The sequence below is a fragment of the Amblyomma maculatum genome, chromosome 11, assembly GCF_055883805.1.
Source record: "Amblyomma maculatum isolate TAMU_Amacu chromosome 11, ASM5588380v1, whole genome shotgun sequence".
NCBI classification, from domain to species: Eukaryota; Metazoa; Arthropoda; class Arachnida; order Ixodida; family Ixodidae; genus Amblyomma; species Amblyomma maculatum.
This window is the reverse complement of record NC_139354.1, coordinates 71,108,638-71,176,046: the sequence shown is the minus strand read 5'-3', so window position 1 is coordinate 71,176,046 and position 67,409 is coordinate 71,108,638. Positions and strand designations below refer to the sequence as shown.

At 44.8% G+C, this 67,409-nt stretch overlaps 1 protein-coding gene across 1 annotated transcript; it reads right to left on the bottom strand.

The window, feature by feature from the left end:
* Positions 1-41,513: 41,513 nt before the first annotated feature.
* LOC146174137 (uncharacterized) lies at positions 41,514-58,380 on the bottom strand. The gene is made up of 5 exons (XM_084583892.1): positions 58,204-58,380; positions 55,103-55,263; positions 54,905-54,999; positions 42,751-42,843; positions 41,514-41,766 (listed from the first exon to the last, which is right to left on the bottom strand). Exons 1-5 carry the CDS (start codon positions 58,306-58,308, stop codon positions 41,612-41,614), a joined length of 609 nt encoding a protein of 202 aa, XP_084440018.1. The 5' UTR covers positions 58,309-58,380; the 3' UTR covers positions 41,514-41,611.
* Positions 58,381-67,409: the final 9,029 nt, after the last annotated feature.

Sequence of the window (67,409 nt, the reverse complement as noted above, 5' to 3'; positions counted from 1 at the left end):
GAAATGTCCAATTCTCTTTAGCCCATTTTGAAAAGCCAAAAGCGCGTGTTATATCTTTGGTGGTGTTGTTTGAGAATAAAACCTTATGCGAGTGTAATAAGGCAAAATTTGACGGTGGTTACCAGAATAGCTGCGGTTAGAATCCATGCTGGGGAAAGTTTCGCCGGAACATGAGTAGAAGAAACAACTCCTGGGTGTAGTTGATCAAAATATAAAAATACGCCTCATTCGATATTCTACCTATACTGTTATTGAGAAATCATCTGCGAACTTAGAAAATGGGTTTGGAGAGAGCTGATATATTTAGCTATGGGGGGTATGTACTATTGTGATCCACATAATTTCATTTATTTTAAGTAACAGTATCTAAATGAGTGTCATTTATTACATAGCAAGCCGGATTAAGATTAGTGCGCGACACTCGCATAGCTTTACGCACTTTAGTATTTAAATACATGACCCATATGTGACATCATTTAATTATATTGTTGAGATTAGATTGTAAAGCAGAAACATCGTCGATTTTAGCAATCTCGCGTTAAATATTACACTTATCGCTGAATAAGTGGATAGAGGAAGTCACACAGTTAGGAAGGTCATCAATATAAACTAAGAATAGAAGGGGGCCTAAAACGAAATCCTGTGGTAAACTTGGCGCAACGGGTGCTGATGGCGAATTATTATTATTAGCAAACACGTACTGTGCGCCACATAAAAAACAAATCACCCGCGGTAAGATGATGTTCGTCAGTATTGAGGCAATTGGGTTTAAGTTGTAGAAAGGGATGGTTTATTTTGTCAAATGCCTTATAAAAATGTAAGAAAATGAAATCCGTCAAGGAACGGTTGTCAATAAGGAATAGCATAGAGTTGGTAAAACAGAGAAGCTCTGTCTCACATGAGCATGTCTTCCTGAAGCCATGTTGCGCTCTATTGAAAAAGAGCTTGAATCAAGAAAACTATATAGGTAGAAATTCGCTTGGTATGCTAGTAAGAGAAATGGGGCGATAATTAAGGAGAAATTGCTTATTATTGAATTTATGAAGTGGAATTCCCTTCGTATGCTTCTAATGTACATAAACGGTATCAGTAACGTGTTGCCAAGAAAACAGAGGATTACATTTTAGTTTCTTTAAGGAATCTTGCATTTCTATTGCAAACACCAGATGTTGATGAATAACTTTATTAAGGAAAAGGAAAAAATTACACCCCTTTCAACTGATGGAATCCCCTGGGATTCAGCAGGGTCCAGGGCCAGATGGATGATTTTTGTTCTGACGTCTTTGTTCTGGCTGATCACTAAAGCCTCCCAGGACTCCAAATTCCTGTCTGGTGCGTTGCAGCTTGGATATGTCCAAACCATATGTATCATTCCTGCAACGTCGTTACAGTGTTTGCACCGCAGGTCTTTTACCAGCGGATGCCATCTGCTTAGTGCGAGTGGGTTGGGGAAAACCCCCGCCTGCGGATTTCTCCGTATTACCTCTTATTTTCTGCTTAGAATTTTTTCTTTTCGAGGCAGTGCCTCGTTTTCTAATCTTTAATGATTGAGAATATTATGGTATGTTTTCATCTCTTAGCTCTGAAGGGGCTCCCTGCTCGACGAGATCGCACTGGTATCCGGGTACGTAAGTCCTCGGGCCAATGCATGCGCTGTCGCGTTTCCTCGCAGGCCCTCGTGGGCTGCTCTGAAGGTTAATCAGCTCTGTGTTGGCGGTCCGGCAGCCAGAATTTTCACCGCTTCGGCAGATATTCTGCCTTCGTTGTAGTTTAGGACAGCCAATCGGGAATCGTTCACAATAACTCTTACATTCTGTTATATTAGGGCCAGAGCAATGGCCTCCTCATCAGCCGCTGTTGCGTCCCTCGGTCGAATGCTGCAGCATGAGACCAGTTCATCCTCCTCCCTGGTTGCCAAGGCTACGAAGCCGATTCCGCCTTCGTATTCCGCCGAGTCCGTGTAAACGACGTCCAGTCTGTTTGCTAGTTTTTTTTCTGTACAGTTTTCGGCATGTATTTTCTTCTACCTTCATGGTGTACTGGGTGCATGTTCCTTGAAGTGGTGGGGTTCTTATTTTGTTCCTTATGTCTGTTGGGATATCATCAGTAAGTTTTAGCCTTAGGCTCGAAGCCTAAAGGTTTCAGTATTTTTAGTCTCGATCAGCTGCGTAGGAGTCGTTGCTGCTGTGCTACTTTGGTAGCCTCAGTGAGCTCGTCTTGCGTGTTTGAAATCCCCATGTTGAAAATTGTCTGGGTGGATGTGTACGGAGGGAGGCCCAGTGCGATTTTGATACCTGTTCTAAGTAGGATTTCAAATTTGTTTTTTTTTTCTGCTTTTGTTCGCCGTAGATATGGTGCCACGTATGTGATCCTACTGATTACAAATGAATGACCAATGTAACACGTTAGTTTTAGTGTGCCAATGAGTTTTTCAATCCCAGCGGCATCTATTGCTAGTGGCTGCCTAGTTGTGAAGTCCAAGACCTGATGTGTAGACAATTGAATATTAGATGCAGATTGCATGTTTTGTACGAACATATTGAGAGCGAAGGATTCGCTCTCGTGGCTATGTACAGGTAAGCCTTTCTGATCAAGTAAAGAAGTCTCTAAGGTGGTCTGGGTGTTAGTTACAATGTTTTAAATTTCCTAGGGTTATTTGTGAGACCTTGTCAATGAGCTGCCCCGGCTACATGACTTCTTCTGATAGCACGTTTGTTAATTCATCTGCACGCGCTACATCCAATTTATTCAATGCTGCTGGCGCATGCTTGATGGGTGACAGCCCCAATTCAAGTCCCGCGCGTCACATTTCTTAACTGTTAGTCAGAGGTAGTGGTTATCGAAGCCCTATATCGGTCCTCCTTACCAACATTTGGAGCAATTTAGACAAAACAGATATCAGCGCAGCTATCAATTCGTGTGATGCTGACCTGGTAGCCCTCACTGAAACTTGGTTAAATGTTCGTGTTAGGGACAGCGAAATCTCTACTCACACCATAACGTAATTGACCTTAGGTTAAGTATTTCGCCTAAAAAAACGTAATATCGATAATATTGTTTCTGAAAGCCTTCTTGGTGATATATACTAAATTTATACTAAACTCGCTTCGTCTAATGCAGTATATGTTGATGTACAGCTCTGACAAGGTCACGAGAAAAATATGCTGCAGAGGTCAAGAATCGAAAGCATAAATTTACTGTTTACCCACGCAAGCAAAAAGCACAGTATAGGGACGGCGCTTATCGCACAACTCCTAAGATTTATATATAAAATACATTTTAAACTAATCGCTGCAAGAACTCATGGGCTGCAAATATTTTTATGTGGACGTCTAGACGGGGGGTAATACTGCAAGCTAAAAGATTCTGACGGTTGTCAGATTACGCACACAAGGCGCGCACAATAAAGCATATAGCATATTTCAATCTTTCAGATGCAAGGTTAAATTGGGTGGCTTGAACATTGTATTGCTTCTTATCACTTATGGTGTGAACATTCGTTGTTCCCAGTTGCCATTTCAAACCTCGTGCGCTCCTTAAGTTCATTCGGTTGCGTTGGGATGCACCCCATCTGTGTCTGGGAAACCTGTTTATCGTTGCGGCTGACTTGTGCTCGCCTAGGAAATGACAGTAGTAAATAAAAGGTCTCTTCGATGTCTGCTAGGACCAGAACGACGAACGCCTACCCTTGCACTCTTATCATTTACCTATCATAATTTGCCTCCTTCGCACCTTTCCGGTCAGTGTCGGTCATTTAGTTGTCGTTTGACATATAGGTCATCCTGTGGTCATGCTGAGTCACCATTTGTCCTTGTAGTCAATAACTCTCAAAGCTAAGCATATGTACTCATTTTGAGTCAGTTGTGACCATAATGAGTCATAGTTTGAAATATTGGTCAGTCCGTAGTTATGCTGCAACATGCCTAGACATTGTAGTCATTAACAAATTACAGCTAAGCATGTTTCATCATCATCAGGTGAGCTATAGCCACTGCAAGGTAAAGGCCTCCCCCATATTCCTCGATTTAACCTGACCCCTAATTTTCTGCCGCCCCCTACTACGCCTTCCTTCCCTTGGAATCCAGCTTTTTGGTGTCAGCAACCATCGGTAATCCTCTCTTTGCACTGTATGTCCTACCCATGCCCATTTCTTTTTGATTCCCTACAAGATTGTCAGAAGCACGAGGTATTTCTGTGACCCATTGTTCACACTTCCTATGCCTTCACGTTACCACTATTATTTTTTGTTCTATAGTCCTCTGCGTTGCACTCAATATAAGTAAAACTCATTTTGTTAGCCCCATAGGTGAGTACAGGTAAAATGCAACTATTGAATAATTTCTTCTTCAGGGATACCGATAAACTTCTAGTATATTCTGCTAGTGATTGCCAAATGCGCGCCATACCAATGTTATCCTCATTTTATTTCCCTTTCATGGTCCGGGTCTGGCGGTTACTATCTATCCTAAGTAGATATATTCGCCTACTACTTCCAGTGCTTCACTACATAACGTAAACAGCTGTTGCATCCTGATGTTGTCCATTGCTGCAGTCTTCAGCATATTGATTGTCAAGCCTACCGTCTTGATTTTCCTGCCTAGGTCATGAATCACTCCTTGCAGAACATCCCCTCAGTTACTTAGTAAGGCAATGCCATCAGTAAATCGCCGATTACTGCGGTGTTCTGCATCTACTCTTAGCCATAACTGTCCCCATTCCAAGCCACTTACACTTCTTCTAAGCAAGCTCTAAAAAACACTAGGGAAATTGTGTGCCCTTGCCAAACTCATTTCTTTATGGGAATCTTATTGCTTTCTTTAGGGAAAAATATAGTCACGGTGCAGACACTATATTAGTAGTTTTGCATGCGGTATAGTCTACACCTTAATTTCACAGTGCCTTCATGACCACCGAGCTTTCTACTGAGTCAAATGCTTCTTCGTAATAAATAAATAATTTTTATAAGGACTGGTTATACTCCGATTATTTTTCTATTATTGGTTGATAGTATGGATATGATCGATAGTAGAGTCCTCTTTCCAAAACCCTGCTTGATCTTTTGCTTGATTGAAGTATTAGGTGCCCAGGTTTCCTAGCACGATATTCCCGCGTATGTTATTCAATTCTGATCCCATGCTGCCATTACATGTTGTTTCATTATCATTATCATCATCATCATCATCAGCAGCAGCAGCAGCAGCAGCAGCAGCAGCAGCAGCAGCAGCCTGACTATACCCACCCCAGGGCGAAGGCCGCTCCCATATTTCTCCACTTAACCCGGTTCTGTGCTAGCTGCATCCACATGACTCCTGCGAACTTCTTAATCTCATCCGCCCACCTAACTTTCTGCCGCCCCCTGCTACGCTTTCCTTCCCTTGGAATCCAGTTTGTTACCCTCAGCGACCATCGGTTATCCTCTCTTCGCCCTACATGTCCTGCCCATGTCCATTTCTTCTTAATTTCCACTAGCCGTTTGTTACCCTCAGCGACCATCGGTTATCCTCTCTTCGCCCTACATGTCCTGCCCATGTCCATTTCTTCTTAATTTCCACTAGAATGTCGGTAACATGAGTTATTTCTCTGACCCACTCTGCACGCTTTCTATCGCTTAATGTTACCCCTACCATTTTTCGTTTCATAGCCCACTGGGTTGTCCTCAACTTAAGTAGAACTCTCTTGGTTAGCCTCCGCGTTTCAGCCCCGTAGGTGAGTACAGGCAAGATGCAACTGTTGTATACTTTCCTCTTGAACGATACCGGTAAGCTGCTAGTCATAATCTGCGAGTGCTTGCCAAATGCGCTCAATCGCAATCTTATTCTTCTTGTTATTTCCTTTTCATGGTCCGGATCTGCGGTTACTACCTGTCCTAAGTCGACATAATCGCCTACTACTTCCAGTACTTCGCTACGTAATGTAAACTGCTGTTCCTTTCCGAGGCTGTTGAACATGACTTTAGTCTTCTGCATATTGATTTTCAAGCCTATCTTTCTACTTTTCCTGTCTAGGTCATCAATCATTATCTGCAGTTCATCCCCCGAGTTGCTTATCAAGGCAATGTCATCAGCAAATCGCAGAATACCGAGGAATTCTCCATCTACCCTTATCCCTAACTGCTCCCTTTCCAAGTCTCTGAATACTTCCTCTAAACAAGCAGTGAATAGTACTGGAAAGATTGTGTCTCCTTGCCTAACGCCTTTCTTTATGGGAATTTTGTTATTTTCTTTATGCAGAACTATGGTAGCTGTGCAGCAAATATATATCTTCCAGCACGTTCACGTACGGCTCGTCTACCCCTTGATTTCGCAATGCCTGCATCACCGCCGATGTTTCAACTGAGTCAAATGCTTTTTCGTAATCAATGAATGCTATGTATAAGGGCTGGTTATATTCTGAGCATTTTTCTATCACCTGATTGATGGTATGGATATGATCGATAGTAGAGTACCGTTTCCAAAAACCTGCTTGATCCTTTGCTTGATTGTAGTCTAAGGTTGTCCTGATTCTATTAGCGATTACATTAGTAAATGCCTTATACGTAACAGACAGTAGGCTGATTGGTCTGTAATTTTTAAGGTCGTTAGGTCCCATGTTGTTTCACATGCTAGTTTCTCCGTAGTCATACTGAGTAATTGTAGTCTTGCCACTCATAGCAAAAGCAAGTTTACTCATTTCCATTCTGTTGCTGCCTTTAAAAGTCGTCGTTTGGCATATGGGTCTTCACATTCTGCAGTCATGCTTACTCATGCATACTCATTGTAGTTATTACCACTAATAGCTTTGCATGTTTACTCATTTCCAGTCAGTTGCGGTTATTATAAGTCATAGTTTGACACAAAATTCGTTGCGTAGTAAAATCGCATGATTTTACGGGCATCTTATAGTGATTAATATTATTCATTACCTCTGAAGAGGATGAAGAAGCGAAACATGTACTCACAATCTTGAGGCTGGCTAGTGAATAGATTCCATAATAAGCCGGCGTGGTGAGTGTGCTGAAAAGCAGTTTTCCTCGAAAGAACCAAGTGGGCGATTCAACTCAGGGAGGCAAGACCCTCAAGTAGCACGCCATTAATGAACCTCCATCAGCGCAATATTGACGAAAACCGACACCAATATTGGGGCCAATACTGGCGGTTCATAGGGCGCTACCCGTGCCAAGATTTGCTCCAATCTACTACATTGGTTTTCCTACAATGGCCACCAATGGCAGACTAGCCTATTTATTGACATACAGCCTCACTCAACGGTTTCCTGATATCGTTAAACCGAGCATACCCACTGAATCCTATACAACGTACATCCAGCCACTCTCACTGGCTATCCAATAATTGCAACCGAGCTTACTGGCTTTTAAGAACTGCTATCCAGCTTGGCTCATCGGTTGCCCAACATAGCCCACGCGAGCTCGCCCACTGGCTTTGCATCATTGGCATCGAGGCAATCGTATTATTGGTGAATGTTTTTTTGTGGCCACTTTTTATTTGATGGGTGTTACGGTGCAGGGGCAGGTAAGGCCACCATCCTCCAAACACAGGGTTGAGCTAGCCTTGTTCAGGTATTTACATGTATCAAATAATATATATATATATATATATATATATATATATATATATATATATATATATATATATTATACACAGCATCCTGAAGTATACATGCACACAAAAAGTCAGAATGGCTCGTTTCATGAATATTTATTAGGTGCGCATGTGGTACATATTAAAATGAACTCGACAGATTTTTGTGACTTCCAGAAATTCACCTGCGGTTGGCTTCCTTGACATGGTGTTGGCAGATCCTAGGTTGTAAGAAGACGCCGCATTAATGGCAGCTTCAGGTGTCTGCCAAGCCAGCATCTCTACCATGCGCTTTTTGGTCTCAGGACAGCAGCTTTCAGCAGCCCTTGCCGATGCAATGTTTGACCAGCTTGCATATCACCATCTTCCCTTTCGCACAACGTATCTGCAAGCAAAAACAAAAATAACAGTGTACTATAAAGAATGATAATTTTTTTTTTCAGTACAACCTGGGAAACTTCATCAGCCATAAAATTTGTCACTGCTAAAAAGGTTTGTGTGTCCAAGTCAGTGTGCAGAAATTGGAATTCATGAAGAGTGCATATTTTGTGGGGTGCAATAGGGTTGAAGCAAAAGCTTTTTTGACTCCCGGTGTGCATAAACAGCAGGTAAGCACGTTTTAATAATCATATCAGGTTCCAATGACTGACAAGACGAATAATTTCCAGTTAACACGGAGCACTGTATAAAAATTGAATACCTTACCGGTCGTTCAGCAAAGCCTTGCATGCAGTGTCAACCGAAGCAGCCCAAGAGGTATTTGACACGCAAAGATCCATCCTAATAATCCTCAGTCTTTGCTCCTGTAGGGAAGTGTAGCAACATGGCAGAGAAATAAAGCAACTTATGCTCTCCAAACCCAACTCCGTTACAAACGTATATCTTAGAACAAAGGCCAGTGGTACTCACATTGAGTTGCAACGTTCTACCCAGTCGAAAAAAACTACAGAAATGTGTCAAAAATACGACAAAATATCCTGTAGTTCTGACGTAACCATCATATTTTTCTGTAGTTCTGTAGTACTTTTGTGTAGTTCTGTAGTTTTTCTGTAGTACATTTCTGTTGTGTGTAGTTCCGTAGCATTTTTCTGTTGTAACTACAGAAAGTTCTGATGTTACTATAGAATATTCTGTTGTCACAACAGGTTTCCCGTCAAAAACCGCACAGAAATTCTGTCGTAAGATCAGAAACTTTTCTGTAGTTTTTTCCGACTGGGTAATATCCGCGAAACAGGACGAGGCATGTCGTGGTTACATTGTTTATTCTCTGATTGCGAGCGGATGGAGCTGCGGCAGCGGCAGACAACCCGAAAGGTGCGCACCTGCGCGGCTAGAGAGAAGAGAGAACAGGGAAAAGCGAGAGAGCGCCAGTCGAGCAAGCGTAGCAGTGCTGTCCGCATGGTTTCATATGCCACCGCAAGTTTGAATTCCACCAACGTTCACTGCACGCTGCTGAGGCATGGGAACCAAGAACGCCTACGCTGCCACGGCGAAGACTGGTGACGCTGCGTCAAAAAAAGCTGCCTGTCTAACACTGCCAGAGAGAACGTACGTTTGTTTCTATATTGTGAGATAGAGAGAAAATATTTTCTAGATCAAATACATTCGGTCTGGTCGCAGTATGTTTTGTTAATCCATAAAAGCACGGAGAACCTTCCTAGAATACTGCATACAAACAAGCCTTTAAACGCGTGATGTTAAGCCCACATTGCAAGTATATTCGAAGGCCGCTTATGAGGTTGTACACTCGCTTATACAGCTTTCGACCAAAAATAACTTCCTTGAAGAGCAGCATGACCAAGCGACAATAATATTATGACAAATATGTTACAGCGGTCAGAGCGCATTCAATGCGTCATGGTTTTGTTTTCTGTAGCACAAACAAATTTCATTGCTGCGTATTTCTAGTCCCCAGTTGCTCGGTTGCTATGCTGGACTTGTTGAGTATTTTCTCTTTGAAATTGATATATGCAAACGTTAAATTCGAACTATTTATACAGCTGCCACAACATGCAGCCAACCTATAGTAGAACGTTAGGCTGCAATGCTATTGAATAAATACACTTCATTCCAGAACATCTGAGAATTAAAGCTAGATAATTTTTTTTATCAGGCAAAAGTACAGAACGTAAAGAAAATAATGTTTTTATTTTTTATGTGGGCGGATATACCTTTTGACTATAAGCTTGCTGCATCAATAGCCTAAAGGGTTTGTTCATCATTGGTCCCTTGCTGAAGCACTCAAAGCAGAGCACACTGGCATATAGGATTCAAGTGCAAGTTTATGGCTGGCGGAAGTCACATTACAAAATATGCGGCAGCTAGCCCATCTTCTGTGCTTACAAGATCACCTACGGCGCAATACAGCCGGTACTGCCACCGAGTTGCGGAGTCAGCTAGCGTACATGGCGAAACAGTGCCTTCACTAGCACAATCTCTTCGACCTCTGTTTTCGAGCATTTGTTTGTATTCAGTTCGCTTTCACCACGCAAATGAAATAGGGCATAAATGAAGTATTTATGTGTCTTGTTTCCGTCATTGACAAAGGTGTACAGGATGCGAGGTGAAACCTCATCGCTACAAATTAAGCCTGGTTGGCAGCGTATAGGTGCTACGTATTATTGCCCTATTGTAGATTGCAGAAGTGTATATGCTTCTATACTACGCTGCATTTTGTTTCTATACGTACGTAGGGAGCGTTGCCAGGTTCAGAAAATCATGTGTCGGTTTTGTTTCGATGCTATTGAGGTGGGCGACGAAGTATCCTCAACATTTTGACGTACAAGTGGCCTCCCGAATCACACTGAAGGTGTATAGAAGGAATGGTAGGTTCTGTAGCTTTATCCTGCGTGTTCCACCAACAGACACGACGCATATTACAACAGCGAACTATTTTTGTGTCTGGGGTAGCGCGCCGCATGTATGATGCTATAAAAACACTCCAGCATTACTTCATAAGTTGCGTGGAGGAAATACAGGTTTACGATATGTGACGACAGGTAATAAAATCTGTGAAAGTTAAACCCCACTTCCCATCACGCGTTACTTCCCTGTCTTTTATTACTGAAGCCTAGGACTGGTTTTCGTTTAGTGTTTCGCTTTTAGAAAACGCAAATAGATATTCGACATTTTAAAAGTTATTTGGCCCTGAGGTGGTGGCCCAGTGGTTAGGGGGCTAAACTGCTCTACCCAGAGATGTACGTCTACTTCCAGTTGAAGTCTTTAGAGTGGTAACTTTGGATATCTTAAGAGACCGCTGATCATCACTGGTAATGATGAATCAGAGGATATCACATAATTGATGTCTTGGCTAAACCGGAGGATGGTCGAGGGAGAGATAAATAAGGTTAGGCATATTTTGCAATGTAACGGACACTAAGGGCATGCGACGGAACCAGACAAAACGCACACCATCAAACGAATAAACACCAGTGAGTGAATGAATATAATTTTATTGTCCAACAGTTGTACTTGCCAGCGCACAATATGAAAGCAAAAACCCTCTGGCATAGAAATGTTGCCACTGGCAATGTAGCAAAGTAGACAAGATATCAATATAGCTATATTGCCGTTATTTCTAGTTAATATAGCAAATAACAGCTATAGCAAAGGTTGTACGCCGTAAAGCAACTAAAACTGGAAGACGCCATTGTGGAGGGCTCCCGGAATTTCGTCCATGTGGTGGTAAGTGCATTTCTACTGCGCAGTTCAAGCGCCATGCATTTGTCCAAGAGCATGCGGCAACAGCCCCTGGGAATGGGTTCGCCTTTTTGGGTTTACAGTTCGAGCGTCCTGTCTACTTAATCAAAAAGGCAGAGTTAAGACAAAATACAGGGGGTTTTGTCGACTTTAATTAGCGAAGGTCTGAGAAGTCGTATGTTGCAAATATTGAGACGTAAAATGGGGCATATTTCCCGAACATTCTATTAGCTGAATGAGGTGGAATTTTGGGTTGAATAATAAAGTTTCGTATACTGTGGTAATGATAAAAAATTAAATATTCTTTAACTGACAACTGTGTGAAGGTGTGAGCGTAAAAGATTCCATATTCCGCGTTACAAAATACTCCAGTACATTGAAGCAGACATTTGCTGAACACTTATATAAATTGCACGACGGTTGAAAGTCAACTCCGCTGATTGAATGCAAACAACTGCCGGCAAACAGGGGAGTATATTTGTTTGCTTGGTTGGGGACAGTTTTCATTGTATATTCGTAAGCAGATGAATGGAACTCTCTCGTCCACAGTACTGCTTGTCTGAAGAAGTCGGCATGCCATTAAAAAAGATGTTTGATTTCATTATTTCAAAATTAGTCCAGAATTTCATAAAGCAGTTGTTGGAAATTGTCAGTTCAGTTCAGTGGTTCAGTCATTTACGACTCTTCGTGACTCTATGGACCATATCACGCCATGCTTTCCGGTCTCTCACTAACTTCCTAACATCACATACCTTCATCTGCAGCGTTGCGAGGATGCCATTGAACCATCGCGGTCGCTGCCTACCCCTTCGCTTGTGACCCACAACCTTTCCCAACATCAAATCTTTCTCCAGCAACTCTTCTCTTTTCGTCAGATAACCAAAGTAGATGAGCTTTAACTTAAAAATTTGACCCTCCAATGAGCAGTCAGGGTTTATGCTCGACAATATCAACTGATTTGATCTTTTGGCCATCGAAGGAACTCTCAAGAGTCTCCGCCAGCACCACAGTTCAAACGCGTCAATTCTTCGGCGGGCAGCATTCTTCACAGTCCAACTCTTGCGTCCATACGTCTCAACTAGAAAGACCATAGCAAGAGTTATATGGATCTTGGCTGACAGTCTAATGTATCTGCTGTTTACTAGGCGGTCGAGGCTAACCACGGCTTTCTTTCCCGGAAGCAGGCGTCTCCTAATTTCATGGCTGCAGTCTCCTTCCGGGGTAGTCTTAGAGCCCAAAAAAGAGAAAATCTGCCACAGCTTCCACTTCTTGTCCCTTCAGGCTCCAGGACTTAAAAAGGCGAGACGCCATGATCTTTGTCTTCTTAATGTTCAGTTTAGGCCCAATCTTCTCTCTTTCTTCTTGTACGCGCATCAGAAGTCTATTGAGTTCCACTTCACTTTATACCATTAAAGTGGTATCATCCGCATATCTAAGGTTGTTGATACGTTTTCCAATAATCTACACTCCAGCTGAAGATTCGCTTCCTCCGGCCTTCCTCATGATGCAATCAGCATATAGGCTACATAGGCAGGATGACGGTATGCAGCCTTGTCGCACTCCTTTCTCAATCGGAAACAAATCAGTAAGATAATGCCCACTTCTGACTGTGTCCTGTTGCGCTTCATACATGTTCCCAAGGAGACAGGTGAGGTGAATTGGAACTTGCATTTCTTGGAGAGCTTGCCGCAATTTGCTGTGATCTACGCACTCAAACGGTTTCGCATAAGCAATAAAGAAGAAGTAGATGGGTTTCTGAAACTCTCTTGCTTTTTCAATGATCCAGCGAAGTTTTGCAATCTGGTCTCCAGTTCCTCTGCCGTTGCGAAACCCAGCTTGCACGTCCGGAAGCTCCCGGTTCACATACTGCTGCGGCCTACCTTGGAAGATTTTCAACATCACCTTGCTAGTATGCGAAATAAGCGCGATCGTGCGGTAGTTGGAACAATATTTCGCACTGCCCTTCTTTGGAATGAGTATGTAAACTGACCTCCTCCAATTCTGTGGCCACTGCAGGGTTGTCCAAATTTGCTGACATATAGTATACAGAACGTTAGCAGCGTCATGGGTGAGGTTTTGAAGCATCTCAGCTAGACTGCCATCAATTCCGCTAGCTTTGACCTTAGCAATGCTGGCTAAGGCCCATTTATCTTTACTCTTCAGGATGCCCGGCTCGAGATCAGTAATCACAGCTGTCTTATGTTGGGTTTGCACATCCGGGTCCTTCTTGTACAGTTCTTCTGTTTATTCCTGCCACCTCTTTTTCTCTGAGGCTTCAGTGAGCTCCCTGCCTCTTTTGTCCTTTATCACGCCCAGCTTAGCCCAGAAGGTTCCTTTGATATCTGACTTATACAGAGCTCTTGTGTTCCTCATTTGGCTGCTGTCCTCAACTGCTTGGCACTCTATGTTCAGGAAGGCATTCTTATCTCTCCTTGCTATTCTTTGAAAATCCGCATTGAGATCCTTGTGTCGTTCTCTTTCCCGCATAACTTATGCCGTCCTCCTTTCCTCAGCTATTTGCAAAGTCTCTTCAGATAACCAGTTTGCTTTCTTGCATTTCTTGTGCTATGGAACTACCTTAGTACCAACTTTTTGTATTATATCACGAACATGAGTCCACATCTCTTCAGCTTCTCTGACTTCTAGATCTAATTCTTGAAATTGATTCCTCACTTCCACAGCACATTCTGATAGAATTTGATCCAGATCATACCGGAAAGGCCTAGTTTTTTGCGTTTTCCTCAACTGAAGCCTAAATTTGGCCACAAGAAGCTGATGATAGGTGCCACAATCGGCCCCAGGCCTTGTATCTACTGCTTGTATAGCGTTTCTCTATCTCTGCCGGCAAAGAATATAGTAAATCTGATTCCTGTACAGACCATCCGGTGAAGTCCATGTTTACAGGAGCCTCTTGTGCAGTTGAAAATGAGTATTCGCTATGGTCAGGTTGTTTTCTTGACAAAACTCTACAAGCCTCTGCCCGGTTTCATTTGGCTCACCAAGACCAAACTTGAATATAATTCCTGGTATTTCTTCACTCCCCATCTTAGCATTCCAGTCTCCTATGAGAAAAAGAACGTCTGATGATGGAGTGCGGTCTAAAAGGCAATGCAGGTCAGCATAAAATCTCTCAACGTCAGATTCTTCGGTAGTAGTGCGTGGTGCATAGACTTGAATAACTGTTACGTTGAAAGGGTGACCTTTTATCTGAAGTGAAATCATTTTTGGGGTTGTACCCTAACACTGCTTTGCCCATTTTTCTGTTTACTATGAGAGCGACCCCATTCCTTCTCCTGGATTCGTGCCCACAATAAAAGGCATAGTGGTCACCGGAATTAAATTCTCTCATTCCGGTCCACTTGAGCTCGCTGATACCCAATATATCAATTACCAATCTGCCCCTTTTTCGCTTGACTACATCCAGTTTACCTTGCGTCATAGATCTTACATTCCATGTTGCTATGTGATATATCTCCTTGCAACATCGGACTTTCCGGTCGCTTCCCGACACCGAGCGTCCTTTTGGCTTTAGCCAAGCCGCTTCTTTCGTCCTGGAGCTACTAGGAATCACCCTTTGTTCATCCCCCGTAACATGTGAGACGCCTTCCAACCTGGTGGGCTAATCTTCCGGCGCCCTATCATTAATGCTATTTTGACTGGCTATAGGGTTTTCTTGGCAGGAAATGCTGGAGTTGGTTTCGATTACCTTCTACAGTGAATCACATTTTGTCAGAACTCTCTGCCGTGACCTGTCTATCTTTGGTGTCCCTACACAGCAGAGCTCACGACTTCATCGAGTTTCGCAAGCCCATCCGCCACGACAAGGCAGTGATCCATGAAGGGGGTTGGAAATTGTAGCAGTGGCTTTTTAACGAATCTTGGTCCGTATTCCGGGTGTGTTGTTATTGAAAGTGTCGCTATCTCTCCGATATTGAGTAACCTTATCGGTGGAAACGCCGGAACCGTGTATGGTTTGGGTGTTTCCGGCGGGTGTCGGGGTGTTTCTGGTTTCTATGCAGTTACTGGTTCCTACGTTTTCAACCGATAAGATAACCAAATATCGGGGAGATAGCGACGCTTTCGATAAGGAGGCAAAATACGTTTACGGTCCCTGTAAACGTTTTTAGACCGAACTCTTGTAATGTATGATCCCTATTCCCATTCAATCAGATTTGAAAGGTCTGTTATTTATAATATTTTACAAGTGGTCGTCTCAAAAAGGCTGCTTAATTCTTCCACTCTACACGACCAGCATTCTGCCAGATTTCTATATGATTGTGTCGGCACGCCGTGCTTAGGTTTTTATGACATGCTTGACAAATTTACCTATCGCTTTCTGGAGCACAGACTGTGGCGTTTCTTGAGCCCTCTTTGTGCGGGGCGTTATTATCTCGATATAAACCTTTCCCAGTCAGGGTATGAACCATGTGTATTACTTTTCATCAGTGCTTAATTTTGCATGCCATGATGCGCTGAACACATTCTGCATTTTTGCACCAGCTAGCACACCCAAGGTTTTCGCGTGGAACATGTGCAAACAAATATTTCACGCAATTTCCTAGTTGGCACTGCATATTTCTCCTCGACATTCTAGCCAATCACCATCCTTCTAGCTCTTTTCTTTCTCCGAATCTTATATCTCCTTCTACTCTATCATCTCGTCCTTCTTTCCTGCTCCTCTACAGGCCACTCTCCCCTGGAGCTTTCCTCTACCGAGCATAACGTGAAAAGGTGCGTAGCAATGGAGCCACAGTGCGCGCGGCGCACTTTCCTCGTTTAGTTACAAACGGTGTCGCGGGGTCAAGTTACAGCTCTCTGTGGGCGCATCACAACTTCACAGAGGAGTCGCTTTTCCTCGATGACATTGCCCAATTTCTTCTGAATTTTCTGCAATTCCACATCGCTCACGGTGACGCACATGTGGAGAAATAACAGGGGAAAAAGGAAACGTCACGGAAGGATGAGGAGGGGCCGGAGAGGTGAGGAGAAATATGTAATGCCAATTAGCAAATTGCCAAATTTGGTTTCAGAGATAATTAAAGCATACATTTTCGCCTTCCGGTCACCTTCCATACATGGACACGAAATTTTATTCCATATAAACCTGCTATATACAGGCCTGCATACATAAAGCAGTCGACATTTATATAGGAATCTTGTCTTAGCAGTCACGCTTGCTCAACCTATTGGCTTTTAAATTCGTTCTGGATTCTTGATGAGCGCTCACATTTTAAAGTTTAGTCAAGCAGTCTCAATTCAGCCAATAATGCTTTTGGTGTGATTTCAGAATCAACGGACATGAACGCGTCTTGCCACAACGGCTTTTTAGACGTAAAATTTTCTTTCTTGCTTCCTTCGCCTTCTTTTTACTTTGCTTTTACCGGACGCATTTCGTATCTGGCTAGAATAAATAACATTACCAATATTTTTTTTGAAAGGGTTTTACTGAGTGCTTTAAAAGGGAATACCACCCTCCGTAAGCTGCACGGCGAACAACACAAGAACACAGTCAGTCTAGGTACAAAAACAAGCTCGAGCAGCGCAGCGGCACTACGTCGTTCTCATCCTCGTCTTCCTGATATCCTTTTAAAGTTCCGTAAGCTATGATTTTTTTTTCTTTTACGCATCGATTTCTAGCTTTAGTGTCGGCTCCTCCCATAACCTGTATATTACTTTCTTCCTGCTCTCAATCATTTCTACCTAAGCCTCTCATGTATGTGGCACTTTTCGTCTCCTCCTTGCAAGATGTTATCTTCTTCTCCATTATTTAATTATTACCACTGTTAAAACACCTTGCTGTATTATAATGAACTCTTACTATTAGTTCCTGCACACAATCTTCTGAAGCTCTATCACGCTCCATAGAACTTTTCACGACCATTCGAGAAACTAGTTTGGCTTGGTTGGTAAGATGAACAGCCGTCAAATCTTTCCTCTGCTGCGCCATCAACCCAGCATCCCAATCAGGGCATTTCAACACTTTTTATAATCGTCTATAGCGGGAGTAAATGATGCTGTTAACACGATAACGCTTATGTAATCTTTCGTATACGAACAACTGTTTTGCCTACTCTATATTTATAACATTTCACAAAATAATAAATTCACTTATACCTGCATGCTCTACTCTAGGTGATGAGGCACAATGCCATTTTAACAATGAAGTGTAAAATAGGATCCCTTTATGGGTGCGTTCACAAACCAACAGAGGACTGTCTCAAGCTGCAATAATTTTCACCAACCACTTCTACCTACAGTTATAAAACTTTGTTTCTACCCACTTATTTTAACAACAAAGACATAGCAATACTTATATGTATATTTGATTATAAAGTCGCGAAGAACAATATAAGGCATGACTGGCTTTGGTACCATGCTTCACGTGTATGAAATAAGAATAAAGGATTTTTTACCACTCGAGTTTTGTATTAGGCGAATGCCTTATTTTATATATAATGTGTTATGGGGTATGAAATTTAAACTTCAACAGTTCGCATTGTATTGGGGAAGACGTTTCTGCAAGCGAGGCTTTGCAAGGATCGAATTCGCCGAAAAGTATATATGGTACCAGAAGTCAAAAGCTTTATCATTTCACAACGCTTAGTTCCGCACTACATATGGTAGCGTATGAAATGCATAAATTTAGCGCCTTAAAGGAAAAGCTGCCAAGCTCATCAGCCATACTAGAACTTGCACGAGAATTTGGGATTTGCTCCATCCTCACATCCACAATCCACATTTGCTCCAGCCTCAAGAGCTTCTCTATATTATTCACGTTTCCACACAAATGCCTTGAGATTCAAGAAATTTGTTACACAAATACACTTTCCTAATTGGAAAAATGAGTGATTTTGCAGGATTATTGGCTGGTTAGAATTGTACCTTTCGTGTTCGCATTCGGATTTTTGCCTTACTGTACCCCGCATCCAGTTTCGCTTTTATTGCAAATGCTTATTTCATTTCATCTTTAGTTATCAGTCAGGTTGTACAGAAATACATAAATATTTGAAACAAGACGGCCACGAGAGTAGTACATCATATTATATTGCTATATGGTATCAGTTTAATGTTTTACACTTTCAATTATCGTACTACCTGTCTCGGTACTAATGTACAGGCTCCTTGTTCGAATCGATTGCGTTGGCTGCAGTTGAAAAACAAGCACTATAGTAATTACCTGTTTTCCAATGATAGCAATCTGACCAGGGTCTGGTGGTCGGCTTATCAATGGTGCAATATTTGGGATACACGAATACGGTTCCTACTTTTAGTAAAAGTAATGATCTTTTACCATCCAGCTGATGCACAAAGATGCCCCTATGCCATAAAATAATCATCATCATGAAATGGATAAGCCTTAGAGGACTCTGTCTCAAAGAGAGGTAAAGTGCGAGATTTCGCCTCAGTCCAAATTTTTCAAGGGCGAAATTAGACAAGCGACAACAGCTGGTTGGACAGCCTGCGGTCATCGCTGTGGTATCTCTCCGTCTTATTATGAGGGAGATACACAATAGCACTAGCTGATGCTACTAAGACAGTTCTACAATATCAATGGCATTACCGCCCTCCTGGAGAAAAAAATTGTCCTGGTTCTTTAAGGCTAAAACGTAAAAAATAGAGGGTGATGGAGACACATTTTACGAGGTAGAAAAAGAGCGGCACACAAATACTGTTCTTAACGAAGTGATAAAGTTTTATTCTGCTGACATACACAATATCAAAGTAACGACCACTACGCGAAGAGCAGACAGTTCCTTCCGGAGGGACTCCGCAATTACGTTACTAACCCAACGAAAGACTTCGGAGAAGAAAAAAAGCGACGCAGTCGTATTTCGGAGTGACCTATCTGCGGGATGGGGGTCAATACCAAGGCCTTGTCAACGCAATTATATTCGACAATGCTGTGATGAAGATTGTATTTCTGAGCAGCACAGCTTTGGGTCTAATGAATGCGAAGCCTGGTCAGCCGGAGGGCTTCAACGGCAACATGGACGAATTCCTCGGCTGCAGAGTGGAGGCATGGCACAAATACGAGTAGCAACGCATTTATCGTATGCTTAAGTAGAAGAAAAGGAAACTGCTACCTTGCGGAGTTCAATAACTATGCATATTCGTGAAGAGCGTCATTCCCTAGAATACGCTCCTGGTACCACTCACCCAAAACCACGAAGCACGACAGGAAAGTAAACTCACTGATTCGAACTCGAGCAGGGCATGCGTCTGAAACCGGCGTGTACCCTTCCGTACGAATCTTTAAACCATTTCACTGGGTTATCACGTTTTTCAATTCAAAGACCAGTGTTCGACTCATACCTGAATAAGGAACACCTTTGCCTACCACGTAACTCTACGCATGGCTGACAAAATACAGCAGAAGGTTGGCACAAATGCCAGCTAGAACAGTTTGCAGCTCAGAGCTGGATTGTGTTGCCATATTGGACGGGTAGGGGCTGCAGTGCCTGTTTCATGGCAGTGCTTCGTGTTGAAATTCATCCATGGTGGTTCGGAGACTACGAGCACAGCGAGTAAGCAGTTTCTTATCTTCGTATTGCATTAGAAACACACTTCTTTGGTTACAGCCATGTTCGGTTCAGCGCGCCGAAGATGTTGGATCATATCCTATAAAAGGCTACTGATATATCACACAAAATAGTTCGCTCACAATGATCGTATCCTTGGGAATGCTAGCTTTAATTCCTAATTTTTGTCTTTGACAGAGTGCAAAGACGTCAAGCAAGGCGAAAACCATGTGCTACATATATATTTTGTTTTCACTACTAGTATTATTGGAAAAAACACGAGAACTTGGAGGCTTTGCCTTCTCCTGCTGTTATTTGCACTGCATTATAAGGAGTCAATATTGCCCAGTGCTATTAACGAATACGTTGAGTGCATTCTTCTATCGGTGCCCTCTCTTCATGGCAGCCTCTGTCATAGGCTGAGAATTCACATCCTCACGCATGGTCTACTTTTTTCTCAGCCTTTCTATACGATTCAGAGACCGTTCCTCCCTACACCGGAGAACCGTCGCAACATATAGGAGTCATGCGACCAAACTCCAGACTTGCACGTTTAATTCTGTCTTCTGCAATATCGACTACGCAGGCACTAGAACAATAAAGCGGTGCACTTAGGTCTACTTACTTGGGGAAATGGGAAAACAGTACGGGTTCTTTCACTCCAACAGGTGAGTTTTCCGTACACTACACTGTATACCCAGCCAGTTACACTGGGCCAGTTCTGTGGTGAGGGGAAAGTGCGCAGTCCGAAGAGGTACCATCGAACTCATTGCAACAGCATCCAATAAGTCTGCCGTGGAGACGTGGATGTACCACATTAGACTATCACAATTCACCATGCGAATGAACGCAAAAATTTGTTTTCTTCATTTGTGTTAGGTAATTCTGAGCAAATGAAACAGTTAGATGTTTGACAAACGGGCAATTGCTTTGTATGTAGTTCAGTACACAAGGTAACCTAGATGTTAAACACAATAGCCCTAACAAATTGCTTGTACATACATATTGCAGATGGGCATTTACTGCATAAGTACGAATACTGCATTTTTGTTACAAGAGAGCTCATTGAAAGCTAATGTAACGATTGAGGGAAATTTTCTCTGCCTAAAGCCACGGAGAGCACCCCAAGAATGCAGGCTTCTATTAGGAGTCCCAATGCCAGTCATCAAGATATATAATCTGCCTATGTTCGGGGTAGCAATTTTTTTTTTAATTCTGCTGTTTTTTATTGCGAAAGCAATACTACGCTCATGAACGGCCTTTCGCGTAGCGGCGGCCGGTAGCCACGGTTGACCTGTAGAATCACACAGGGAAGTTGTAATAGAAATGTTGTGACTTTGTAATTGAACATCTCTATTAATATATATATATATATATATATATATATATATATATGTATACATGTGTGTGTTAATTTGCAAATTATGAGTTGTAAGCAAGCCAGAAAGGAGTTGCAAATATTGATTAGGATCATTTTTGTTGGCGCTAATTCAGTGAACCACACAAAGTATTTTTGGAGAGTTATGCATAACAAATGGATTATTTGCACCGAACAAGAAAAATACCAGTCCACGATTAGCAGACTACTGTGATTTCATACATGAGGACATTTTCCTGTATATATATTAACTTACTGATAACGATCAAATAAGCAATTGTGCATTCAAAAAGGTACATTTCCGCGCATCGAGCAGCAGTATTTAATTCATATAGTCCCACTGTGGCAGACAAATCAAATTCTTTCTTATTAAAGTCAAGAAATAAACAAAAAAATATGTCCGCTGTTTCATTCGTCACTATGTATTGCTGGTACATGGTAAGGATAGTTCATATAAACCTAATGGTCAGAATGCTTATCACATATTTATTACGTTTATTTCTAAAACACTTATTGAATTTACTGTTCAATGCACTTTCAAGCACTCGAACATAGAGCTGTAATACCAATATTTCACAGTAGTTTTTTATTGCAATTGGATCAGCAAGCTTAAACATTTTCGACAAAGCGCGCAATTTTAAACAATAAAAGAAACAGCTTAAAAAACGCTGTTAATAGTATAGGTTGGACTAGAGAATAATACATCAGCGAAATATGTATTCGAAAGGGTGTTGATGTCGTCGAACTAAGCTTCAAACTGTTGTTTATTTTGCATAGAATCATTTTACTCAATGTGAGTTAAGTGCAGTTAGCGTTATAGCGTTTCTGATGTCGGCCTTTTGTAGAAGATGGTAACACTTGTGTTCTGTGTGAAGGCTGGTGTGTCAGCATTTGTGGAAAAATTATTACGCAAGTGTAAATGGGGTCTTTTCTCGCTTAGCTGGCCCTTCGGTGTTTAATGCTTAATATTGAATTCGCATATTCACAAAAAAGTATTTTCAACCTAAGTCCACATTTCTAGGGTGGCATTGAAGCTTTGCGGATATTTATATGGATTTTAAATCTCTCTTTCCTTGAAAACATCAAAATTGCTTCGTACAAAGACCTTACAAAACTTGATTAGTAATGTTTTTCTTTATCTTTAAGAAAGAAGTGATCCGTGGATAACAATTTCTTGTTTCTACATTTTAGCTGTAAATGGAACTGTTCTTTATAGTCGTGTCTATAGCCTGGCGGAAATGGCAACGCGTGCGAGCAACAAGTGACAACTGCGCAAAGGGTACGTGCTTAGTCATGCAGCACAACCCAAGGACATCTATATGAAGCAAGTACTCGTGATATTTTACAGCTAAATGAGCCTAATTTATTTTTGTTCCATTGCTCACAATTTAAACATTCTGACAGAGGAAAAGGAAAAATTCGGAAAATAAAGTCTGTGGTACAAGAGCATCTCGATGCATCTCGATTAGGAAAAAAAACTACACAAATGCGCCACGTTCTCTTTAAGACCGGAGATAACGAAACACTTTTAAAAGTCCGTTGCATGAACTGCATCGAGATTGTCTTCGCTATTAACACATATTATCAAATAAATTGAACGTTGTTGTCAATGATATTATCATAATTATCACTACCTGCTTCAGTTTCTACGCTACAACTGTTCTATACTTACCCTAGACAAGGAGAGATACGAGCTGTTTTTTACTGGCCCGGCTAGCAGTAGTAGGTTGCCCGGCCGCCCGGCGATGGGAGGGATAATTTGTATGATTGCCAGTGATGACAGAGTTTTTTGTTCAGTGCCACTAGAGTGGAAACTTTGAGCATACCATTTTGGCTAACGAAATCTGATTACGGCATTAGATGGCCTGGCAGCTTGTCAAGTAGAAGTATGAGCACATTTCCTTCGCGGACGCCCGGCACTTTTCATCGATTCAGAGGTTGCTGCTGCATCACTCTGAGAGCTATGACCAATATCACGTGAACCGGCACGACTTACTTTATACCTTCGGTTTTTCTTTTCATCCCAAGCATACACCACTTGATTGACAACTAATTTGTCATACTTGAGGTACACTTTATCCTCAGGCTTCTTAATATCCTTAACAGTAGTCCATAGTAGCTTTCTCGTTTTCCGTAGCCTAGGCGAGATGTCCTCTGAAATGGACGTTTGGGAACCCTTCAATTTTGAAGCATTCCGGAGAACCTCTTCTTTTTCAGCGAAATCAAAGAACCTCATAATCACGGGACGTGTTTTATGTTCAGCTTTCTTTCCCAAGCGGTGTATCCTCTCCAAACTGCTTACTTTGATTTCAAGTTTACCTTCACAGATTTCGGTTAGAACATTCTTCCTAAGGTCATCTACTGTTTCTGTTTCTGACTCTTCAATGCCATAAACGAGTAGGTTGTTTCGACGAGAGTAGTTCTCAAGATAGTCCACCTTTGTTCTTAGCGAAACTATGTCCCTGTTCAATTCTGCCTCTAAATTGATGCGTCTCTAAATTGATGCACGTGCCCTTAGCTCACGGTTTGTTGACGCCGAAGGTCGCCCACGACCGATCTTCGGTGCCCAGAAACGCCGGGTGACCTGAATGCAAATGAAAAGGAATGCTGTATTCAGTTTAGTAAAGTTGGTAGTTTTTTCTCCAAGAAAGGTGAATTTTGCACCTATATTAAAGACTGTAACGCCTAGATTATCGCCCACACAGAAACATGGCAGAACAACAAAATGAGAAGCCCTGAATTGTTTCACTGCAAAAATCAATGTCAATTTACCGAGCGACAGAACAGGGAGTGTTGGCGGTGAAAATTTGGCTCACAACCAATGGCTCTATTGATTATTTTACAGTGCCCATTATTACGCATTTGGTTTGGTTTGGTTTGTGGGTTTTAACGTCCCAAAGCGACTCAGGCTATGAGAGACGCCTTAATGGAGGGCTCCGGAAATTCAGACCGTCTGGGGCTTTTAACGTGCACTGACATCGCACACCATTTCGTCTTGTGTAACACTTAGTTTTAAAGAGATAATATTAGGTGTGTGTGTGAGGTTCTTCCCTTCGCCCTCCTGTACAGCTCGCTTTCATTCTAACCATTTGTGAGGGTGACATCAAGCGCCTCACAAAGCGTATTCTCATAATCTCTAAAGGGAGTTGCTTAGGTCTCAGCAACATAGGTTTCCATTAGTTTTCATATAAAATATTTGTCGCTGCCACGAAACGCGTGCCGAGCTTCGGGGAGCCTGATTCGTAAATGCGTTTTCAACTTTTGCGGGTAGGGCAAAAGGCGGGGGATACTCCCCGTTCTGGCGAGGTTCATTTGGCCCTCCATCTTGTCACATTTAATGCTTCAATTTTGTTCACATAATTTAAAGGAGTAACCTTCAATATCCTTATTGTGTCTTGGCAATCTTCTCCACAGGGTGCGGTTTTATTTATCTACTTTAGACGTTTTCTATGCTTTTCTTAGCATAACACATAAGCAGGAGGCGACAATCGGAAATTTCGGGGCGCCCTAACCGCTTAAAGATTTGTTAAATTGTCAAACATTCATTTTCAGCATCTAAATCCCTACCTTGATTCCTCGAACGGGCTTCCATTCCGAATACATCTGACGATTCTGAACTGGTTCCATTTGGCAACGACCGGCGTGCGTGCCCTGTTGGTTTTAATGCTTGATTTGAGGATAGACGCTTGAGTGTAGCAGTAGCTCCGACATTTAGATCCCAACAGTGCTAATCGCGACTGGCGACATATTGGCGAGATGAGATCGGGGGATCTATCTACACTAACGCTTTTGCCCACTCGCATAGGGCTGTCAGGGGGATTGTGTAACGGAAATAATGGGCCTTCCCTAGCGAAAAAATCGCACGAGTCACAATACCCTCATACAGATTTCTCATAAAAGGTCATACTAAACTCATACAAATCTCATACAATATCATATATTTCTCATCCGCTGGATGATATTTGTATGAGATTATATGAGAATTATAAGAGTTTAGTATGAGTTTGGTATAATAAATCTGAATGAGGTTACTGTGACTCATAGGGTTTTTTCGCTAGGGTTGCATGTAACCTCAATATTTTCTTCTCTTTGGGCACTGATTCGGGTATCACCAGGACTGACGATGCGCGTTAAAATCTCCTGCTACCACGTGTGGCCGGCTTGCACTAATTCTGAGAGCCTTTCGGAGCAGAGGTCTGAAGCTCATCTACCTTTGTTTAGTCGAGTGATATGCATCCAAGAAAAAGGCTTAGTTCCGTTTTCCTGCCCGTTCCAGTTTGGGCAAAGACGTTATTGATTTTCCGCGAATCGAGCTCGTGTTTTATCGCCGCGATGTTTCGTTTCGCTATCGCCATGACCTGCGATTTCTCGCCCCGAGTGCTACGCAGCGCTTGATATCCTGACAATGTGGCGGGTCTGATTCGCCTGAAGCACAACTGCGTGTATTGCGATGGTTAGTAGATGACATTACTGCCACAGAATTGGCCGTTTACGACGGAAGTTGCAACGGTTTCACTGCCAAAGTTAGCTTTCAGCGCGATTGGCTATTTTGAAATGTAAAGCAAACTCTGGCACCATACTTTGTTGACAACTGTTAATGGTAAACAACACAATACGTAATCTATGAGACGGCTTGTTTCTTATTAACCTCTGCCTGCTTCTGGATACCTCCAAAAAGTGCCTTAAATTTATGGTTCAGGTGATTATTAAAGTCCTCCAATTTTTTTTGCTGTGTCGTCCTTCTAACTTCCAACGACTGAATACTGTCCGCGTCCTTAATTTTGCTCTTCACCGGGGGTGGCATGGTCACCTTGGTGACCAATTTGTCCTTGCTCAACAATGGCTACGGATCTGAGGAGCGAGGCCTAGGCAAGGAGAAGGCAAGTGGCACCTGCGGTTTCATTAAATTATGAATGTCTATCCCGTGAGATTCTATGACGCCACCTAATGTTCCGCCCATTTTTAGTTTATCTATATATTCCTCCCAGTCATTGTTCTTGCCCTGAGAGACCTTTGGGAAGCATATGCCCTTACACTTCTGGCCTTCATTTCTGTGCGCTCTTCCGGTCCATAGATTTGGAACGCCCCTTGGCTGGCTTCTGCTGGATTTCTTCCGCTCGCTTCGACTTCAGCGCCATCTTTATGCAGTCATTTTCATCAGAACGGGCATAGAGTTTCTTACTCTTACCTATAGGGAAAGCCGTGCTGCCGTCTATGGAAGTTTACATGGAGTTTTCAGACAGCCAGTTTAGCCACCAAGGGCGCTAAAAGCATCATGGGCCGGAGAGCTACCGAGTGCAGACCTACAACTTTTGGCCAAAACTAATGCAAAGATACACGCTGTTCTACCATAAATAATGTCCTAAGATTGAATATTGTGACTATAGATTACAAAAAGAGAGAGAAACAGAATGCCAATGTGACATTTATCTAACATAAGCGATGGCTCTTTCTCCTATTGGCTTAGTTTTGAGCAGCACAAATACCAATATTTCGCACTTAATAGGCAAAATTTGAAACAAAAAAATGTTATGAAAATATTTATCGTGCAATAACTTAAGGAAATTTTTAGTGGCATTTCGGGAAACAAAAACCATTTATTGGCTACGTCTGCTTTTGCGCCTTCGCTACTATGGCTTTCGCGGTCTATGTACGCACCTTCAGATGATGATGATGACGAAAAAGAAACATCGCAGTAACGCCACTCCACGTACCCGAGAAAAACCGACTGTCCCGCAACAAGTAGCACACCGGCCCATGATTCTTAGCGCGCCCATGGTGTCTGCAGTGCAGCGCCCTCAGCTTTCCCTCTAGGTAGTGTAAGGAACTCTATGAGAACGGGGCTTTTGTCGCTTAAATACATGATATCTTCCGATGGCAAAATCTTAAATTTTCGGTGGATAAACCTTTCGTTTTATATTGCACCTTTTCAGTTCGGATGGACTCAACCGCAACGAAATCCATGCTCATATACGACGGCGAGCTGCGATCACCTCCTGGTAGTACTGCCCCAGACTTGTTCAACTCTGTGCGGACTTAGCACGTCAATGTGTTCTTTAGGCTTAGCTGCTCACGTGTAACGTCGATCATGTGGTGCCTCCGTGGTGCTTACATATTCGGCCCCTCATTGGAAGGTAATCAAGGGTAACACGTACGAACATATACTGCAACCAATGAAAAATCGCAGAGACCATTTGAAATGCGCATGCTCTCTTCGGGTGTTCGGAGCGTCCCCTGGAGCGGACAATATGGTGTCTACGGCCGCGAAAAACACGGGTTTAAAGAACACACGTTTGCGCGCGAAAAGATCGAGGCACACAAGAGGCAACGGGTGCAAGAGAGAGGTGGCGTTCTGAATGGTTGTAGTTTTTTTAAAGGTACCTAGGACTTTATTTGGCGCATGGCTGCTGCCGGTCACGCTTCCCACGCGGAGGCAGAGATGTACCGCCATCACCGCGTCCCTGCGTCGCAATGGAGAATGCAAGAACGCCAGGCAAATGTAATGAAGATACGTTTTTCACGTGCCCGGCGGGGCACAGTTAGCGCGCTCGACTGATGATCATAGGGGTAGATGTTCTATTCCCAGTGCAAATTAGTTCAGTTCTTAAAATTTAGGTTCTGGCTTGCGTTGTTGGGTGGCATGTGTTAGATTGGCTTTGGATCTACCTCGCTTGAGGCACTATGCGGACGCCACTCATGAGCCATTCAAAGTTTTCGCCATATTATTCATTTATGTGCCCAAGTAGAAAGAGCACTGAATGATTAGTAGTGGGAGAGGAAAACTAAGATCTATCAAAGAATCATTGCACTTGGACGAGGTGGTTAGTCATGTTGATTGTTCAAGGTAAACAAAAAAAAAACAAGGACAACCGAAAAAGATAGAAAGGCGAGCGCTTGCGTGTATTTTCCTGTTGGCCCTGTGTTTTACGCTTTCACAATCAACGTGTACGAAATAAAAAAAAATACATCGTTTCGCACTAAATCTCCAGTTTCTTGAGCAGTTGCCTTTCTTCATGCGTGTCATCTAATCATTGGTTTGTTCAATGTTTCTTTTGAGCATTCAAATTTTACGCACATGATGGAAAATGAAGTACTTTGAATCTTTTTTTTTTCACCTGGTCGCATTTGAAGCTACATAACGACTTCTGAACCACATTATTGCACTGGCAGGACCAAGCAGAGGGAAAAACAGTTGATAAGCAGTAGTGTAAACCAAATCTATTTTTATATGCATTTTCACGAACAAAAAGCTCCTAATAGCTAAGAAAACAATTCTGCATGTTTAGGTGTCACCGGCTATCTTCGAACGTAATTCCTGCACTAGAAATAATTTTAAAAATGTGATAGTGTTTAGTTAAAACTTCATAGAGAAATATACCACGCAGCTGTTCAACTTTCAGAATGCAGCCGTGGGTAGCATACCCACGTGGGACTCCAGAGGGTGAGGGTTCGAATCTGACTCTTGTTCGTTTTCTTCTTTGTTTTCTTTTAGTCTTTTCGAAAGCAGCTGCAACATTTCACTGGCTATACGTTTTCATTATTTCAAACACAAATACGCCTATTTTTCCAGCTTGAAGGGCAGCTGATTAAGAGGATGATCTTGTCAGAGAGCTCTAAATTGGTTTATAGAGGTCCATCCTCGATCAAGGGGCTCTGGTGGGTTTGTTTAACAAAATTCAAAATTTATGTATAGGGCTTGAATTCGGTGCATTCTTACGACATGTACACAATTTCTTCGGTGTTTTTTGTGATACAATCAGAAAACGTACGAAAGTGGAACAAAAATTTGTTCTAATAAAACCAGATATCTTATCCAGATGATAACCAAAACTCTATTCTAACGGACATTAGACCGAAGACGTTCACGAGAGAACATGATGAGATCCTCTAGTCAACAATAGCTTGAAACTTTGCATGACGTGAAGCCCACCTCTACATTACGCTACAAAATGTGGGCTGCTATATGTTGTACCTTAACAAAACTAATGAACTTTCACTATATTCGTAAAACCTAGATTGCGATTTTAGCTGCTGTAGAGTTACATTGCCTGAAAATATTTTCACGCAACTGACGACGATGAAGGATTGCGATGGTGTGTCAGAAGAAGAGGAAAAAGCGTTAGTTTCTGGGCTAGTAGGCTTCACCTTGTCCCGCTGCCACAGCACTGTAAATAAACACCCCCTTTCTTATTTCACCGTAACAAATTGGTGGAAGGTGCTCCGTTCGATCACTGCCTACTGCGCAGCAAGACCAACTGGAGTTTCGACGTAGTCGCCGCCTTGCTGGATTGCCACCGCTCCCGACCATCATGGACCACACCGACTCTAGCCGTACAAGCCGCGACGCTGCAAGCCAGGCCGGCGACAGGCCTGCCCCCTCCAGCCCTATCCGTCCCAGCCTTACCGGGAACCAAGACCGTTTGCAGGAGACGAAGGTGAGGACGTTGACAAGTGGCTACTTCATTATGAACGAGTTAGTCGGTACAACTGGTGGGACTCTGGGACCATGCTAACAAATGTCGTTTTCTTTTTCTCTCACATGGCAATGACCTGGTTTGGGAATAACTAGAAAATTTAACGACCTGGGAATGGTTTGCTACCGAGATAAAGCAGTGTTTCGGCGACTCTGTTCCGAGCAAAAAGCGGTCTGAGCAGACCCTTGCTCAAGGAGCTCAATTACCCGATGAAACTTGTACCACTTATACAGAAGAAATCCTCAGATTATGCAGAAGTGTCAATTCCAACATGCCCTAGAAAGACAGAGTCGGCCACTTTTTGAAGGGCATCACGGCTGACGTGTACAACTTTTTAATCGCCAAAGACACCCTTGACACTGTCTCCGATGTAATTAGACACATCCGCGCATTTCAAGCTCTGAAAACACGTCGAATTGCACAGAAATTTGGCCGGTTGGCCAACGTGCCTATCGTGGCCAGCCTTGATGACCATGCCAAACTAGATCTTTCGCCGACTATCCAGAAACTCGTTCGGGTAGAACTTCTGCGGCTCCACACACTCTCCCTGCATGAATCTGCTGGAGTCTCTGTCCAGAGGGTATCTAGATGGCCGGTTTCGCCACCACAAGCAACTGCAGTGCAGCCTTTCTCCCAAGCTCCTGAAGTTTCAGCTTCTGTTGACCACCCGCCTATGCATTTTTCCAACCCGAATTCGTCGATTCTTGACGCCCCAAGGTATGATGCCGCTTCAAGTGCACCTAGATCTTCAATTCGATCTACCAGGATTATTGAGCAGTATGAGCTCTCAGCCAGACCTACGACGCGCCCTGCTGTATCTGGTCCTTATCCACAACAGCATTTTCTACCTTCCCCACTGATATGCTACCGCTGCGGCGTCAAAAGTCAAATCGCCATGTACTGCCGCAGTAGGTTCCCGTCCCGTTATAACCATCAGGAGCCTCCAACAGTTCCCAACAATCGGCAATACAGCCCCGTTTTTCAGCCATCAAATACTCCGCGTGGGTATTGCCGCAACATTCATAACGAGAATCTCTGCAACCATTCCCCTGCATCTGATAGGAGTGTTACTCTTCCACCCGCCTTCCGAGCGCGTCGGACTCCATCACCGCGGTAGCGCTCCATGTCGCCTCGGCAGGAAAACTAACCAGTGCGACCAATGGCCTTGAGGCCACTGGAAATGTGCTGTGTGCCATCATCCCTCTAAATATGATGCTCAAAAACAAAATTCGTGTGTTCATTGATGGTGTGTGTGCATTAGCTTTCGTGGATACGGGTACGACTGTGTCTGTGATGAGTAATCAGTTTAGGCGCTTGCTGTGACGTAAAGTGATATTTGAATATGACCGTGCTTCAATGTTTTGTGGTGTGAGTGGAGAGGCATTGCGGCCTCTGGGTATGTGTAGTGCGCAAGTTTCTGTGGGTGGTGCAATTGTTCAAGCCGAATTTGTCTCCTTACCCCAATCTACGCATCACATCATTTTAGGAATGGACGTTTTGAAGTTTTGTGGCGCTACCGTGGACTGCCGAAGTCAAGACGTTTATTTTGACGGCTCGCATATGCCGACTTGTTTTGAAAGCGGCAGAAATGAAGAAACAGTTTTTAGTATTACTGAGGACACAGTAGTTCCACCTTTGTCTGCCATGTTCGTCCCCTTGTCTGTCCCACGTCTTGACCAGGTTTCATTTCAGGCCGTGGTGCACCCAGTTCACTCAGCATGCCTGAAGAAAAATACTATTATTTCTCATTGTATGATCTCCGTAAATCACGGTAGTGCCTCGTTATGGACAATCAATCCATCGTCCCAGCCCGCTGTTTTGCCAACCGGATTGAAGCTTGTCTCCTGAGGGCCCGAGGCCCCCTACTTCGTTGCTTTGGTCACAGGTGCTACAAGTACCACCGTACATCCGGCTGCTGATGAAACTTCGATCTTCCACATGTTCAGCGCCGATCTCAGCTCACCTCAACGCAGTCCACTTGTGGATATTCTTCTACCTCTTTCGCCTATGTTTGACTTTTCTCAAACAGATGGACCAACCTCTCGCCCTGCACCTGGGACCCATCATACCATGGACATTGGTTCGGCTCCCCCCATCCGTCAAAAGCCATATCGCGTATCCCCATCTGAGCGCAAAGTCAAACATGAGCAAGTAGTGGACATGCTACGGAAGAAGGTAATACAGGAGTCATCTAGCTCGTGGGCTGCCCCTGTTATTCTCGTACGCAAGAAAGACGGTTCGTGGCGATTCTGCGTCAATTGCCGGCGTCTAAATTTGTTACAAAACAGGATGTCTATCCTCTTCCTTGCCTAGACGACGCCCTCGACTGCCTCTCTGCTGCGTCCTATTTTTCTTGTCGTGATCTCAGATCAGGCTACTGGCAAATTCCAATCGATCCTGCGGATAAGAAAAAAAGCACCCTTTGTAACGCCAGATGGCCTTTATCAGTTTAATGTTATGCCATTCGGGCTCTGCAATGCGTCTGCCACATTTGAACGCTTTACAGACACAGTTTTGCGCAGCTTAAAATGGGACATTTGTCTTTGCTATCTGGACAATATCGTCATATTTGGGAAGTCCATTCAAAAACAGAATGACCGGCTAGTACGTGTCTTGAACTGTGTGCCCAACGTCGCCCTAATTCTAAACTTGCAAAAATGCCGCTTTGGAGGACGCCAAGCGCTGGTGCTAGGACACCTTGTCAATGGTGACGGTGTGAAGCCACATCCCCAGAAAACTGACGCTGTTTAGTCTTTTAAAACCCGACAGACTGTGAAGGAGTTGCGCAGTTTTCTAGGATTGTGTTCGTATTTTAGACGCTCTATACATCGCTTTGCTGACATTGCTTACCCATTGCCGTGTCTTGTCAATAAAAAATGCACTTTTAACTGGACATCAGCTTGCGATGCGTCATTCCGTCAACTGAAGTTTCTTTTAATATCGAAACCCATCGTACGCTACTTCGATCATGCGGCAGTGACAGAAGTTCACACGGACGCCAGTGGAATCGGTCTCGGGGCAGTCCTTGTCCAACGACACGATGAACGAGAGCATGTTATCGCGTACGCAAGTCGTACCCTGAGCAAGCCGGAGCGAAACTACACAGTCACCGAAAAGGAATACCTGACTGTAGTTATCGCTGTGCAGCGTTTCTGTTCATATTTGTACGGACGGTCGTTTACTATGGTAACTGGCCATCATTCACTCGGTTTGCGGCAGAACCTTCGAGATCCATGTGGTCGCCTCGCACGCTGGGCCCTCTGGTTACAGGAATATGACAGCCGTGGTGTAAAAAAGCGGGAGACGTCATGCAGACGCGGATTGTCTTTCTAGGATGCCAACGGCCACGACCGGATCTGACAGCGACGATTTCGACAATTATATATCGACCCTCGAGCAGCGTTCCCCAACACGAATGCTTTCAAAACGGAAAAGCATAGGGATAGCAGTCTGCAACCTCTCGTTGCTGCCGGCCAAGCCAGCGCAGCTGCAAGCCGTTTTTGTGTACGTGATGGCCTCCTATGAAAAGAGAGTTATTCGCCTGTGGGCCAGCGATACCTACTCGTACTTCCGAAGACGATTTTCACAGACGTATTGCGTGGCATGCATGTTAATCCAACTTCGGGGCATTTGAGATTGGTTCGAACACTCCTCCGTGCTTAAGAAAGATTTTATTGGCCCAGAATGCGCTCGTCCATTGAACAATACGTTGCCAGTTGCAAGCAATGTGAGCACCACAAACATCCCATTGCAACTCCATCTGGCTTGCTGCACCCTGTAAAGACCCCGACAGCTCTGTTTTATCAAGTAGGCATTGACCTCGTAGGTCCGTTTCCGAATTCCTTGGATGGAAATCGCTGGATAGTAATCTGTGTGGACTATCTCACACGTTACTGTGAAACTGTGCAGTCAGTCATCCTACGACACGGGCCGCCACGAATTGTCATCACTGATCGGGGTCGACAATTCACTGCTGATGTTGTTGAAGAGCTCATGCGTTTATGTGCCGCAACGTCCCGACATTCGACGCCATACCACCCCAGACAAATGGCTTGACTGAGTGCGTGAACAGAACGCTTATCAACATGCTAGCCATGCATGTGGATGCAGGGCATAAGAACTGGGACACCATACCACCCTTCACACGTATGCATTTAATACCATCACGCATGAGACGACTGGGTACAGTCCATCCTTCCTGTTGTATGCCGGACCGCCACGCTACTCCCTTTATACTATCCTGCCCTTCTCAAGCTGTGAAGATCCCTGCCTGGCTGAGACGCTCTGTCTCGCCGAAGAAGCTCTGAGAATCACCCGCTTACGGTCTGGTGCTTCACAAGAACGTTCTAAAGTATCATACGATGTCAGTCACCGGCGTGTCACGTACTGTATAGGCGATTTAGTGTGGCTGTTGCGTCCAATTCGGCGCCGCAGCCTACATCAAAAACTCTTGGCCCACTATGACGGCCAATATATGGTTGTCAAACGCATGAGTGATTTAACTTATGCAATAGCCCACCTGACAGCATTGGGTCGTCGGTCTGCCGAAACCGAACTGTGTCATGTTGCTCGCTTGAAGCCGTGTCAGCCTCGCACGGCTCATGAACACGACCAGAGGGCTTCGGCTGAGTAGGAGGGAAATGTCATGCTACTGAAGACGATGAAGGATTGCGATGGTGTGTCAGAAGAAGAGGAAGAGGCGTTGTTTTCTGGCGGCTAGTAGGCTTCACCGTGTCGCGCTGTCACAGCACTGTAAATAAACACCCCCTTTCTTATTTCCCTGTAACAATATACTTGTCGTTGCTTTTAGCGGATACAGATGAGTAAAAAAAGCCTGGTGCTGGAGTAGCGCATTGGAAGTGAGTCATGATGTCGTTATCATCATTGCAAAGCAACCGAACGCACCTGGTATAGAACCTTTTTTCTAATTTTGAACTTACTGTAAATGGAAGGCGACGGAGGATGACACGTTTAACATGGGAAGATGGCGAAGATGTGAAGCTGTCCCTCTCTCTATCTTGCTTGACCGGCTCTAGTGGTTGACTCCACGTCTGTATTTTAGAACCTGAGCTCTACTGTAGACGTTTGAATAAGTCGCATTACTCCGGAATGTGTAAATAATGCCGGCGTCCATGGCATCAAATCCATCGCTAAGTCCAGCAATGTGCTGTTGGTTGTAGGTAATTTAAAAAATCATGAAAAAGTATTGCAGCTGCTGGGTTTGTAGTATCGAGTAAAACAGCGCTAGGGGAGACGAAACACGCCAACGACAGACACATGCGCTGACTAGCAACCAACTGATTTATTCGATTCGTAAGCATGTACCTACCAGCCCGTATTTGCCCTCTTCTGGGTTTGTAGTCCGCTCCAGAACAAACAGAACAGCTTCCATTGCCCACGCATTAGCAAACAATGTTCTATGCCCTGCTATCTTTATTGCATTTGTAACACAAAAACTACAAGCTGTATAATTTTTAACCATTGAGCCGATATACATGAAATACAACTAATTATAAAAGTGCAAATTCTTCGATTTTTCCAAATACATGGATAAACTGAAGAACGCATAACAGGAGTTTCAATTCGGTTCTTAGTTGTAGAATACGATGCCCGTGTTCCACATGATATGACATGCACAGCGTGTCGAAATGCCAAATTGTTACTCGCCACGCTGCTCTTCATATCATAACCCTCCTATAGCATGTTGAAGATTGCATCCTACAGATAGTAGCGTTCTAGCTTCAACCATTCACTCCTCGCTGAGAGACGGAACACACTCTCGCGGCGCAGCACACATTGTCCTAATCATCAAAATCGAACTAAAACACATGTTCGCACTGTAGACTGAATATCGTCTGCACAAGCACAAATAAGATAGAGTAAGGGACAAGACACAGCCCTTCTTGTCTTGCGTTGTCTTTTCAGAATGTTGTATCAACAAGCCCATCAGACTGTTCTTGTGACCTTCGGATAGTTTCATCCGGGCCGGTTCTTGATTTAATCAGGGTTAACAACCATCACATATGCCTTCCGTGAGAGTGCTGTCGTGAGGGCGAGTGTAGTGTCAGACAAATCTTCCTGGCGCTGTGGCAAAACAGGCGGCGTGGCCTAGAGAAAGCCATGCTCTCTAAAGGCAGACACTGCAACCGTACCAGAAATACTGTCGAGAACATCTAACAGCGAGAAACCAGTCCAGCCCGTTGCCAAGAAGGTCACCAAGTTTGTACTGAGCTAAGAGAGAAGCGCCAGCAGCGAATAGGGTGACGGCCTACAGCTTATATTCCTGGCTATGTTAATGGGTAGTTTAACCTATAAAATATGTGCATATTATTGTGGGATGCTGTACCTGCCTAGACATACCACTTGCCCCGGCGCTCTTCTTTTGTTCTCTAACCCTCGGGCTGGCGCCGCGCGCTCGTCTCGCGCTCGTCCGGCGCCTCTTTGTCTGGCGCAGCGCTCCTCGGCGAGCGCCGTAACATCTTTCCACCGGGGGGGGGGGGGGGGAGGGGAAGAAAGCGTCGGTGAGCTGCTGCAGGCGCTCCACTGATGGGGCGGCATTTCGTGGGGAAGACAATGAAGCAGCAGGCGACGACAGTAGTGGTGATGACCCGGTATCTAAGTCAGAGTCAATGCTGGCGCCGTCGTCATATAGCTTCATGTTTGACACACACCGCATGGTTGATGCTCGGGGAGGTCTTCGAGGCGGTATGTCACGGGGCCGAGCCGTTCAACGACACGGTAAGGGCCGCGGTATCGGCGCATGAGCTTCGTGGCACGGCCAGTCGCGCGGATGGTGCGGCGAACGAGGACCAAGTTACCGGACCGGAAAGAGGGAAGTGGTGGTGCTGCCGCATTGGCCACTTGCACACGCGCATGAGCCGTGAGAAGGTTGCGCTGAGCGTCGAGGCGGGCGCAACGAAGTCGTTGGGCGGAGTCAGTTGGTGACGCAGTCTGATGGGGAAGGCCCAACTGCGCGTCGAGAGGGATGGAGGGTGTTCTGCCATAGACGACTGAGAACGGCGTTACATGCGTTGTTTCTGGCCTCGCAGTGTTGAGTGCAAAAGCTGTCGCAGAAACAAAACGATCCGAGTTTCTGTGGGACGGAGCCACGTAGGAAGCGAGTATATTCGTGAGGGTGCGGTTAACACGCTCCACGAGGCCATTGCACTGGGGATGATTGACGGATGTAGTGGAATGCGCAATGCCGAAGGAGCGGAGGGCTCGCTCAAATTCATGGAACATAAACCAGCTCCCACGGTCCATGATAAGGCGTCGGGGCACACCATGCCGAAGAAAGAGATGCTGTTCCACGAACAAACTGGCATGAGCGGAAGAGGTGTCTGGAACGGGCAGTACTTCGACCCACTTGGAAAAGTAGTCGATCGCAACCAGAATATACCTGTTTCCGGCAGGCGTCTTCGGGAATGGGCCCAAATCGTCCAGTCCAACCAGTTCGAAAGGTGAACTCGGCGGCGAAAAAGCCTGCGGGGGTGGCTTGGTTATTCATGTGGACGATTTCCGGTATTGGCACGTCTGGCAGGACGCAACGTGTTTTTTGACGTCTCTGGACATATTAGGACACCAAAAGCGCTCCGACACTCGTGCGTAGGTCTCGCCGCGACCAAGGCGACTAGCTGTGGGAGCGTCGTGTAGGCCACGCAAGACTTGCGACCGCAGTGTTGCTGGCACCACTGGCAACCACACGGGTGGTCAACCATGAAGCCGCCTCACATGACAAAAGAGATTATCTTCGATTCGACAGACCCTGCGCAATTTACGGAGACCTGCGTCGGCGGCGGTGCCAAGGGATCGGACTATGGCCGCAATGTCGGGATCTTGCGTTTGTGAAGTCCGGAAATCCGTCAAACCCGTCACGGGACAGCGGTGGCGAGAAAGGAAATCGGCATCTTGACGGGCGAAACCGCGTCGATGCACTATGGTGTAATCGTACTCTTGAAGTTGCATTGACCAGCGTGCAATCTTGGCATTTAAGTGTTTGGCAGACTGCAGCCAATTTAGAGCGCTATTGTCCGTGACTATGGTAAAATGACGGCCGTACAGGTAGGGACGGAACTTCTCGACGGCCCAGACAACGGCGAGGCACTCGAGTTCCGAATAGTGGCGGCGGCGCTCTACGTCGGAAAGCTGGCGGTTGGCAAAAGCTAGAACTTTGTGGTCACCGCACTCGTCTTCCTGCAGAAGGACAGCGCCGAGCCCATCTTGGCTGGCATCCATGTGGAGGACGATAAGGGCCGATTGGTCGTAGTGGGCCAATGTGGGAGGCTTGAGGAGGGTGTGCTTGACGTCAAGGATCGCGAGCTGTTGGACCAGCGTCCAACTCCACGCTGCATTCTTCTTCAGCAGGGTGGTCAACGGAGCGCTTCGCTTAGCAATGTTGGGAATGCAACGACGGAAATACGCAGCAAATCCAAGGGAACTTTAGAGCTGCTTGGCGGTGGTGGAAGCTTCGTAAGCAGTAAGCGCTTTTAGTTTTTCGGGGTCGGGAGGGATGCCATGCCAGCTCACAACGTGACCCAAGTACGTCACCTCTGCAAAACCGAAGAAACATTTCTTTGATTTTAAGCAAAGCCCAGTAGAGGTCAGGGCTTCGAGAACGAGTTTGAGTCGTGCTTGGTGTTCTTCAAACGTAGCCGCGTAGACAATTACGTCGTCCAGGTAGATCAATGCCATAGTCCAGTTCATATTGCATAAGACGCGGTCCATGAGGCGCTGAAGTGTAGCGGGAGCATTCGAGAGACCGTAGGGCATACGGTTGAACTGGTAAAGGCCGTCGGGAGTCTCGAAAGCCATCTTTTCCGCATCATCGGGTGAACAGGCACCTGCCAGTAGCCCGAGAGCAGATCTAGGGTGGAAAAATAACGGGCCCCTTCAGGCGATCAACTGCATCGTCGAGGCAGGGAAGAGGGTACACGTCGAGGTGAGTGATAGCATTAACCTTCTGATAATCAACGGAAGCGGAGTGTTCAATCCTTCTTGCGCGCAAGGACTATAGGGGAGGACCAAGGGCTACAAGACGGGGCAATGATTCCCTGGTCAAGCATGTCGCACATGTGCTGCTTGATGACTCTCCGTTCAGCTGGCACTACACCGCGAAGTTGGTGATGAATGGGCCTGCGGTATTCGGTGTTCATCCGGTGTTGGGCCCAGGAAGTGCACCCGAGTTCAGCGGCGCTTAGAGCAAAGCAACTGCGATGTTCGAGCAGCAAGGCCTTGGGAGATGCAAGCTCCACGTTAGTGAGGGTGGGGCCAAAGTTAAATGTTTGCCATGGTAGGACCGCCGGCGCTGGAGGGTGCTGAGGGGGTGCTTCAGGTTGCAGAGACGCAACCAGTGATCCGGAGTTCAGGATTGAAGCTGTACCCAATTGAGTGCCAGGAGTCAGCACGAGAGGTTCGCGGCTGATGTTAAGCATAAATACGTGCGCCTCTGAGCACAGGCAGAAGTCTTCGAGGGGAGGTCATCTCACGGGCTAGAGCTGAACACCGGATGGGTTCGAAAAGCACGTCCGCTATGATCAGACTGTCAAGCTTGACATACACCTACATTGCTGCACCCGGTGGCAGAGTCACGGCGGACGCTGCAGTCACGGTAGTGACGTCGATCGGCTTGACTCGACTTGGCCACATCGTTGCGGGCTAACGCACAGATTCTGAGGCAGGCTTGGTCGCCGACACCAGGGACTGCACAGGGCGACACCGTGACTAGAAATCCGGCTAAGCCAACTCGGCCCACGCAGAGTTCGGCTCGCCCGTGGTTCTGTTGTGGTAAAATTAAGGACGACTCCGGCTTGCTGGCACCACCAGCACCCGAGGACCACTGGCCAAATAGGGCTGTCTGCTACAACAAATTCGGTGGAGAGGGTCTTTCCGAGTGCTGTCAGAATGACGATGGCACGTCCGACTTGCTCCACCGGGGCGCAGTTAAAAGCTAAGAGTCAAGTTTTGGCAGCTGGAAGAAGCCGGTGGGGCTCATTAACAATAAACGATTTGTCCAGCGCATTGACAGCCGCTCCGGTGTCGACCAAGGCCTCTACGTGCCGGTCAAGCAGAGCGACGTCGACGAGTACTTAGGGAGCTTCGGTTGTTATCGAAGCCGACGAAAGGAGGAGACAAGGAGAACGAAGAAGTGTGGGGACAGAACGGTGCCCCCTGAGTTCCGCCAAATCGTTTTCCGACGTTGGAAGGCTAGCACAGTCCCTCGCGTAGTGCCCCCTCAGGCCGCAGCTGAAGCAGGACGTGCGGTTGTCGTTACGCCCGCGTCGGTTGGAGGCAACTGTAGGGACTGCCAATCGAGGAGTCTGCACCGAGACGGTGAGCGCGGCAGACGGTGGCGACCACCGCGTGGCCAACAAAGTCAATTCCGCCTCGATGGCGAGCGCCATGGCGGCGTGGACGGACTCAGCACGCCCACAACGGACCAAGCGCTGCACCTCAGGGAGTCGGATGGCATCGACAAACACCTCAGTTCCGACCAGGGCCACGACGTTCTGAGGTTCCCCCGGCAACGACTGCAGAACCAGGCGCTCAATGGCGGCGGCGAGGTCCTGGTATGTCTCCCCGGCCTCTTGACGGCGGGCTCGCAGGCTGTGGTACTGCACACGGGGTTGACTGGAAGCACTGTAGTGGTCGGACAGGAGGCCCACCAGGACGGTGTAAGAGCCCAGCTGGTCGGGCGGCACGTTCTGCAGCAGTTCAGTTGCGCGGCCTCTCAGTTTGGAGACGAGCATCCATGCCTTCATTTGCTGGTCCCAGCCTCTCGCCGTCGCATTACCTTTCAGTTGGATGCGGTAAGCATCCCACGAGATAGTGCCGTCAAACGTGGGTAATTGCACTACGTCCAATGATGTACCCGCGCCGAGCACGTTATTAGCGGCTACGACAGCAGGGCTGGAGGCAGCGGTGGCGGGACGCCAAAGACTCATGACCTGTGTTCGGCTTGACTGGCACAAGGCGACGGAAGTCGCTCCGGAGAGCTTTCATCTCCACAGCCTGGGCAGTCAGACGGGCCTCCCATGCGTTCATTCGCTGAGTAACTATATGCAGGAGGCGCTCAATACCGCCATCCAGCTGCTGCGAAGGACCGAGCGTCTCCGAGCGTCTAGGTCTAGCTGCGCCAGCCGCTTCGTCGTCGGCGCCATCGCCTGGTGGCAGAGTCCTGTCGTCTGGCACGTCGGGTCCTTGACTTTCGGGTGAGCGGCATGATCCCACTTCTGACACCAAAATGTTGTGGGACGCTGTGCCCGCCTAGAGATAGACAGAGAAGAATGGAGGACACCAGGCAAACATTACTTGCCCCTGCGCTCTTCTTTTGTTCTCTAACCCTCGCGCTGACGCCGCGCGCTCGTCTCGCGCTCATCCCGCGCCTCTTCTTTTTCTGGCGCAGCGCTCCTCGGCGCGCGCTGTAACAATATGTTATGTTACAATCGGCACTTTCAATCTCACAAAATATGGTCCGTTATCGTATCTGGGGATGGCGATATCGACGGTTTGAAGATTGGGATTTTGACAATTTATTACCACATTTCCGCTGCTGTTTCATCGTTTAAGATAGGCAGGCCCGCTTCAAAAAGAACTGTGTGTTCATTTTGCATATGTGCGACGTGTAACGTCTGACTCCATTACTGTACCATTTTAATGTTTCAAAAATGGACCTTTTATGGTGCTTGAGAAACTAAATTTCAGCACTACATACAGAATGTTGATTGTAATTTTGAGAGAAATAAAATTTAGGCCGCTGCTTGGCTACAACGCTACACTTCAGAATTATTCCCACGGTTTCCAGCATTAGATGGTAACCAAATATTGCAACAGCAAGTAATAAAATGTGCACAGATATAATAAATGGACCTTTCGTTTAGAGGTTTGGACGATTGAATCGTGCCATATATATTTCTACTCCATCATTTGTGGCTGCAGAGCTATTTGCAGCATTTGAAAGTTGAAGGTTCATCTTCCCCATTCCACGATATGCGGAATCCGCCTCCCGCATCCTGGAAAATACATAATCCTCGATTCTTGTGGGCAGTTCTCCGTGTAGACTTGGAGACACTCAACTGGAATTATCCGACTCACTGAGCGGCTTGACAGGAGAAGACGGCAAGCTGTACGGAGAAAAAAAGCACATATTGGTTACCTAATACTCCAGCCAGTTACCTGAGACAAAACGTCAAATCTTAGTCCACTTCTGTACGGTTATTATGTTATGCACGATATTTTCGCTTATTATTATGACCTGGCTTTCGCATTTGGCCACGACTCTAAATGTTTACTGAGTTCAACATCAGAGAGATGAACATAAGATAGATCTACAGTTAGTTGTACTTGAAGTCTTATGGCCTAGGTGCCTAATCGCGTGGTTTTTATACGACAACCTTTGATTCATATCACGGCATATGGCCAATCTGTCATATTATTTCCACGATATGCGGATCTAGCAACAGGAAGTGTTCTGCAGAATAAAAAACTGAATTCCACACAAAGATAGATTTATCCTGATGCGCAATGCAAGTGCAATTGCTGTGAAGTTTACCAGTCATAGAATTCTAGTCTGTAATCCGCCAAAAGTAATTCAAAAGTGAGTTCTTGCATATATTGACGAAGAAGAGTAGCCTGGACAGCAGGCGAACTACATAGGTATATCACCAATGCACTGATTTCACTCTGATAATTGTATTTCCGAGCAAATCGAGTCAGGCATTGTAACCCCGCTTTACACATCTATTGGAGAGAAGTCACACAATCAGCTCACTGTCTGAATACTTCGTGTTATTCATTGGCAGACACATAGTCTTTCTTGATAATACACAGAGAAAAGGAAAACCAATGTTCAGTAAACTGCTGTATTGGGATTACAATGCTATGTGATAGTATTGGGACTCTTGTACGTGAAATTCAATGCGTCTATAATAACTGTATTTTGTTCATTGCAGTTCCTTATTCTGATCGACTACTGCCATTCGACGAGATAAAAAAGCACAATATTCCCAAAGCTGATTGCTGTACGGTCCTCTTGTGGCATCTGAATTTCGAGACGCCACGAAGTTGGTATTTGAAAATTCGGCAAGTAAACACCGGAAGTCACTTACCTCTTCTTCCAAGATCACCAAGAAAACTGACGATAACAAAACAGCCGTTAAGCGTGTCAGCATACATTAGCTTGAATGAAATAAATGGGCCCCCTGAATAGTGAAGATTTGGGAAGACAAAATGAGTCCACATAACATCTATTTAATGTTAAATCCTGTAACTTAGAAGTATGTCACCGAGAAACAATTATCTGGCCTTCATTAATAATCCTGGCAAAAGAACTTGTTTTGCGTTCATGAAATAAACGAATTATACAACTGGAAGACATTTGCAGCCAAGGATGCTAAGGAAGCGTAAAGCGATTTTTTTATTTATGCTTATTTTGGGCTACTGACATCAATTCACAAAATAGTACATCTAAAGGTGAAATATAAATCATTATAATTTTGTCACTCATCTGAAGCTTTTCGCAAAGTGAAGTTCGGATTCTAGTGGTCTTCAATTTGCGCTGCTGTTCGGTTTTACCAAAATAATCACTGCAATAAATTGCTTATGTCTTTAAATATTATAAATGAAAAGGAGGGATGGTGTTGGAGTTCTACTCATCGTATTAAGGTCAGAATATATCGCAACATACTCCGATCATGAAAATATTCGTGTAGATCTTATATCTCCGGGTAAGCAACTGCAGTTTTTCCTATGGCGTAGATGGCAGTTACTGAAATAAAGAACAGTTTATTAGCGTGCTTGCTGTAGCTGTTCTTCATTCGTACCATCTCCAAATCGGAACATGATAGAAAAGGTTAATTTTGCGTGAATTTTTTTTCTTTATGCTGTAAATGAGGTAATATTTTCCTGAATTATATAGTAGTAATAATAAGTGGTTAACAAAAAATAAAATGTACAATCTATGTCACAGTTTTCCCTTGCCATCTGAACTGTGCCTAAAGGATGGAAGGGAGGTGGGAGTGAAAGTGGAAATAGAGAATGAGGTTCCTTAGTGCAGGGCTACGAAGTAGTCCCCCCCCCCCTTGGTGTGTTTACTGTGCCCCGACATCGCACATCACAGATTGCCTATCTGTTTCGATTTCATGAATATGAAGTAGTGGGCAGCCGGGTTCGAACCCGGACACAGTACTACAGTTTTCAGAAATCATAACCACTCGCCACCGCGGGGGTGCCATAATTTATTAGAGCAACTCGAAAATTGTTTCCAAAAACGTGCAAGCTCAGTATCTGTCACACTTCTCGATGGAAACCTGAACCATGCCATTGGAGAGGAGAGGGAGGTGGTATATAAGAAGCAATAGAGAATGAAGTGCTGTAATGTACAGCCTCGTAATATATTCGAAGAGCTGGTGGCGGTCGGGAAGACCATTTGTTTGTCTGGATACATAGACGGGGGCTCTGGAAGAATCCCGCTAGTCGGTCTCTCAGCCAATCTCAAGAGGGGCGTAAAATCAGAGCAATTTTGGCTTATAGTTCCTGCTGTTCCTGTCGGACCGGCTAAGAGGTGATGGTAAAGACAGGTTTGAGCCCGCATGCTCAAATCATGTGGAGGGTGCCGACAACTTCCCCACAATACTAGTGCAGGCGTAAGAAAAGATTAAGTTATTTGCGATTTGCGTCGCACAGCAGGTTGTTTTATTAGACTAAGGGTTCTTTCACCGCCTTTACCCAGCCTCTTCTTAGGAACTAGGTAACACTGATATTCGGTCCTATAGTGAGTAATGTCTTCAAATGATAGAGAGATCAAAATCCTGCAAAGTGGTGCCTGGTGCGGGTAAGCTCGTGATATTCTGCATGGGCGCCGTTGCTCGACATGCCTTGTTTGCCGAGAATCCATACTAATCAGCTGTAAACAATATAGGAGAAATGTTTGGTGGGGAGTGGAACGACTCAGTTTAACTGGAGTTTATGACAGGCAGCTAAAGTGAAGTGGGAACAACACCGCGTCTTAATATATGCCCTATGATTTCATTTGAAACGGCCTGTAGTGAGTGGCTTGTTTACGTATATTGACCATGTTTTGTGTTACAAAACGTTTGATTTAGTTTGGCGTGCGTGGACCGAAGCTGGTATCGCTAAGATGCTGTGGTATGAAGCAGTGACCCTTGATATCGAGAATTAAAGGGATATGCTGTAGTTATAATGTGTTTTGCGCATTCGAGGGCCTCGTATGAATCTGTAAAAGGTTATACTGTGGAGGTGTTTCACTTTTAAAACAGAGCATGGTGTTAAAGATGTAGCCCCTCAAGATGTTCGGAGAGGCGATCACAGACCATAGTTTCAATTTTGTTCGTCCGCATTAGGTAAAAAAGATGGGCTACACGATTTTGTTTAACGATTTCCCAGCCTTCGGAATCATCATCATGGCCATCCACGGCCAAAGGCCTTGCCTATTTTGCGCCAATTATCGCGTTCCTATGCTAGCAGCATCCAGTGGACCCCTCTGAACTTCTTAGTTTCATTTACTCATCTAATTTTTTGCCGCTACCTACAAAGCTTTTCTCCTCTTCGAATCCAATTGGTTACTCTGTGCGACCGTCGGTTATTTTTTATTAGCAGCACATGTCCTACCCATGGCTATACTTATTCTTGATTTCGACTAAGGTATTAGTAACTTGAGTTTTTGCCCCCCCCCCCCCCCCCCCCCCAACCTGTACGTTGTCCTCAACTTAAGCAGAAGCATTTTCGTTAGCTTCCACGTTTCAGACCCACGGGTGAGCTCCGGTAAAATACACATGTTACATACATTCCTCTTAGGAGATAGCGCTAAGCTTCAAATCATGTTTGGATATAATTGCTACCAATCATGTCATCAAATCCGATGGCAACAGAGAACCTGGTCCAAATGGCTATGCAATAACTGGATAGATAGACGCAAAAGCGGCGGACAGACGTCGAAGCATAACAACTGGCAATTTTTTATGCTTCTTATAACTCCTATAGTGCCTATAGTGCCTACCCCTCCCTATAATATAAGCGCCAACTCACTTGCGCGATACGAAACTTTCAAATTAACAGAACACTATGCGAAGGCTTTGAGCTCACAATATCTCACTCACGATCGACAACCGTTCCAGGAGGGCTATTTGTATGCAGGCTGAGATAATCCAGACATGGATGTTTTTCATGCTTAGCAAACCTGTGGATATTTACCTGCCATAGAAATAGCACAGCACACAGACACAAATGCGTTTCGCATCCATCGAAGTGTGTCCACCGCAGTTAGATTCAAATATAGGTATTCCGGTTAGTAGCCGAAAGTCCTAAATCACTGATCCACCACGGTGAGCGAATTTAATAGGGCGCTTCTCATTTTACGTCAGCATTGTAAAGTGTGCAACAGCTGTCGCTGGACGGCTGTTCATCGCGAGTCTCGTGTGCTCGCTTGAAGAAGTGGCCTAGTGACGTTCGACGTGAATAGGGTGAAGTTTAGTACTTTCCATATCTCAGTGCTCTGGACCTGCTCTCCGGTGCCTTCTGGATCAGCTCCCTTTAAACCTTCTAGCTACGAGCTCAAACGACTACGTGACACTGGTGGAGATAAGGCTTTGAACACCGTGTCTCGGGCTTCTCGCAGCCGCTCATCGAGTACCGACCGGCTTCTGCACATGTCTACACCGGTCCGTTGCTTCAGCGGTCACCTGTGTGGTCTGGCACCGGAATTTGCTCCTCTAACTCAACCGGCATCAACCGACCAACGATTCCAGATTTCTGCAATGACCCAGGAAAGTGAACATCATTTGCTGTTTAAGCAGATTCGTGTGCACCTCCCCCCCCCCCCCCCCCCATTTCCACGGCGGCGGAAGGGGACTGCCGCCATGAAATTAGGAGACGCCTGCTTCTGGGAAAGAGAGCAATGGTCAGCCTTGACCGCCTAGTAAAGAGCCGAGACATTAGTATACCAACCAAGATCTGTATAACTCGTGCTATGGTCTTTCCAGTTGTGATGTATGGATGCGAGAGATGGACTGTGAAAAAGGCTGACCGCCGAAGAATTGACGCGTTTGAATTGTGGTGCTGGCGGAGACTCTTGAGAGTTCCTTGGACTGCCAGAAGATCAAATCAGTCAATATTATCGACCATAAACCCTGACTGCTCATTGGAGGGTCAAATTCTAAAGTTAAAGCTCAGCTACTTTGGCATCTGATGAGAAGAGAGGAGTCGCTGAAGAAAAATTTGATGTTGGGAAAGGTTGAGGGTTGCCGGAGAAGGGGTAGGCAGCGAACGCGATGGTTAGATGGCATCCTCGAGGCACTGCAGATCAAGTTATGTGATGTTAGGAAGATAGTGAGAGACCGGAAAACGTGGCCTGACATGGTCCATAGGGTCACGAAGAGTCGGACATGACTGAACGACTGAACTGAACTGAACTGAGTAAGATGTTGACATTTGGATCGACCAGTTCGACCGAGTGGCTCATTTCAATCAGTGAAGCCCTGCTTGGAAGCTCTACAATGTCTATTTCGCACTTGAGTACTCCGCTAAAACATAGAATGAGAATAGAGAGGCCAGTCTTCAAAGCTGGGATTCCTTTAACCAGCCGCCGCGGGATTATGTTGTCAGCCACAACCACCGTGATCGCACACACCACTCGTAGAAGGTCGTGTGCACCTGCTTAACGAGAGCATGGCCATGTTCGTTGAGGACGTCACCCGCCTTTGTAGGCGCGCTGATCCCGACATTTCGGAATGAGCGAAGTTGCGCCACCTGATGCATGGCGTAAACGAACTTCTCTTCGCTGGTCTGGTCGCAGTCCACCTCCAACCGTCGCGGACTTCTTCAATGAAGCTATCCTAATTGAGCGAGCCCTGCAGCACGATGCCGGCGCTCTGAGTCTGCCGGTAGTCAGCTCTTCAGCTCTGTGGCCACTTTGTACGGGTCCACTGAACATCATTGTCTGTGTGAGTGGACCCGCGAGGTAGTTCGCGAGGACCTCCTCGTGTTTACTCTTGCATCGCCTAATCTGACTGCTGCTGCTGTCACCGAAGTCATGCTCGAAGAAATCCACCAAACATTTTCACCGCCTGAGTCGCTGTCGGAGCCACGTTCTATCAGCTACACAGCAGCTCTTCATCCGCCCGCGGTGCCGCCCGCTCCTAAGTCACCGTTCTACCAACCTTCTTCTTCTTCATCATCCTCATCAGCCTGCCTATACCCACTGCAGGGCGAAGGCCGCTTGCATATTTCTCCACTTTATCCGGTTCTGTGCTAGCTGCATCCACTTGACCCCTGCGAACTTCTTAACCTGATCCGCCCACCTAACTTTCTGCCGCCCCCTGCCGCCCAACCTTTTTACCAATCGCCATCCCAGCAGAGCCTTGTCACGCAGGCACCAGCTCCTCAGCCACTATTGTAGAAGCCTTCCACCAGACGCCATCTTAGCAAAGCCCCGTCATCCAGCTACCCGTTTGGAAGGCAGACGTCTGGCTCATTCCTCGCCAACGGCCGCTGTGCTACCACTGCAGAGAAGCCGGCCACTTGTACCGTCGTTGTCGCTGCCAAGAACTTGGTCTTCGGGTCGCCGCACGCCGTCCCAACTTCAATGAATACCTAGCAACTCGCCCAACTTCTTCGGCCGACTGTCCACAGTCGTCTTCTCCCGTGCGCTGCTCGTAATCCAGATGCCATGATTTTACTGATGCGTCGAAGTGATGGTCGCCAAGCTAACGCCAGTGAAACTGAAGGCAGCGACCTCAGGTAGGAAGGTCTCTGATGAACGTAATCGACGCACCGATGACCCCCCACCCCGTGACGACTCAGCCCGCTGCAACTACGATGCTGCCGCATGAAACCCGAAACTCCGAATCCGCCTCATGCCGATCACGTTGTTAGCGCCAACCTTTTCGTTCTTGTCGACGGGCACATAGTAGCCTCTTTTTTAAATACCGGAGCTGACTTCTCGATAATAAGCGAGATTGTCGCGGATCGGCTCTCCGAGGTGAAAACTGAGGGTCTGGGCCCGCAAATTCGCAGTGCTGATGGTCAACTTATGCTACTGATCGGGCGGTGCACTGCCCGAGTAACCATCACTAACTCAACTTTTGTTGCTATTTTTATTATCCTGCCGAACGACGGCGAGGACATCATACTAGGCATGAACTTTCTGCGCGAACATCGTGGCGTTAATAATGTTCCTTGCCGCACTGTCACGTTTTCGACTGCTGCAACGATAACCGCAGACTTGGGACGACGCCGCGCACCTTTACACACCGTCAACGCGGTTTTATTCATGCCGCCACGCCCTTCTGCCTTTGCCACAGACAGGTGCGACGACCCCTACTATGCTGCTGGAGTTGCGAACAAACACGGATGTTCCGTTACACCATTACGTCTGTGTTATACGCGGTATATTTCATCTGACCAACGGTCTATATGAAGTACTAATTACAAACTTCGGGAACGAACGTCAACGCATCGCTAAAGGCACCACGGTAGCCTACTTTAAAAGTGTTGCAGGAAAGGCTGGCGACTGCTTTCTTGATGACGTTCTGCCGTGCGTCACAGTCACGTACAACACGGCGCAGCAGGAAACAACACAAATCACATATATCTTCCTATTGTATGGCCGCGAAGTTTCAACAATGCTGGAAGCCATGTTGTTCCATGATGGCCATGACCCAGACGTTGGCACCGGGGAATTTACTCAGCGAGCAGAAGAAGCCCTGCAGCTAGCGACGGCACGCATTCAGAACCAGCAAGCTTGAGGCGCCCAGCATTACAATCCCCGCCACAGTGCAGTGACTATCGAACCAAATGACAGAGTGTGGCTCTGGACTCCGACTTGGCGTCATGGACTATCTCAGAAACTTTTGAAACAGTACTTTGACCCTTACAAGGTGCTCCGGCAGCTGAGTGACATCACATACGAATTGCTTCCGGACGCCTTTTCCAATACGCGTCACCAGCAGAAAGCCGAGGTGGTTCACGTCGGGCGCATAAAGCCATACTTCTCGCAAGAGCATCCGTAGAAGATTAGCGCCCCGCCTTACCGCATGCTTCTTGCTTACTGTATTTTTTTTTTTGTTTTGAAATCATCGGGCCAATGTCGTTTTGGCAGGGGGAGGGGGGTAATGCAGCGTGTGCAACAACAGCCTCTGGGCAGCTGCTTATTGCGAGTCCCATGCGCTGACTTGGAGAAGTAGCCTCGTGACTTTCGATGTGAAAAGGCTGATGTTTCGTGCCGACCATCTGTCGGTGCTCTGGACCTGCTCTCCGATGCCTTCTGGATAAACCTTCATTGAAACCTCTAGTTCACACCTTGAACGTCTATGTGATAATATGAAGAATAGACTGGCGGCGAAGCACGTCTACAAGCTTCGGCAAGTACGGAAGAAATTTCGAGCCATAGCTATCAACAAATTTGTGGGTATAGGGTGCTCTCATTTTTTTTCAGGGGCTCTATCGTCCTTTTGTAAACAAAACGATTTTTGAATAGGATGTGAGATTCAGAGCCAGCATAATTAAGGCATCTAGGCTATCGAGCTAGGAGTGTTTGTACTTTTTGTACTTGTGCATATTTTTATGATTTTACTGGCGCTGGGATACGAGCCTAAAACATAGTATTAGTATAAAGAGATGCCAAGTCAAGGGCCATAAGAGGGCATCTTTGGGAAGAGTACATTGGAAATAGTTCTTTCAGGAACTTATTATAATCACATATGAATAAAGTGCGCTTCAGAGGGATATGTTTTATGAATTAACGGATGTAGTTAAACAGCAGTTCTCTTAGTGCAATTGCAAGCTTCAATCCAGCAGCTGGGGTTATTGCATTATTCAATTTCTAAACAGCATGTAGAAGCATACTTTGTACGCAGCTCATTTTCACGTGCTGTTGTATGTCCTTCTAATTAGCTAGTTTTATAAAAAGCTTGTGCGATATTTCCCGCGTATTTCTTGGCGAGATATGATGTACATTTTGTCAGGAAATAAAATTGATCACTGACCTTATCCTACCTGAATGTTCCACCAATATTCTAAAATACTGCATCCCTGCCTCCATCGCAAAGTTTATGATAACTTCTATTCGCTTTCTAACATAATCAAAGGCGTTATATTCTTCTTTAGAAGATTATTGTGCTCAGGTATATATGCCACTATTGCATGAAGGATGTCTTGGGGTATAGATTAAACATATTGCAATAGATATTTTTCTGCACTAGATGCGGGCTAGCAAAATTGCAGATACAAGAAGGAAGGGGTTTACAAATGTTGACGGTTCCTCAAACATTATTCACACAGCCTGAATATCAACAAAAATATTCAATATTTGTTTAAACCTATCGACCGTGCGCTCCCTTTTTCGGTAGAATTACATTTCACTCAACAGGACCCCTTTTTTCTACGCGGAAAGGCTTGTGTTTGAAAGATGAATATTGTCCCCGAAATGTGACAGTGTGGTGTTTAATTGGATGAATGTAGAGGATTTGCATTTTTATCTATATTATTATACTGAGGTATTCAGCCCTTGCAGTATGACGTCGCGCCATTGCCTTAGTTGTTATCAAATGAAACGTTATCATTTGTAGTGATTCTCTACTTCGGTATCCAGCATTCTGTAGTTTTGCTTGACAGGAGACCTGAAGTTCGTTCGTCTCAGTTGTTCAAAGTGGCATGCTGTGAAAAACTAGCCACCCTTCTCGACTCAGGGGGGGGGGGGGGGGAGTTATTTCCACTTACATTTAGCTATTTCCAAAATGTTTACAGATGCTGAGATATTTGTTAGTAAAGATGAGGCTTGTTCCCCGAGCTCCTAACAGCGAAAAACTGCGCTAAGGAAATTAATCAAAAGTCGTTCTTCTCCACTTTATACATCGCATTTATGTCCGTTACGGTTACGCTGACCATATATCAGTCGCAATTCATATACAGTCCTGCACGTATCACTAATACATCGCGAGTAGAGAAAAAATATTCAAGTTGTAAGCTACATACGTTATTCTGTCCAGAAGAAATGCATCTATATGTTACGAAGTAAATATAAAATATAAAACAGAGGAGGAAGGCAGTCCAGAGACCCTGGTCAGAAGAACGGGCCCGGGAAGACACCCTTAATCTACTTGGGAAGTTGTGGTAGGTTTTGAATAGGGATAAGGTTGTTTGAAAAGTATTATAATAATTTACAAGGAAGCAGGAAGGCATGAGATTTGTTAGAACGATCCACTTAAGTTGATCTTCCGTTTGAGCCTCTATATAGGGTGAGCAGTCGCATTAGCCAAATTTGCGGTCCTCAGCCTCTGAGTGCATTGCTGCCAATATTTGTGTTTAGCGGGTTTGCGACCTGTTAGAAAGGAGCCTTTAAATTGAGGCCACTTTTGGGTTTGCCCACTCCCCAATCCATGTTCCAAATTCCTGGCCTGATTAAGATACTATAGAGGCGGATTAGGCCGTCGCGGGGGAGTTTTCGGCCTTAATTCAAGGTACAAGGTATGCGGTCAGTCGTAGTGCAGCACACTTGTGGTTGCCTGTTTCGCTGTTGCGCTGTACGGAGGTTTCTCTCTGCGATCGATTAGCAACACAACTTTTGGTCACAGGAAGCTTGTTCTCAGCACAGGCTATCCTTCTCGCACGAACACCGCTAAATTCTAGGATGAATTTCACGATGCTATACATGACATGTGAGGACAACACAGTACAGTTGGTGCACTCCTACGTGGTATATTCACTTTTCTCGTGTTTAACGGTTTTGTATATCATTCTCCAGCCCACATCTCCGCTTAGTATCTATCTATCAAATCTTTGGCTGCGAAGGCTACACAATAACTAGCGGAAGCGCATTTCGCGGGGCCAAACATTAGCCAGAATAGATATGCCTCGTAACCATGACAATGAGCTGCTCTAAGAGGCACCGGTCTCCTCGCGGCGCTTGCGGGTGACATCACGCTCCACTATGCTCATCATCGTCTTCATCGTAATCATCATAATGTGCTTGCAATTATCATGTAGAGCCTGATCATCTTCCTGCCACGCGGCTGAGATCGCTAGATGGACGCGGAAAGAATGAAGAGGAGGGCGGCGTGCGCACGCTTGTGAATGTCATCAACGGAGGGTGCGTAACGTCTAGGGATCCAGAAGTCATCGAATGGCGCGAGGCCTTCCGACAACGTGCGTATGAAGCACGGGAGGCTAAGAGAGCGACAGAGACGAATGAAGAGCGGAAAAAACGTTTCTCCTAGGTGTTGCGCCAAGCTTCCCATGGGAAAAAACGCCGATACGCTGCCGAACTACAAGAAGTCCGTGCATCGGTGCAGGAAGACGTCGAAGCTTAGCGAGTCTATGAAAGTGATATTCAGCTTTAATATATCATCGGATCCTCACGCTCAGGCTACCCAAGAACCACAATTTATCCTGTGTACCAGAGACAGAGCATCACATATAGATACTGTGTTTCCAAGATTGGAACGGTGGCCAAATACTTTACAGACCACCGACAGCTCATCATGTCTGGAAAACCTAACATTGCATACACATCTGCTTACAAACATCGAATACCACATCAGTGTCTGAAAGGCGTAAGCGGTGCAGTAGAAAAAAATGTATAGGCAAGCTTGGCCAAGCAGATAGTGTCAAGGCCGATTACAAGAAAAACCTGCATCAAGTTTGTCATTGTGATCTCGGTTACTGGATATAATAAACTGTAGTTCAGGAAATTTGATATACGCGCCTGGAGTTTTGCAAAATATGTGCAATGAACGTGCTGCATACATAATGTTGAAAGGAAAAAATTTGTCAGTAAAATTCAAAATGTTTCATTCTTCTCCAAAGAAAGGCCTTTTATTTTGTCAAAAGGTATAAGAGAGAATGTTATTTTATATCAAACACTTACTGAGATGCCGTCATACAACGATTCCCGGTACGGTCATTGGTAGCCCCCGAAGCAGAAATAAATAACGGCTAACCTTCCCTCTGCGTTTATTTAGTAAATTTATGTAACCAATACATTGCCGCTGGTTACGGTAGCGGAACGAAGCAAAGTGCACCTCAATTTAGAATAAATATGCGGTACAGGTTTTGCGCTTAGAACATTCATATACCCTCTAAGTATAACCTTGGAATTTTGTGCAATAAAGTTTTAATGTGTTTGTAATAATAATTGGTTTGAACTTTTTTCTTGGGTGACAGAATACGTAACAACGTGAGTTACAAGTAATGTTTTCAAATATGTTGTTTTTCTATTTAAATTTCACGTATTCTTTGGACGTATGTAATTATTGCGTTGCTAGGTTTTGCAGCCTACCCTGTATATTATGTATAGTTTGGCCTTTGTTAGAAAAACTAAAGGCGCTTCTATAAACATCACACCTATTATTGACATTGTCGCTCGACAAAAGGACTTGAAGGGGGCAATTCGTTTCATTCTTAGCTAATGAAATCTATTTTATGTTAAAAAGATTGCATGTTTCACGCACGACACCAGTTCCTACGTCACGTTATTTTGATAATAATGTACTAAAGCCAACACGCCATTATCTGTATTCAATTCAATTCGTATATCACTTTATTGTTACAATGTAGATGGCATTTTGCTTACGCTCGCCATAATTTCTCTACTACTGCTTTCGCTATAAAACTATATCATTGCAATTTTCTTGTCCACATTTAGGAAATGCTTCAGCAGAGATGTGGGTTTGTATAAGTTATTAAGGTTAAGGTTATGCAAAAAAACAGAGCAACAGTTTTTTTTCTCCTCTGCTACAGTTATCACAAAAATATACCTTCCAAAAACGTTATTTTATAGAAATTCGTTCGTATATTCTTTCATATTGTTAGCCTTTTTAATTTTTTTATTTGTAGTTTTCTCGCAAATGATGATTTACTCAGACCTGAAGCATGCGTTTATAACAAGTAATTTGCTTTTGTATACTTTTAGGGGGAATTTTTGTTCATATATATATATATATATATATATATATATATATATATATATATGTTGTATATATATGTTGTAAGAGGGGGGTTTATTGATAAAATCAGCAGGACTGGGCAGATCAGCGGCGAGCACAGCGACAGCGAACACCGTCAGGTCCAACACGCACAGCGATCCCAAAGCCACTGCTTAGAATGTTCCTCGTGTACTTCTTCTTCTTCACAATATATTTATATATACAATGGAATATTGGGTTTGGAATATTAATAAAGAAATATATCAGTGCTAACAGTAGAATTTCCGGACAAGTTATTTCTGAAAGAAATCACGTAATTACTCACTTTGCGACGTGCGAAAAGTCATTGCATTAGGATGCTGGCGGTGGCCATTTGCAGTGGGTGTAATGGCGAGACTAAGTTTAGTGACGAACGCTTTCCTGCATCAAGAAACGGATAATTAAATACTTACAGGTTCTATAAATTCTTAAGAGATACCCACACATTTATGCTTTGTGATAGCAGCTACTCTTCAATACTCACATATTTCTGCGGGCAGTCTCCGTAGAGTAGTAGATAATATATCTGAATTCGCCATCACTGACGGGACCCAACTTCATCATAGCCTGGCATATGGGACTAGGCAAGAAGGCGTTGACTCTGCTCTGCCTCATAACAAACATCAGGTCAGGAACAGCTGTAAACTGAAAAAAGGCATTGTAAATGCTGGATATTAAAAATCATCCTGTAAATTTATAACACTCGAGAACACATAAATGATCACGGTGGCATTATCCTATATAATACTCCGGAATTTTACTATCCTTAAAACAACTGTAATATTGAGCGAATTGCTTGTTGCAGTGGAGCTACATAAAATCGTGATAGGCGTCAGAGGCAACAAACCGAGCTTTGTCTATAAGCGCTCTTGTCAGTGACTACTGGTATCTTCAGAAAAGGTATAGTGATTGTTTACACGGAAAAATGTTTCCTGAGTCGCAAGAATGGCTCTTTAGTTGATACATTCAGGTGTCTTGGAATCTAACTCTGCTGCGGCCGCCTTGAGATACTATACCTTGCACAGTTTATCTGTAGACCCTCACCTAGCGAGGCCTGTAAAGGAGTGTTTGATTGAATAGATGGGCGGGTATACATACTAGGTCATATTGTTTCAGCGCAGAGACGCGAACTTGGTTTAGAACCTGTGGTCAATAACCATATAGACGGAAACATAGACAAGCTCACATATTTTAACATACCTGGTCAGTGTTCAAATCTGGTTGCACCTATGGATCTTGGTACATAGCTACAAAAAATTTAGCACAAGGTGAACTCAAAAAACACCAACAAACATTCAGACCTTAACAACGGCTGTTTTTAGAGGAGCGGCAAGATAAATATGGGCGATAAGCATCTTGACATCTCGAAGTTACGAATGATAACTGTGTCGTACTTGTGACTAGGCTCTACACGAAAACCTAATGATTTAGTTGTAAAATTGCGTGATGGTTGCTAAACGCATATCTGTCGACATGTTTGTTCGCCAGGGCCTACTTACTCTGCACCCCAGACAGTCTTTGGTATTCCAATGACTGTGGTTTGACTAGTTTCCACTTCGCATGGTGTTCCATTTGACGCAAGGTAAGATTACTAAATGGGCTACATTCTGTTATTCATGTATTCATGTGACCTATATTTTGTATGACACCCAGTTTGCACGCTTTACAGAGGCCTTGAAAAATATATTACATGGCTTTGTGCTGCGCTTAAGTCAGATAAGGAATTTGTCATGACTAAGTCATCATTTTTATCGCTATTATCATCACCACTCTCTACAATCATCAATTTAATCTCAATCCACCATCATTGCAATCTGTACTATCATAATTGTCACTCAATGCACCGTCTTAGTCAATGTCAAGTTCATCAAATTTTCGCTAGATAAACCGACCTTAAGGGCGCAATTCGTTTCATACTGAGTTAATAGGTTCCATATTTATGTGAAACAATTGCGTGTTCGCCGCACGTCATTAGTTCCTGCGTCGTGTCATATCTGTATAATAATCTTATAAAGCAAACTTGTTATTATCTGTGTGTTCAAATCAATTCGTATCTCAGTTCAGTTCGTATTCTCACGCTATACAATGGAAATTACGATTTGTCTATCGAGAGAATGGCGTGGAGTAGTGGTTTGCGCGCTTGGATGGGAATCGAAGGTATAGAGGCTCTATTAGCAGAGGGGACAGAGTTATTCCTTTGAGAGCTGGTACAGTGGACATTTTCTGCGCGCAGAATCTGATGACACCAATCATGAGCAATGAAAGGCATTTCACTTAAAACTTGACTTTGCAGATAACATCTTCCTGGCAAAGACAAAAATGCTGCTTGTGTTTCCTCCAGCAGATTCTGCGAAAATCGTCCCATTACCTTTTCAGGCCGCCGACAATGCTTTGACGCCGGCCTTGAGTTCAAACAATATATAAAGTCATAAATATACTAAACAGTTACACTAAACTCTGCTATTCCAATTTGTTGACATCACCTGTTGAGTTCTTGTGCTTGGGCTGAGCATTGACTCTTCGCAGGTCTCCTTCGTTGATAGCGGCTATAAAGGCAATCAGATGCCCAGAAACGCTTAGTTTTTTATTGTTTGTTGTTGCTCAAAACAGCCTTGTGCACTATGGAGGCCTCTATTGCTTACCGCAGGAGCGATGCTACCATGCCCCGCTTGACTGTTATGGAGCGCAATTCAAATGATGATGTAAGGGCGCGGTACTTGACAGGCATGCTGCCTTCGGCTTTGGCCGCCCATCCTTTAGAAAATAAGATAAACAATACGTGCATCATCCAGGATTCTAATCCTGTGCTCAAATACATCATTCTTAAAGGCTTCGCTACTGGTGTCCAAGAGATGTAGATTTCATTACCCACTGTGCGATATTGCCGTAAGAGTTTCAGTTGTATACAAAGATCTATTGTCGTTTCGGAAACGCGCCAGAACTTTAGCGCATTCATTCTTAGAACTTTAGAGGCGTGTCAGCAATCCGCAGTGGCGCTGTGGCCAGGGCGCTCGACAGGTAATTCGGAGAATCCGGGACCGATTGCCGGCTTGGTCAGCCGCTTTTTCATGGAAGTGAAATACTAGACGCCAGTGTGCCGTTTCTATTCTGTGAAAAGCTGTATTGCTTACTATTTACCAATGCGCACAAGAAACGCGCTTCTGCAAAGTTTCCTGTTGTTTGCTAATGGCGATCTCGCATAAAGCAAAACCATAAAAAAACTAGAAAGATGTGTTCTACTCATAAGGAAAGATAAAACCGCAGCAGACACAGGACGGAGGCTGGAGACAACACAGGGCGGTACTGGCAACTGAAAGTTTATTGAAAAAAACAGGGGCTTTTAAAGACAGATGGTACATGTGACCTTACAATCAGGTAAAGTGGACTGAAACATGAAAACCAAACAAGGCCTTCGGCGAAACTTAAAAGACAACAATCGGCACGTGGAAGTTGATAAAAGGACGTTAACAAACATAATCTGTAAAAGAGGAAATCATTACAAAATAATCTGAACAATCTACAACAGCACATGAATGAAAAGACAAAGATCTCCGCACTAGATGAGCATGAGCATGTTCTACTCACATCGCTGACATGTTGGCTTCCAGCGTAGCGTGGATTATCTTCATAAGGCACACATGATACGGTGCCTGCAACAGCTAAAGTATAGATAGCATATAGTGCAGCCATTGCGTTGCTCTTATCGAGGAGCTCTATTTATCAACGGTGAAAAATATGGCATAGTAGCTAACAGAATATACGAAGGCGCTTGATTTTATGTCGTCAAGTTGTCCACGTGGCATACAGTGCTGATTAGCCTTAAACAGTTGAAATAGATTGAAATGAAAAACGAAAAACTATAATATCACATTACGCCAACTAAATACTCTTCAGCTTATAAATTCTAAATACATGCTAAGTGCCGACAACGCGACGCATTATGGAAATCAAGCTAAACTACGATGTGTTGGACAAGAAATCTTCACCAATTATACAAAAGGTTGAACAAGAGCATATCTTGTGTCCGGGTGAAACAAGTGTAGGCAAACGTATTTGACTTTTAGAAGAACGAATTAAATTAAGAGGAAATTTCCGCTCTGGAATCAAGCGCACGGCGGGACAAAGTAAAGAGCAGAAATTTGGTGTTCCTTGCAGCTTCGGATCCACCACACCAAGCAAGTGTTAGAGAAGCATCACAGTTCTTGTTATAGTAGGCATCAAACATCTACGAATGGATGACATGAATAATTCATATATTATTTCAATTAGCGCAAAGGGGCTATAATATCTGCCAAGATATTATATTTCAATTATATTCAATTATATTTATTTCAATTATATTCAAGAGTGGGCTGCCCGGCCCACTCTGGGCCGGGCAGCCCATACGGCTCCATACGGGATATGCAACTCGTTCTTTTTAGAACCCGTGCGAGCTTCCCGATTTTACCAATATCGCTCCCGATTGGTACCAGCGGGGCCCCCAAATAGAGCTTCCCGCCTTCGGCCAAAATATCCGAATGTGGGTAGCATACCAAAATCACAAAGGATCCTACTTTTGTACAGGCGGATGCCGCCCCGTTAATAAACGTTTTAATTTACATGTCAGTTAATGCTTCCAACGGCCTCGCCGGGTGCGCAGTTGCTACGGCGCTCGACTACTGTTCACAAGAATGCGGGATAAAGTCCCGACCTTGGCCGCTGCTTTTCAATAGAGCGGAAAAGCTAGGTGCCCGTGTGACGTGCAATATCAGTGCATGTTAAAGAACCACAGGTGGTCGAAATTTCCGGAGTATTCCACAACGGCGGCTCTCATAGCCTGAGTTGCTTTGGGACTTTGAAGCCCACAAGCCAAACCAATCCCGCCAAATGCTGAGCTGAACCGGCCCGGGATTTACGGACTACAGCTTTATATGGGCTGGCCCACGTGTTACCCTCGCGGGTGAAATTTGGCATTTTCTTTGCTGCCCAATCACCATGATTAGGTTGAAACATTGAGCCTTATTTCATTACCTTGTATTCTCTACTCAGCAACATAACAGAAATTCATTCCCAGCAATATAACAGTCTGGACTGGACCAGCTTGCTTCCAAAATCTTGATCTGAATATTTATGTTGGTGCTATGTGTCGAATAATAATGGCATAGGGAAGATTCGGAGGAAGTTCAGCACATGTGCGCAAACCCGGACAGATACTACTGCAAGTTGTATACCAGTACCGCTTAATTATCATAGTTGCCATAGTAAAAATGTCTTTAGAAATGGCATGAATATGCTTAGAACAATTATGTGAAACCTACATAAAAAGGCAATTAGCGGCGCGCATAGTACAAAATGCATTTAATGAAATGGCCCCCTAAATATAGGATGGAGAGGTTTCGGAATGGTAAGCCCGATTCCGACCAACTTGGCACTCAAAGCTGCCTTCTATGGGCAGCCCCAAAAGGGCTCAACATATTTTTATCGCATAATATAGGAATATATTTTGAAATTTATGCAAGTACCCCAAAAAGGACCCGTGTGTGCAGCGGGGGGGCATCCTCGCTTTTCAGACAGGCCACTATCCATGCGCGACCCAGCCCCATTTGCGCTGGCCTATCTTCTGTAATCTTTATGAGCACAATTGCATCTAATCTGCTCTAAAGTGCCCCGCAAGAGACCGGTGTGTGCAGAAGCAAGTCTGAGCACTTTCCTGCCCTGCCACAGGTGATGCGGATACTATCGAGGTTTTTGGTGGCCAGGCGAAGTTGGGGCAACCTAGGAGCTTCTTGATTCAAGCCCAGGGCTCTCTCCTCACGGCGGTACATGCAGGACTAGTGGGCTTTTGAGCGGGCAGCCCCATTTAGGTTAGTCAATGCTTTTTGTACATAAAGCCAAAATTTCGTGTGCATCGGCCCTGATTTCCCAAGAGTGACCTTTCAGGACTACATTGTGGGAATAAGTTCTCAGTTAGCCCTTGCCACGACTATATGATGCCCAAAGGCAAACGCGGGGACAATCCGAATTTGGCCTTGCCCACTTGATCTCTAAACGACGGGCCAAATGGGTATTATTGTGTTTGCCCCAGCCCAACCTGCCAATACGGGGCCCAGGGGGCACCATATTGTGTGCTACTTGGGATGCCATATTTTTAATTATTGCACTTATTTTCTTGATTCAATTGGCGTACCCTTCTCCACTGTATGTTAAGCTATACAGGGGCAAGGCCCTCGTTTGTAGCTCTGCTAAATGTTGTCAAGATGTAAATCATTGTGGGTATATAATTGTGGCTACCAGTAGATCTTGTCAGAAGCCGTGCAGGGTTGCCAAATCGGAATGTAGGTGAAAGTATATGAATGTACTGTAAGTTATCTATAGTAGCTACACAACGACAATAGCTCTGCATACGTTAGCAAAATTACCATAAAGAAATGTGCCACGCGAGGAGACACGAACTCCCTAGTGATATTCACAGCTTGCGTAAAGGAATTATTCAGGGACATAGAAGTGGAGCACAATAGGCATCAAGGTTGATGGAAAACATCTGAATTTTGCGCAATTTATTCAACAGATTGCAGTGGTAAATAACTCAAGGGATGTATTGTAGAGAATTATTGGTAACCTAAAGATGAAAAGCAGAAAGTAAGCCCTTATACTTCACGTGTAAATTGCCTGAATACCATCGGAGTGTCGAATTTAAAGCACCTCAAAACACTTCGGTGGGCGAAGGGCCGGAGCGGCATTCGGTAGAATATTGCATGCCTTAGCGCTCTATGGCACTTCATCTTTCATACGGGTGCACGTGCTGCTTCATCTTCATCCTTCTCTCTTGAAGAGATCCATCGTCATCGCTCAGTGTGATTCGCTTCGTTGTGCGACCTGGGCTTCAGGTCTCTAATAAACCTAGCCCACCAAGCCCGTCCTTACAGTATGCACATATTAGCCAACATGGTTGGGCTCCAGACCCGCCCTATACAGCGGCAGGGTCTATTAAGCCGCAACATCGCTGACCTGTTAACGAAGGTCGTGCAGCCAGCTTAGTAAGTTACGGAGTCAAGGGATCCAATGGGGCAACTACCGGCTCTATACCGTCATCAGAAATGGCCTTCCACTAGGGAAAGCATTTCCACTCTGTCGACTTTATTACTCCAAACATTACCGCACCCTGCATTCAGCTAGATGTCATATTTTTAAACATGAATATGGCAAGGCCTTATACAATTAGGCTCAAGACCAAGGTAATGGTCAACAGCCACGGCAAGGAAGCGCAGATTGAAAGAGATAGCGAAGCACTGAAATTGTTTGGCGATTGTCTATACTTTGGGCAGGTAGTAACTACAGATAAGCACCGTGAAAGAAATATAAAGTGAATAAAATTAGGATGGTGCGCATTTGGCAAGTACTTGCGGATATAACAAGCACCTTACCGGTATCTCTCGACAGGAAAGTGTATAATAGTTGCATCTGATATGTGATAAAAGGGTTTTACTTAAGTTGAGGACAACGCAGAGAGCTATTAAACTAAAAAGGGTAGGTGTAACACTAATTGATGAAAGCAGGTAGAGTAGTTCAGAGAATTAACTGAAGTTGATGACATTTTGTTCGAATCAAGAAGTAATGGGTGTGGGTACGACAGGTAGTGTGAAGAAAAAATAACCAAGAGAAGGAAAGTACACAAGGGGGCTGCAAAAAGTTAGGTGAGCGGACAAGGTTAAGAACTTCGCCGGGGTCGAGCGAATGCAGCTAGCACAGCACCGTGTTAGTTGGAGTAATATGGGAGAGGCATGCATCCTGCAATAAGTATAATCTGGCTGCTGCTGCTGCTGCTGCTGCTGCTGCTGCTGCTGCTGCTGCTGCTGCTGCTGCTGCTGCTGCTGCTGCTGCTGCTGCTGCTGCTGCTGCTGCTGCTGCTGCTGCTGCTGCTGCTGCTGCTGCTGCTGCTGCTGCTGCTGCTGCTGCTGCTGCTGCTGCTGCTGCTGCTGCTGCTGCTGCTGCTGCTGCTGCTGCTGCTGCTGCTGCTGCTGCTGCTGCTGCTGCTGCTGCTGCTGCTGCTGCTGCTGCTGCTGCTGCTGCTGCTGCTGCTGCTGCTGCTGCTGCTGCTGCTGCTGCTGCTGCTGCTGCTGCTGCTGCTGCTGCTGCTGCTGCTGCTGCTGCTGCTGCTGCTGCTGCTGCTGCTGCTGCTGCTGCTGCTGCTGCTGCTGCTGCTGCTGCTGCTGCTGCTGCTGCTGCTGCTGCTGCTGCTGCTGCTGCTGCTGCTGCTGCTGCTGCTGCTGCTGCTGCTGCTGCTGCTGCTGCTGCTGCTGCTGCTGCTGCTGCTGCTGCTGCTGCTGCTGCTGCTGCTGCTGCTGCTGCTGCTGCTGCTGCTGCTGCTGCTGCTGCTGCTGCTGCTGCTGCTGCTGCTGCTGCTGCTGCTGCTGCTGCTGCTGCTGCTGCTGCTGCTGCTGCTGCTGCTGCTGCTGCTGCTGCTGCTGCTGCTGCTGCTGCTGCTGCTGCTGCTGCTGCTGCTGCTGCTGCTGCTGCTGCTGCTGCTGCTGCTGCTGCTGCTGCTGCTGCTGCTGCTGCTGCTGCTGCTGCTGCTGCTGCTGCTGCTGCTGCTGCTGCTGCTGCTGCTGCTGCTGCTGCTGCTGCTGCTGCTGCTGCTGCTGCTGCTGCTGCTGCTGCTGCTGCTGCTGCTGCTGCTGCTGCTGCTGCTGCTGCTGCTGCTGCTGCTGCTGCTGCTGCTGCTGCTGCTGCTGCTGCTGCTGCTGCTGCTGCTGCTGCTGCTGCTGCTGCTGCTGCTGCTGCTGCTGCTGCTGCTGCTGCTGCTGCTGCTGCTGCTGCTGCTGCTGCTGCTGCTGCTGCTGCTGCTGCTGCTGCTGCTGCTGCTGCTGCTGCTGCTGCTGCTGCTGCTGCTGCTGCTGCTGCTGCTGCTGCTGCTGCTGCTGCTGCTGCTGCTGCTGCTGCTGCTGCTGCTGCTGCTGCTGCTGCTGCTGCTGCTGCTGCTGCTGCTGCTGCTGCTGCTGCTGCTGCTGCTGCTGCTGCTGCTGCTGCTGCTGCTGCTGCTGCTGCTGCTGCTGCTGCTGCTGCTGCTGCTGCTGCTGCTGCTGCTGCTGCTGCTGCTGCTGCTGCTGCTGCTGCTGCTGCTGCTGCTGCTGCTGCTGCTGCTGCTGCTGCTGCTGCTGCTGCTGGTGGTGGTGGTGGTGGTGGTGGTGGTGGTGGTGGTGGTGGTGGTGGTGGTGGTGGTGGTGGTGGTGGTGGTGGTGGTGGTGGTGGTGGTGGTAGGTAGCTGTTCGCACTCTTATTCAGTATTTGTGAAGACCAAAATAAAAAAATCGTTTTCATGTCTATTGTTCAATGAAGCGATCAAACGCCTAATGATTGTCAAAATAATGTTGCATATTTAACGCATGACGGGACAGTGTTAATGGCTCCCATCTTCGAGTCCTTGCTAATCCACAATCGTGTACGTTCATTTTGCTTCTAATGTAATCAGCAAGCTTCAATTTGTGCCCCTATTATCTTTCCGCAAATCATTTGCATGCGCGAATTAGCTACGTTATTATTTTAAAAGCTTCTTCACATTAATAAAATTCACGATTTGTCAACCTTGATAAATATGATACCTTGATATTAAGAACGGAAGCAAGAATGTCTGACTGCGGGCTCAACAGTTTATTTCTATATTGCTCACTCATTCTACATCTCATATGAGGTATTTAATCACGTTATAAGTTCCTGCCAAATAGGAGACTGTGTCTAATGTCATGATGTCACGAAACCTGCCCTCCAATCACCCGGCTAGAATTCAGAAAGCTACCACCTATCAGAGCCATGCATGTAATATTTCACTTGCTGATGAGATATTTGATCCTTGATTATATTTGGAAGATGGATAGAAACGCTACTGTGATCACATTTATTTTGCTGACAAAAAATGACAACTTTTATAAAGCTCCACTTGCTGAGCGGAAATAATTTGAAGGCTTTGAGAAGAGCCTGAACCTTCGCTAAGTTTATTGTGAAGAAAAGTTTACTCCTCCATAAAATTTGTTTTTTTAATACTATTTTGGTTTAACAGCTACAGTATTAAGCGATACCCATTCTTCAAACTGTAGTAGAGCGCTTAAAGCACATGGAATGCTATTCTTGCTAAACGCCAATTATATTATTTTCCTCTTTATAAGTAGTTTTATAGTTTTAAATATATATGTCTCCAAAATGTTTTAAGGGTTTGATTTTGAGAGCCCGTGTAGCTGTTTTAGCAATGAGCTATGATGTATAATATTTGTGCTCTCACTGCTACCTTTGAATTTCAACTCTGAAATAAAATTTGTTTTCAACGTGTGAAAGATAAACTATAAATATAAAGCCAAAATACTGGTATCATGGCCGATATCGTTTCATGTGAGATTGGACAAACGTTTTTAAAAATATTGATTGTAGCATTTTACGACAGAAAATGGTTCCTCTTTATTTCTCACTGAGTTTTTCTTCGGTTAGCATATTTCGCGGGAATGTCTGCTCGTTACATAGCGCACAACCAATGATTCCTCCACTTTCCACATCTGCCTACAATACGTACAAATGTGACTGAATAGCGAAGAGCTCTGCACGAAGAGCAAAAAAACATACCTGGCGGTAATTCTACTTTACTGTCGTTATGCAAAAGGGTACAAAAGCACATCAGGGGATCAAGATGAAAATGGGGCATTAAATTACGTAAATGTACCGATATGCATATATGGCCTATTCAGTGAACACACAGTAAAGTTCATATGCAATTGATTGATTTGAATAATTTTCATATATTTATCCTATGCAGGCAAGGCCGAGCAAAACTAAATGCAAAAGCTACAGAAAAGCGACTACTCTCATATAGTGCAATAAAGAAGCTGGCAGAAAACTTAGAGCGTTTTTGTAGCTGTTGACAATTTATCATTTCATTGTTGATCCTTCCTGGTCGATTTATTACATATTACTCTGCTAAAGGCTATTTTTCGGCAGGTCATATTTACTGCATTTACATATTACTACTCAGACCAAGCGTTTCTACCAAGGCTTCACGTACTGAGTATCAACTTGAGCGGTGCCTAATAACTAAGCCTCCATATTTCATGCCATATCATGGGCTACAGAAATGTAATTCAAGGACGTGAAATATAAGATGCTTTTAAGGGATAATATCATTTTTAAATATTTGGCATACATGTAAAGACAACATTTTTTAGTTATATTATGTCATTTATTTTGCATAAAAAGCAAATGTTGTGAAATACTTCCTAAGCCTCAGGATTTTGAATGCGGCCTTGGTTTCTTGAAAGGGCTCGAGAGTAGGTGAATGTATACAACCAAACCAAAATTCAAGTTCCCGGGAAAACCAATATTTACAGGAATGTTTTAGGCAAAAAAATGTACATTTTCATTTTAGATGCCCTTGTCAACAATATGACATTTTCACTGTCCTAAAAACCTCACCTCATGTCTCCTAGTTTTTGCCATCGTTACTGACAGATTGATTTTGTTGAAGCTAAATGGACAATTCAGTCTATTGCTTCAAAGCTCTGCTTTAAAAATTTGTTTTGTAACCTTCGAATGCTTAAACAGTTCAAACATTTACGAAAAAAGCACTATAAAATATGATGCTTGAAGCTCAGATTTTGCGATAATTTGAAGCTCAGATTTTGTGATAATTTGAAGCAGATACTTGCCGTGGACAAAGCAAAATAAATTCTTGAACAGTAATAAGAAATAGACTGTGGCCTTCACAGGTATAGAGGTTTATTTAAAAGGGAGGAAGGGATGCCTTTTTCGAAATGATGAAACTCCGTCTTTAGAATTCTGCCATATACAAACATGCTAGAGATAGAACCATTGCCTTCCTTCCTAAGCACTGGGATATTGAAATTGCACCTAGCGCCACCAAAAACTAGGGGGCCGCAATTCAATTTTTTGAGCTTTTTGAAAAAAAAAAACACCGTCGCAATATGGTCTGTAGACATTCTACGGGCTGTCTGCATATTTAATAACCGTTAATTAGAAATTTTGTCATTCTATAGACAATAAACCTTTCATATATAGATAGGAGTCTATAACATACTCCATGAATTTATGTTTTATATAAATAACCTCTACACTGTCCATCAGCAGCAGTCTATAGCTGCATTATATTTTTAACCTTGGGAGTATCTCGACTGCAGCCCCGAGAGCTTCATAAAATTTCACGCAGGTCTAAATTTCATTCTGCCTAAAAAGATATTAATTATAAGTAGAATAAATTTTAATGTGTCTTTTATTTTGTTTTCTGCAAATACATTCATTTGACTAAAGTCTGTAATGACATCAGTTTTCTAAATTAATATATACAGTATATGAAACTCTAGTGAATAATAAGCGGCGCTACGAAGTCTGGCCCCCATGGGCAAGATGGTGGACATATTTTTGCAAGAGGAAGAAGTATTTTCCTCCCTTGCCTCGCGGAAGGAACAAGGCAGATGTCGACAACGTAGAACTGTTTCGTGGTGCAGCTCGTTATTAATTCTTCATATAACATCTTGGTGGAGGTGCGCCGTTGATCACGGCGTCAGCCTCCGCACGAAGGATCTCCGCAGCGGCCGCCTAATTTCCTTCCCCGATACCACGGGGATCTTGCCATCGATTCTCACTCAGCCACGCGATCCTGGCGGTTTTGCTGATATAGACAATGCGGACATGGAAGAATGGATACTCAAATAGGGATTTGTCAGAGCTTATAATCTCTCGGACCTCACGCGCATGATAGTCAATTTTGTGTTTTACCTCCAGGGCACAGCGCTATCCATTTACGAGATTCTCGAAGA

Coding starts and splice junctions, on each gene's coding strand:
- LOC146174137 (XM_084583892.1), bottom strand. CDS start 58,308: ATGGCTGCACTATATGCTATCTATACTTTAGCTGTTGCAGGCACCGTA. Junction 42,844..54,904: donor GACTTTTCGCACGTCGCAAA/GTGAGTAATTAC, acceptor TTCACTATTCAG/GGGGCCCATTTATTTCATTC. Junction 41,767..42,750: donor TGGTGATCTTGGAAGAAGAG/GTAAGTGACTTC, acceptor TTCTCCGTACAG/CTTGCCGTCTTCTCCTGTCA.